The 71,222-nt window shown below is 45.3% G+C and overlaps 2 protein-coding genes across 2 annotated transcripts in view; both read left to right on the forward strand.

The window, feature by feature from the left end:
- The first annotated feature begins 6,971 nt into the window (after positions 1–6,971).
- Positions 6,972–41,961, forward strand: CFAP52 (cilia and flagella associated protein 52). Its single transcript, XM_089666779.1, has 14 exons — positions 6,972–7,099; positions 9,265–9,464; positions 11,393–11,529; positions 14,890–15,018; positions 17,991–18,090; positions 20,943–21,059; positions 22,775–22,875; positions 29,807–29,977; positions 30,650–30,798; positions 33,224–33,369; positions 34,927–35,078; positions 37,922–38,024; positions 39,652–39,763; positions 41,693–41,961. Exons 1-14 carry the CDS (start codon positions 7,036–7,038, stop codon positions 41,866–41,868), a joined length of 1,857 nt encoding a protein of 618 aa, XP_089522905.1. The 5' UTR covers positions 6,972–7,035; the 3' UTR covers positions 41,869–41,961.
- Positions 41,962–67,410: 25,449 nt separating this feature from the next.
- The window catches only part of USP43 (ubiquitin specific peptidase 43), a 76,029-nt gene continuing 72,217 nt past the window's right edge, over positions 67,411–71,222 (forward strand). The window contains exon 1 of the mRNA XM_089666780.1: positions 67,411–68,311. Within this exon, the coding sequence (XP_089522906.1) occupies positions 67,703–68,311 (609 nt within the window). The 5' untranslated portion in view covers positions 67,411–67,702. The remainder of the gene's footprint in view (positions 68,312–71,222) is intronic.

The raw sequence follows: 71,222 nt of genomic DNA on the forward strand, positions 1-71,222 counted from the left end.
GGTGTTGGAAACATTCCTCAGAGATTTTGGTCCATATTGCCATGATAGCATCACATAGTTGCGGCAGATTTGTTGGCTGCACATCCATGAACTGTTGATACAAGGCAGGATGGATCCACCACACCATGACACCACCACCACCAGCCTGAACCATTGATACAAGGCAGGATGGATCCACCACACCATGACACCACCAGCCTGAACCATTGATACAAGGCAGGATGGATCCACCACACCATGACACCACCAGCCTGAACCACTGATACAAGGCAGGATGGATCCACCACACCATGACACCACCACCAGCCTGAACCACTGATACAAGGCAGGATGGATCCACCACACCATGACACCACCACCACCAGCCTGAACCATTGATACAAGGCAGGATGGATCCACCACACCATGACACCATCACCATGAGCCTGAACCGTTGATACAAGACAGGATGGATCCACCACACCATCACCAGCAGCCTGAACCGTTGATACAAGGCAGGATGGATCCACCACACCATGACACCACCACCACCAGCCTGAACCGCTGATACAAGGCAGGATGGATCCACCACACCATGACACCACCACCACCAGCCTGAACCATTGATACAAGGCAGGATGGATCCACCACACCATGACACCACCACCACCAGCCTGAACCGTTGATACAAGGCAGGATGGATCCACCACACCATGACACCACCACCACCAGCCTGAACCATTGATACAAGGCAGGATGGATCCATCACACCATGACACCACCACCAGCCTGAACCGTAGATACAAGGCAGGATGGATCCCCCACACCTTGACACCACCACCAGCCTGAACCATTGATACAAGGCAGGATGGATCCATGATTTCATGTTGTTTATGCCAAATTCTGACCCTACCATCTGAATGTCGCGGCTGAAATCCAGATTCATCAGACCAGAAAATGTATTTCCAATCTTCTATTGTCCAATTTTGGCAATTGTAGCCTCCATTTCCTGTTCTCAGCTGACAGGAGTTGCACCGGGTGTGGTCTTCTGCTGCTGTAGCCCATCTGCTTTAAGTTTGGCTGTGTTGTGCATTTAGAGATGGTATTCTGCATACCTTCATTGTAATGAGTGGTTATTTGAGTTACTTTTGCCTTTCTATCATCTCGAACCAGTCTACCCATTCTCCTCTGACCTCACCAAGGCGTTTTCCTCCACAACTGCCGCTCACTGGATATTGTCTCTTTTTCGGACCATTTTCTGTAAATGCTAGAGATGGTTGTGCATGAAAATCCCAGTAGATCAGCAGTTTTTGAATTACTCAGTCCAGCCCGTCTGGCACCAGTAACCATGCCACTTCACTTAAATCCCCTTTCTTCCCCATTCTGATGCTCAGTTTGAACTTCAGCAAGTCATCTTCACCATGTCTAGATGCCTAAATGCATTGAGTTGCTGCCATGTGATTGGATAATTAGAAATTTGTGTTACCACCAGTTGAACAGGTGGACCTAATAAAGAGCCTGGTGAGTGTATGTAGTCCAGGCGTCCTTCCTCCCCGTATGTGAGGGACTTGCCATGATGCATCTCAATCCATGCCTGCTAATGGAAGATTGTAATCTGCCCTTGTCTGGTATGTGATACACATTTGCAGTCTAGCTTTTGAATTAGAGTTATGTTTTGTACAATGTTCATGACTCTAATGATAAAACATGTCTACTGTATGCAGAGGTAACGATTAGAGATGAGCGAATCGAACCTGGCGAAGTGGAATTCATTTCGAATTTCAGGAAAAATTCGATTCGCATCGAATCCGAATTTTAGCAAACTTCGGGTGCACAAATCGAATTTTTCCCGATCAGCCGGCAAAAGTGTCACTGCAGAGAGCTCCGCTATTTCTGACAGTTCTGACAGTTCATTTACAGCGGTTGAAACATTGTATCTATTTGTTTCCATTTAGGATACAGATGTTTTTATTTGGAAATAAATAGATACAATGTTTCAACCGCTGTAAATGTGAAGGAACTGTCAGAGAACTGTCAGAAATAGCGGAGCTCTCTGCAGATACACTTTTTGCTGTACTGGAATACTTCTTCTTTTCATTCTTCTTCTTCTTTTCATTCTTCTTCTTCTTTTCATTCTTCTTCTTCTTCTTTTCATTCTTCTTCTTCTTTTCATTCTTCTTCTTCTTCTTTTCATTCTTCTTCTTCTTCTTTTCATTCTTCTTCTTCTTTTCATTCTTCTTCTTGTCATTCTTCTTCTTCTTCTTGTCATTCTTCTTTTCATTCTTCTTCTTCTTCTTCTTTTCATTCTTCTTTTCATTCTTCTTCTTCTTTTCATTCTTCTTCTTATTCTTTTCATTCTTCTTCTTCTTCTTTTCATTCTTCTTCTTTTCATTCTTCTTCTTCTTTTCATTCTTCTTCTTCTTCTTTTCATTCTTCTCATTCTTCTTTTAATTCCTCTTTTCATTCTTCTTTTAATCCTTCTTTTCATTCTTCTTTTCATTCTTCTTCTTTTCATTCTTCTCCTTTTCATTCTTCTTCTTCTTTTCATTCTTCTTTTCATTCTTCTTCTTCTTCTTCTTCGTCGTGCCCCGTGACTGCCCAAATGAGTGAAGTGTGCGGTGATTCTAAGATCGACGGCACTCATCTGCATGTCATACTGACTGACAGTATTATTTCTCTTCCCCAGCAGACTCCAAGGGCATTTAAATTAAAGGTACAGTGTTCTGCACTAATATAAAGGCTCTCTGAAGCCTAGAAACCCTTTAAATAAGTTAAATTCGCGGCGAATAAATTCGCATTGAATCGAATTTCTCCCGCAAATTCGGCGAATCGGCCGAATCAAATTTTTGAATAATTCGCTCATCTCTAGTAACGATCATGTAAAGACTAAACACCCCCATCCTGTGTGATACAGCTAATGAGGTACATGACAGGTTCATGGGAAGAACATATCACAGCTATGTCACCGAAGCTCTTGTTCCAAAGATAATTTAGAGCTGGACTATAAAATATAGGTTGTTGGGTTGTCGCACATCATCACACAGAAATATTATTACAGTGTAGAAAACTGTATGTGAGGAGTTGGCCGCGGCCTATCATAGACATTTCCACATCCAATCCTCGGACCCTTTGCTAGTTTATGTCATCTTATGCAGCAACTCAACTCATTTCTTCAGGGCCAATGACTCTGATACCTCTGGACAGGCTTGTGCTGCACCAAACAAAACCCAGCAGATCTACCAACCAACTTCAGGCAGAAACCTCCAATACCCCCCTACATTCTGTACCCCTCCATTACACCTCAATGTGCCCCCCCCCCCACATTCTATACCCCCATTACACCTACTGTGCACCCCCACATTCTATACCCCCATTACACCTACTGTGCACCCCCACATTCTATACCATTACACCTACTGTGCACCCCCACATTCTATACCTCCATTACACCTACACATTCTATACCTCCATCTATACCTCCATTACACCTGTCTATGATAGGCCGCAGCCAACTCCTCACATACAGTTTTCTACACCCCCGTTATATCTCACTGTGCACCCCCACATTCTATACCCCCATTACACCTACTGTGCACCCCCACATTCTATACCCCCATTAAGCCTACTGTGCACCCCCACATTCTATACCCCATTACACCTACTGTGCACCCGTTATATCTCACTGTGCACCCCCACATTCTATGAACCCATCACACCTCACTGTGTATCCCTATTATACTTCACTGTGCACCCCCACATTCTATACCCCATTACACCTACTGTGCACCCCCGTTATATCTCACTGTGCACCCCCACATTCTATGAACCCATTACACCTACTGTGCATCCCTATTATACTTCACTGTGCACCCCCACATTCTATACCCCATTACACTTACTGTGCACCCCCGTTATATCTCACTGTGCCCCCCCACATTTTATAAACCGATTACACTCCACTAAGTACTCCTATTAAAGCTCACTGTGCACCCACATTCTATACCCCCATTACATCTACTGTGTACCCGCACATCCTATAAACCCATGACACCACACTGTGTATCCCCATTATATCTCCCTGTGCACCCCCACATTCTATGAACCCATTACACCTACTGTGCATCCCCATTATATCTCCCTGTGCACCCCCACATTCTATGAACCCATTACACCATACCGTGCAAACCTATTATACCTGTGCACCCCCATTATATCCCCCTGTGCACCCCCACATTCTATGAACCCATTACACCATACCGTGCAAACCTATTATACCTGTGCACCCCCATTATATCTCCCTGTGCACCCCCACATTCTATGAACCCATTATACCATACTGTGCAAACTTGTTATACCTGTGCACCACATTATATCTTGCTGTGCACCCCCACATTCTATAAACCCATTACACCCCACTGTGCACCCCCACATTCTATACCCCCAGTACACCTGATGTGCACCCCCATTATATCTTGCTGTGCACCCCATTAAACCTCATTGTACACACCACTTTCTGTACCCCCCTTACACCCCACTGTGGACCCCTAATATACCTCACTGTGAACCCCCACATTCTATACCCCCCTTTATACCTACTATTCAACCTCCATTATATCTCGCTGTGCACCTCCACATTCCTTACCCCCATTACACCTCACTGTGAACCCCTAATATTCCTCACTGTGAACTCCAACATTATATACCCCCATTATACCTTCTATGCAACCCCCATTTTATCTTGCTGCGCACCTCCACATTCCGTACCCCCATTACACTTCACTGTGCACCTCCACATTCTGTACCCCCATTACACTTCACTGTGCACTCTCCACATTGTTTACCCTTATTATACCTCAATATGTATCTCCACATTCTATATCCCCAGTACACCTACTGTGCACCCCATTACACCTCACAGTGCACCTCCACATTCTGTACCCCCATTACACTTCACAGTGCACCTCCACATTCTGTACCCCCATTACACTTCACAGTGCACCTCCACATTCTGTACCCCCATTACACCTCACAGTGCACCTCCACATTATGTACCCCCATTACACTCCACTGTGGAGCTCTAATATACCTCACTGTGAACCCCAACGTTCTATACCCCCATTATACCTGCTATACAACCCCCATTATATCTTGCTATGCACCTTATTTTATCTCAGTGTGCACCTCCACATTGTCTCCCCATTACACCTCTCTGTGCACCCCCCATTACATCTAACTGTGCACCCCCCACTACACCTCACTGTGCACCCCCACATTCTATACCCCATTACACCTACTGTGCACCCCACTACACCTCACTGTGCACGCCACATTCTGTACACCCATTACACCCCACTGTGAGCCCCCACATTCTATACCCCCCTTATACCTACTAAGCAACCTACATTATATCTCACTGTGCACCCCCCACATTCTTTACCTTCATTACACCTCACTGTGCACCCCCACATTCTTTACCCCCATTACACCTCACTGTGCACCCCCCACATTCTTTACCCCCATTACACCTCACTGTGCACCCCCCACATTCTTTACCCCCATTACACCTCACTGTGCACCCCCACATTCTTTACCTCCATTACACCTCACTGTGCACCCACACATTTTGTCCCATTACACTCCACAGTGCACCCCCACATTCTGTTCCCCCATTATATCTCAGTGTACCCCCCATTAAACCTACTGTGCAGACCCTATTATATCTCACTCTGCACCCCGACATTTCACACCCCCATTACACCCCAATGTGCTCACCCATTATATTTTGCTGTGCACCCCCACATTCTGTTACCCCATCACACCCCACTGTGTACCCCCCACATTCTGTATCCCCATCACACCACACTGTGTACCCCACATTCTGTACACCCATCACACCCCACTGTGTACCCCCACATTCTGTACCCCCATCACACCCCACTGTGTACCCCCACATTCTGTACCCCATCACACCCCACTGTGTACCCCCACATTCTGTACCCCCATCACTCCCCACTGTGTACCCCCACATTCTGTACCCCATCACACCCCACATTCTGTACCCCCATCACACCCCACTGTGTACCCCCACATTCTGTACCCCATCACACCCCACTGTGTACCCCCCACATTCTGTACACCCATCACACCCCACTGTGTACCCCCACATTCTGTACCCCCATCACACCCCACTGTGTACCCCCACTTTCTGTACCCCATCACACCCCACTGTGTACCCCCACATTCTGTACCCCCATCACACCACACTGTGTACCCCACATTCTGTACCCCCATCACACCCCACTGTGTACCCCCACATTCTGTACTCCCATCACACCCCATTGTGTACCCCCACATTCTGTACCCCCATCACACCACACTGTGTACCCCCACATTCTGTACCCCATCACACCCCACTGTGTACCCCCACATTCTGTACCCCCATCACACCCCACTGTGTACCCCCACATTCTGTACTCCCATCACACCCCATTGTGTACCCCCATCACACCCCACTGTGTACCCCCACATTCTGTACCCCATCACACCCCACTGTGTACCCCCACATTCTGTACCCCCATCACACCCCACTGTGTACCCCCACATTCTGTACCCCCATCACACCCCACTGTGTACCCCCACATTCTGTACCCCATCACACCCCACTGTGTACCCCCACATTCTGTACCCCCATCACACCCCACTGTGTACCCCCACATTCTGTACCCCCATCACACCCCACTGTGTACCCCCACATTCTGTACCCCCATCACACCCCACTGTGTACCCCCACATTCTGTACCCCTCCCTTACTGCGAGGACTGCCTATATCCCCAATCAGCAACCCGTCAGGAAAGCTCATTATTCGTGACGCATGCGTGCTACGCAGAAAACCCGCGGATGCCGCACGCGAGAACTTGGAAAGGGAGACGCCTCCTCGTTGGACGTATCAGCACGCCTGCGCAGAGCACGGTTCCCACAGCAACGGGTAAACACAGGGAAGAGCCGGTTACTAGGAGACGGGAGGAAGCTGCAGACAGAGCCCGAGCAACACCACACATGGCGTCCGAGGGCCAGGAGGGAGACATGCAGCTGGAGCTGGACTCCGTCATCGGCTTCAATGGTGAGAGGGGGGAGTGATGTTCTGTGGTAGAGGCGAAGGGGCCCCAAACCCAGCAGGGGCCCCGCTAGGATGACTCCGCCTGTCTTCTGATCTTTGTAACGTTGTCACTTTTATTTTATATGATCTATCTATATATTAATATATACTAATATATACATCCCTCCTGAGATGTGTGCGAACCTGGGGGCCAACTCAAGGAAACGTCTGACCTCTGTGATTGCCAACAAGGGATTTGCCACCAAGTACTAAGTCATGTTTTGTGAAGGGGATCCAATCCTTCTTTCCCTCATGAACATGCAGATCCGTCATCATTTGTTAGACGCATTTCTGCTGAATTTGTTGTTGTATTCTGTCTCTCAGTGTTATAATACACCGAACATTCCATTGTTAGACCGATCATTTCTGTGTGAGGGGCGAACATTCAACATCAGCCAGGGAGCAAATACTCATTTCCTTCACTGTAGTTGACAGACCAGCAGTTTTCAGACTTTAGTTGACCCTTGACCTTCCACAGTGGCAGTTCCCATACTTCTGCCTTGACTAGCGTTTAGGTCCAAGGTCACCTGATGTCTGACATTGTTTGCCTTGACAAGTGTCGGACCTCAAGCACTGCCTACTAAGTAGCTGGGAGGCAGCATACGGGATTTCAGATAGTTGACAGACCAGCAGTCTTCAGACTTTAGTTGACCCTTGACCTTCCACAGTGGCAGTTCCCATACTTCTGTCATGAGAAGTGTTGAGGTCCAAGGTCACTGATGTCTGACATTGTTTCCCATGACAAGTGTCGGACCTCAAGCACTGCCTACTAAGTAGCTGGAAGGCAGCATACGGGATTTCAGATTGTTGACAGACCAGCAGTTTTCAGACTTTAGTTGACCCTTGACCTTCCACAGTGGCAGTTCCCATACTTCTGCCTTGACTAGCGTTGAGGTCCAAGGTCACTGATGTCTGACATTGTTTGCCTTGACAAGTGTCGGACCTCAAGCACTGCCTACTAAGTAGCTGGGAGGCAGCATACGGGATTTCAGATAGTTAACAGACCAGCAGTTTTCAGACTTTAGTTGACCCTTGACCTTCCACAGTGACAGTTCCCATACTTCTGTCATGAGAAGTGTTGAGGTCCAAGGTCACTGATGTCTGACATTGTTTGCCTTGATAAGTGTCGGACCTCAAGCACTGCCTACTAAGTAGCTGGGAGGCAGCATACGGGATTTCAGATAGTTGACAGACCAGCAGTCTTCAGACTTTAGTTGACCCTTGACCTTCCACAGTGGCAGTTCCCATACTTCTGTCATGAGAAGTGTTGAGGTCCAAGGTCACTGATGTCTGACATTGTTTCCCATGACAAGTGTCGGACCTCAAGCACTGCCTACTAAGTAGCTGGAAGGCAGCATACGGGATTTCAGATAGTTGACAGACCAGCAGTTTTCAGACTTTAGTTGACCCTTGACCTTCCACAGTGGCAGTTCCCATACTTCCGCCTTGACTAGCGTTGAGGTCCAAGGCCGCCTGATGTCTGACATTGTTTGCCTTGACAAGTGTCGGACCTCAAGCACTGCCTACTAAGTAGCTGGGAGGCAGCATACGGGATTTCAGATAGTTAACAGACCAGCAGTTTTCAGACTTTAGTTGACCCTTGACCTTCCACAGTGGCAGTTCCCATACTTCTGTCATGAGAAGTGTTGAGGTCCAAGGTCACTGATGTCTGACATTGATTGCATTGACCTCACGTGCTGCCTACTAAGAAGTTGAAAGACAATGTGCGGCAGGTCAGGTGGTTGACATGGCTGGTGAGTGGTCAAAGACCACAGCGGTGGCAGTTCCCAGATTTCTGCTGTAACAAGGTTTGAACCATCTTGATGACTACCAGCCTCTCGAAGCAGCTGCCATCTTCCACCTCCTGGTTGCACACTAATTTTGGTTCAATCACAGTGATAATGGACAAGTATGCAGGAGGGATAAGAGAATAATCCAGCAATTCCTAGCTCAGGGAGTACGGCAATGACAGGGTCTCTTCACTGCGCACATGCTGTAATGTTTAAAAAAAAGAAAAAAAAATTAGGAAGAGCCACCATCAGTCTGTGAAAGTGTGGTTGGTTGTTGGATCTGTTGTAGCTGGTGATGGAAGGTGGCCTCCATGTTGCGATCTTACCTTACCGTTCCAGGCCACGTGCCCTCTGGGCTGATCTCTCACCCGGACAGGGAGCACCTCGTCTACCCCTTAGGATGCACCGTCGTGATTGAGAGTCTCAGCAAACACAAGCAGCACTTTCTCCACGGCCACACCAACAACGTCTCCTGCGTGGCCGTCTCCAAAAACGGACGGTACCTGGCATCGGGGCAAGTCACCTACATGGGATTCAAGGTCAGCTTCCCACAATCCGTCTAAAACCCTCTCATATTTACTATGTTCTTCAGAATCCTGTACATTCACAACTAGCTTCTAGCCCCAGTGTTTGACCCTCTGGTGTATAGGTGAGGCTGGAAGGTACACTGCAAGCCATTGCTTTTGTTAGAAATCATGGGGCCCCCATGCTCCAGCCTACATGACAGGCCCCTCCCCCAAATGCCTGGGTGGGTGCAGGTGTATGACCCCAAACATGGCTCCAGCCACATGGACAAACCACTCATTCACATGCCTAGAGTACCTGTATGAACAAGCCTTTTATTATTTTTTGTTTAAATAATTTGTTTTGCAATTGTTTGTATTTTTTATAGCTCTGGTGGGATTTGATGAAATCTAAAGAGGTCTAATCAGACCCCTGGGGGTTTATTTACTAAAGCTGGAGAGTCCAAAATCAGACTCCCTTCTGCATAGAAACCAATCAGCTTCTAACCTCAGCTTGTTCAATGAAGCTTTGGCAATGAAACCTGGAAGCTGATTGGTTTCTATGCAGAAGGGAGTCTGATTTTGGACTCTCCAGCTTTAGTAAATAAACCCCCTGATGTCTCAGGTTTGAGGGAGAGAAAGTGGTGAAGGACACAAATGCCCAATGAATGAATGAATGAACAGGAAGCACTCTATACAGAGGCTCCCTGTTCATTCACAAACTAAAGCATAGTAAACACGGGGGAGAGGGGGGATACGAGGTGTAACGGAACCGGACCCCGCCTGCACTAGGGTATTTCCATTAGACTCCCGCTTCCGTGTCAAAACACTGTCCACGGACCCCACCGCTGGCCATACAAGACTAGTCAACCAGACTTGAAGGAAACCAGGAAATAGACTGCTTTATTTTAACACAGACACAAGATATAAACATTCAAGGGAACAACCCCCCCCCCCCCCTGCATATGGACACAGGGCGGAGAAAACCAAATCTAGCAACCAGAGACACATCAGCAGACACCCCCCCACCAAGCCAATACACAAACACATACATCCCACAATAGTTTGCTCCCAAGCAAGACACACAATAGGACAATGGGATGCACCACATGGCAGTAAACAATGAACAACCTCCACCCCACCTAGACATGTCTACACAATATCAGGACATTTCACCCTGCACCCCTAACAGGCACAGGGTGACTTACACATAAGAGGGTTATGGGGAGCTGAGACAGGGGTCTCCCCACCCCTCCAAAGTGAGCTGTAATCCATGGGCCCCCCACCCAAAGTCACTCCAATCACACAAGGGGATTAAAGCTGCAGATAACAAAGGATACTGGACAGGAGAAAGGGTGATCGGAGTGGTGGAGGGTGGCCATTCCCTGAAACCTATCCTCCTGTGGCTAACAGTTGGCAGGAGAGAGAGGAGGAAAAGCTAGCTATGCTGCAAAAAAGGGGAACTGTCTGCACCATAAAGCTGCCCGAGCCCCCCCTGGGACCCAGACCTCATACAAGAGGGCTGGTGCTACCCCCTTATCAGCGGCCCTGCCAAACTCTATGAGAATCTGAGAGCTGCTGCGGCTGGACGGTACACTGATTGGTGCAGTATGTGACCATGGATGAATGCTCAGTGCACAGTCTGCATTCTGGGTGCATACTGCACTACACATACATACCACTCAGTGCCCCGTCCGGCAGCTATCAGCTTCTCATACACTTTACATACACTAGTTAGTCTGGCTGAAAAAAAACAAAAGTCCATCCAGTTCAACCATAGAAAAAAAAAAACCCTACACCCACAGTTGATCCAGAGGAAGGCAGGCCAGGGTAGACTGCCAGCAGCGAGGCTTGACAATGCGCCTGTACCTTCGAGCCGCACCCCCGAGCATCGGGCTAAACACGCAGTGTGCATGTGGCCTTAAAAATACTGTAAGTCATTTTTTTTTTCTCTGACTCTCTAGGCGGACATTTTGTTGTGGGATTATGCTAAGAAAGAGTCATGCGGAAAACTGACCCTGCACAAGGTGAAGGTGGAGGCCCTGGAATTCTCACCAAACGATCAATACCTGGTGTCACTGGGAGGGCAGGATGATGGCAGGTATGGCAGAGATAGAGTACGGCATAGCCTGGCAATGTCCTTAGAATCAGTAAAGTCACCTAAGGATGCCATTGTTTGTCATAGAATGTCCCACTTCTTTCTTGTCTACAGAATTAGAGGGGGAACCTCGCTGTATGTTCACATTGTAGGTCGTTTTTGAACAGTTTACCTGAAAGTCATTTTGATGTGACTTCATGCGCTCATGTCCTTGCTGTGCCATATTTTCCAGACTTTTATTTCAAGCATAAATCTGTTCTCCTGGCTATCTACTGTATGTCAGATAGTGCAGTTGGAATCCTTGCTGACAAAGTGCCCAGACAGAAACAGCTAGGGGGTGCGCTGCCAAGCTGACTCTTAGGCCCCATGTACACGGGACACTTCTAATCGATGGAAACTGACTGCTGGAAAATGTAGGTTAAAAAATATCTGTTTAGCCGCGTTTGTATAACACGTTTATGTGTGTTTGCGTTTAGAAGCTTTTTTTAAAAGTAAGCACAGGAGAACCTCCCAAATGCCCAGAATACACTGAAAAGTGTTAAATTAACTATTTCAGACTGTTTCAGAGAAATACAGAGAGTAGAAGCAGAGGCAGCAGTATGTGTTGACATTAGCTTAGGTGTGAGTTGCTCACTAACATTTCTTTTGTTTCCAAGGGTGGGAAGGTGTCTGCTGGAGGGAGTCATTAAGGCCACCTGGCAGGGGGTCTTCATAAGGAAGTTGAGGTGTGAATGGTCATTAACATATCTTTTGTTTCCAAGGGTGGGAGAGGTCTGAGGTGTGAATCATCATTAATATATCTTTTGTTTCCAAGGGTGGGAGAGGTCTAAGGTGTGAATGATCATTAATATATCTTTTGTTTCCAAGGGTGGGAGAGGTCTGAGGTGTGAATGATCATTAACCCCTTCCCGCCGACGCCTCCCAGCCCTTTAAGAGATTCTGACGTCGGGAGGCGGGGCGCTGGGGTGTGGTTTAGGAATCATGTGACCGCCGTGATGACGCGTCACGGCGGTCACATGATCGGGAAAGGTCCCGTTCGAAAGAGCGGAGCGGGACCTTTCCGTGAGTACTACACATGTGTGCGGGGAGCGCGCAGGGCGCGCGCTCTCAGCACATATGTATTTAGTTCCATGGACGCAAATGTGCGGCCGCTCGGCGTCTAGGCCCAGACGCCGGGAGGCCGCACATCTGCGTGCGGCCGGCGCAAAGGGGTTAATATATCTTTTGTTTCCAAGGGTGGGAGAGGTCTGAGGTGTGAATCATCATTAATATATCTTTTGTTTCCAAGGGTGGGAGAGGTCTAAGGTGTGAATGATCATTAATATATCTTTTGTTTCCAAGGGTGGGAGAGGTCTGAGGTGTGAATGATCATTAATATATCTTTTGTTTCCAAGGGTGGGAGAGGTCTGATGTGTGAATTGGTCATTACAATGTGTGACAAGCTTGGTAGGAACATCCTGTGTTCAGTGTTTTGTCCATTTGAGCACCGTGAAAACGCTTTGCATGCATTTTTCATGATGAAAAAAGGCTCTGGACAGCATCGGGAACTGGAAGAGTTGAAAAAAAATTTCAAACGCAAATGCTTATAAATGTGATTTGCCGCGTTTAGCCGAGTTTAGACACGTTTACAAGCGTTTTGCATTTGAAACGCTGATAAAATCGACTGCTGAACGCAAGTTTGGTGCGTTCAAAAAAACAACTGTAAACTCAACTGCCTGTAAATGACTGTAAAGGACGATGTGTACATGGAAACAGAGGAAAACATTAGGGTGAGTTCAGGGGCTGCTGAAAAAAACGCAGAAAAGCTCCTAAACGTGAGTTTATCAGCTGCAGTGAGGACATACTGTGTGTGCAGAACATTATGGACACATCCCCTGAGGAGGTGTCACCAAGGCACCCAGTTACAGTGTAATGATGTAGTGAATGGCACTCACATTCTCTGCATTATGGAATGCCCAGCCTGGAGAAGAGGCGATGAGTACCTTGTAGCATTACATAACTTTCCTGAGGAAAGGTATTAAAAAGTATTTAAAAGAAAAATCATGAAAAACCAACAGTGGGTTCTTTAAGGGGCGAGAACAGGAGGGGGGCAGATCATATAACAGACATTAGCAGCAGGTATCAGCAGTTAGCAGGCTGACTGTTTAGAGCAGGCACAGAGAATCTGAACCAGAACAGAATCCAGCTTCCAGACAGACAAATGGTTCACAGACTGACAATAGCAAGCCAAGGATCAAGAGGAGCTCAGACAAGAGAAGAAATGCAGTTCAATTTGCAGGGATAATTCAAGTCATGGACAGTCAAAGGAAAAGTCACACAGTGCTTATTCCAGAGCAGGAGCAGACAAACCTGTTAATTAGATACAGACCAAATGTCCAGAAGTCTAATTAAGCTTTCCTAATTAGGGCAGGTGTGCACTGCAGAGATTTGCAACTGCAGTACTGAGTAATGCCGGCCATAGACGGGTCGAAAATCGGCCGATTTTTCTCACTGTTAGCGGGTTAATTGGTCGGCTGTTTTTCGGGCTTTTTGCACATTTTTTTTATCGGGCATGTTGGAAAATTTGCGGCCGATTTTGACAATGATGGGCAAATTGGCCGATCGTTTTACCGATAAAAAATCTGCGCATGAGCCGTGACCTGCAAGAAGAGGAAGAAAAATAAGAAGAAAAATAAGAAGAAAAAGAAGAACAAGAATAAGAAGAATAATAATAAGAAGAAGAATTCCAGTCCGCTATTATATTTTATATGAAAAGTCTTGTGGTTGCAACAATGTATCCATTTGTATCCGAATAAAAACATCTGTATCAGAAAAGGATACAAATGGATACATTGTTGCAACCACAAGACTTTTCATATAAAATATAATAGCGGACTGGAATTCTTCTTCTTATTATTATTCTTCTTATTCTTCTTCTTCTTCTTCTTCTTCTTCTCCTTCTCCTTCTTCTTCTCCTTCTCCTCCTTCTTCTTCTTCTTCTCTCCCCTGTGTTCTCCCCTGTCTCTGCAAGGGACAGAAGTAATTATGGGGTTAAATGCCAGCCATAGACGGGACGAAAATCGGCCGATTTTTTTACCGTTGGTGGTAACATCGGCCGATCGAATGACCAATTTTTCGTTTTTTTTTTTTTTTTTAAATGGCCGATTTTCGACCTGTCTATGGCCTGCATAACACTCAGCAGATAGCAAAGTTTCAAGGCTGTTCATTTTCGCGGTTGCCACAGCTTCATCTTCTGTTTTCACGTCCTTCATTATCATAGAGAAGCCTTCCTAGAAGATATACACTTCACCGATACTACATCTAATTTAGGGGCAGCAGGTTTCCTAATTTCTCCAATGTCCACCATCAGATTTGTTCTTTCAGCGTCATCCTATGGAATGTGTTAACCAGAGAGCCTATCTGCGGGAGCCCAGCGTCGTCACTCAGTGCCGGACATGCCGTGGCTGTGACCTTCTCCAACAGCAGCGATGATATCTTCATAACTAGTGGAAAGTAAGCTGTCTACCTTGCATCAAAATCTATTGTCATGGTGATGCTTTGTCCCAGGGGCGGACTGACAACTCATGGGGCCCCTGGGCAATAGGGATCATGGGGCCCCTGTGTCCTTACCCAAACTCAAAAAAACCTATGAAAAAAAAAAAAAGGTACCAGGGGTATCTCATGGGGCCCCCTACTGACCCCGGGCCCTCGGGCAGTGCCCGAGTTTCCAATTGGTCAGTCCGCCCCTGCTTTGTCCTGACTCTGACAACTCTTACCTGAGATTAAACAGAATAACTCTTTTAAAGGGCCAGGCTTTGATACAAAAGTGTTTGGCTACCTGACCATTACGCCTACTACATGGCTAACAGTATGTGGATAGTCCTCCAAATGATTTCAGATGTTCCCAGTGAAGGGTACTGTTAATGCTACAGCATACAAAGACATTTTAGACAATTGTGCTTTTCCAACCCCATGACAAAAGTTTGGGGAAGACCATGCTTTGTTCCAGCATGACTATCTCTCATTGTAGAAAGCCAGCTCCATAAACACATGGTTTGGCCAGTTTGGTGTGTAGGAACTTGAGTGGACTACACACAGGCCTGACCTCAACCCTACTGAACACCTTTGAGAAGAATTGGAATGCCAGTGGTGATCCAGGTCCTCTCATCCAACATTAGTACCTGACCTTAACTTTATTGAACAACTTTGGGAACAATTGGAACTTCAGTAGTTAGCCAGGTCTTCTCATCCGACATCAGTACCTGACCTCAGCCCTACTGAACACCTTTGGGATGAATTGGAATGTCAACTATGAGCCAGGTTTTCTCACCCAACATCAGTACTTGACCTCACAAATGGGCACAAAGTCCCACAGACACCCTCCAAAATCTTGTGAAAAGCCTTCCAAGAAGAGTGGTGACTGCGGGTTCCAACTTCATTTTAACCACTTCAAGTCCGGACACTTTTACCCCCTTCCTGTCCAGGCCAATTTTCAGCTTTCAGTGCTATCACACTTTGAATGACAATTGCGCGGTCATGCAACACTGTACCCATATGAATTTTTTGCATTTTATTGAGACAGATAAAACTATATTTTGGTGGTATTTATTCACCACTGGGATTTGTATTTTTTTTGCTATATAAATGAAAAGGTCCAAAAATTTAGAAAAAAAGTGTTTTCTTTATTTAGCAAATAATCTTTCTTTATAAATCTTGGCCAAAATGTATTCAGTTATCTTTTAAGTAAAAAAAAAATAATCCAAATTAGTTTATAACCAAAAATTAGAATTAAAATATTTTTTTTAATTTTTATTTTATTTTTTTATATTATTATTTATTTATTTATTTATTTTTACATACTGTCACCCTAGCAGTACAGTGTGGGGGGGTGATTAAGATTTTTTTTTTTTTTACACTGATTGTTTTTACACCCATAAAGGCTGTAAAAGCAATAATTTCTTCTTCTCTCTGACTGCATTCTTGCAGCCATTGAGAAATACTGTGAGAGCTGTGATTGGTCACAGCTTGTCACATGGTACAAGGCTGTTGTGAATAGCCCTGTACCATGTGACCTCTGTGATCATTCACAGATTTCACACGTAGTAAGCAATGATGTCAGAAGTGACATCTTGCTTACTACTATTCATGTGATCACTGATTGACCAATCAATGATGACATGATCGGGACCTCACACAGAGGTCCCGTACAGCGATCGGTGTTCTGCTCCGGACACAGCTGGCACCAGATCATGGTGCCGCGTGCTCCCACGGAGCGCGCACAACCTGAAAATGCGGGCGCCATTTATGAACGGCAACCCGCTCGTGCACTGCTACCGTTTATCTACATGGGCCGGACGGGAGGTGGTAATGCACATGGTTTTGGAATGGAATGCCCAACAAGCTCAAGTATACAGTAGGTGAAATGGTCTGGTGTCCTTTGACCATATACTGTAGTGTTTGCTTTTGATGGATCCTAAAAATTTTAACCACCTAACACTTTGTGGACTCCAGTAGTACTATCTCTGTATTTATTGTCTGCTCACCTTCTGCAGAGATGATAAATTAAAGTTGGTTGTGATTTAGTCAAGGACTGAATCGTCCAGTGCTTATCTGTTCCTGTCCTAATTTATGATGCTAGCTTTGGAATGTGCGCACACTGGAAGAGACTCACGCTGACACACAAGTTCAGTCTATGAACACTTCTAGTTTATTATAATGAGAAAGTGAGCTTATATATGCAAAATGATGCGAGAGTCATGTGACAACAGCATAAGCAGTATATTAGTCTTTGATTGGTCATTTTCACACGAAAACAATCTCCGTCATGGTATAGGTGTGATCTTCTTCCAAGTCTTATCTTATAGGAAAACATCCTTTTGTCTTCCAAATCACACGGTGGGAGGGGGTCTGTGTGTGTGAGCAGACATTTCTTAAGCAAGGATTTCTTATAGTGCCACAAAGCCCAGCAGGCAGAAAATATTCACACAACATATGTATTAAAGTATAAAAGTAAATATTTATAAAACTTATAGAAATAGCGTATATATATATATATATATTCAATAGAAAACGAAATAGACATTTTACCAAATCCATCACAGTTGTATTCTTCAGTTCTGCTGGAATTTTAACTTGTTTTATAGTTTGAAAATTGCAATAGGGGAACAGTAACACCTCTCAGGTAAGAACAGGCAGACTCGGGAATTAAGGCAGGAAGATTTTGTGGCCATAGTCTCTGATACTTAAAAGGAAAGGGAGCGACTCAGCCTCCTGAACGTCACCTACAACTCTAATATCAAGTTTTGGATGGGATAGAAAAGTCTGAGACTTCAATGGAAGAGTTTGTGAGGGACACAAAGGATTTGTTAACTGTACAGTATCTATGACTGTCCAATGTTGTGTAGTAAGATATACTATGGTAATGAAAAAGCTTGTAATGTTGTCTCTAATATTCTTACTGACCCCAATGTTGTGTCTCCCCACAGCGGCACACTGCGTGTCTGGGAGGTGGACCTGCCCAACAGGAAAATGCGTCCTACTGAGTGTCAGATGGGTCAACTGAAGAGAGTGGTCACCTGCCTGGCTGTGAGTCACATATTGAATCCTGTCTTTCTGTCTTTATTATACGCCCAGCGCCCAGCCTTGTCTGATTAAGGTACAGGCGTAGTGCCTCGGTTAATGTAAATCTCAGCTTACGAATGAAAATCCATTGAAAATAATGCCTCAGTTTACTCATTTTTTTTCACAATACGAAGCAAGTTTCCCCAGAATGCATTGCACCTGGGAGGTTTATAGCACCGGCCCCGTGCCTTTAAAGTGCACTTTATAAAGAGTTTTTTTTTTTTTTTTAATTCAAATATTTATTGATTTTTCATATTTATAAATACATATAAAAAGGGAAGAAGGAAAAAAGGATGTGACAAAACATTTCTCCAACAATCTCATATATCATATACAATTCTTATCCCTTCTATTTCCCCCTTTTTATTTCCCTTCCCTCCACCCCTATTCCCTACCACATCCCGCCACCCTCCCACTCTGCTTTCCTCTTTTACATTCTTTCCTAAAGAGACAAAAAGAAATTTCAGTTATCACTTCCCATTGCTTCACGTATACTCGTTTGATGTATAAAATCTTCCCATTGCCTCCATCTCCCATTGTAAATCTCCATCTTGTCTTCTTGGATATAATACAATTTCTCCATCCTACTAATCTGATTTACTCTCTCTACCCAGTCCTTTTCTCTAGGCACCTCTGGACTATGCCAGAATTTAGGTATCAAACCCTTTGCTGCATTCACATAGTACCATATACCCAAGTCTTTATATTTATTCACTGGCAAATCCGTACTATGTAACAGGCACGCTTCTGGATCTAGTCCTATCTTTATCCCTGAGATTTTCCTTATTAAGTTGACTATTGTCTCCCAGTACCTTTGGATCTTTGGACACTCCCACCACATATGAAACCACGTACCAATCCCTCCACACCCCCGCCAACACTCCTGTGTTTTTTCTACATCTATTTTATGTTCAACACTCGGTGTAATGTGCCATCTTACCAAACATTTATAATTTACCTCCACCTCTCTCATACTGACATTTTCATGTGTAAGTCTATATATTTTCCTCTGTTTATCTTCATCTATCTCTATCCTCAAGTCTTTTTCCCATTTATCTATATAGATTGGTTTTACTTCCATGACTAACTCAGTGAGAATCTTATAGATTTTTGCCGTACCCCGTTTCCCATCTCCCCGTGATTCCAACAACCTCTCAAACAAATTCCACTCCTTTTTTCCTCTCATAGGTTTCGGAAGCCCTTCTACAAAGTGTTTTAATTGGTGATATTTCCACTCATCAATCTTAATAAAAAGTTCCCCTCCACCTTTCTTTAAATCCTTCAGTGTTTTCAATTTCTGTCCGTCCATAATATCTCTCAATTGAATATCTTCCTTTTTAATCCATTTTCCTACACTTCCCTCTATACCTGGTGGAAAATTTATAAAGAGTTTTGAACAGATAGGACTTTTTTTTTACTTTTTTAACTTTTTTCTGACCTCCGGAACAGATTAATTGGATTTCAATGCATTTGCAAATTTTTTTCGCAATACGAAGCAAGTTTCCCCAGGATGCATTGCACCTGGGAGATTTACAGCGCCGGCCCCGTGCATGCAGTGAATATAATCCTCCCATCCTTAAATTTTACTTCTGCCACATTTGCATTTCTCCTTGAAAAATCCATTATAATAGATCTGGGTGAAAAGAAAATCATAGAAAATTAATAGACAGATCAGAAAAAAAGTACCTAGAAGCTATTTTTCGTTCACTGACTTCAGCAAGCACCAAAACACAGACTACTGTCTGCAGGGGTCCCAAAGGGCCAAAGGGAACATGGAGCCCCCAGGCTGCAGATTGGGCACCTGAAGGTTACATAGATCAGGAAGTGGACTCTGATAACTTCTGTCATGTTTCACATGACTGTCATATTGACGGTCATATGCCTTTAAATGTTTTCTACATTTTGTCTCTGCTCCTCCCTTTCCTTTGGTTTAGTTAATGCTGTATAGATAGCCCCACCCCCTTCCCAGTAATGCATTGCAGCAAGCCTCATGGCATGGAGCAAAAACAGTATGATCTTTTGACCTATGGCATTTCATTGTTGTAAGATTCCCTCAGTTTATGGAATAAACTTCACAAGATCTACAAGATGTCTTTCTCATTGAGTCACTGACTGTGGTATCCAACTGAGGTTGAAGTTATGGCTATCTCATCACAACTGTAAGTTACAGAGATCACACTATCAATGCTTAGATTGGAGAGACAGAACAACTTCTGTATGATCAATCTATGCAGGTAACCTCTTAGCCCTGTTTATTGCAGGGGTCCCAAGGGTTGCACAGTAAGTGTCTAAAGACCACATGTGGACCCCAGGATGTAACGATTTATGAATCATTTTGTACCCCTGCAGGGTATGATTTGTGACTCATTTTTGCTAAGAAATGCCCCAAAATAAGTTACTTTCTGCTTTCCCACTCCAATGCTCTGTGGTGGCAGAGCTGAATAGCAGCCACACCCCCTCAGCACACGTGTCCATACACAGACTTGTACTACAGAGTGGGGGCGTGTCCGACCAGGTTTATTTACTGAGTGCTGATTACTGTGTGAACTGGGTCTATTCTGGTGCTCGTTAGGCTGCACAGCCATATTTAGACACCATAGCAGGAAAGTGCAGGAAATATTATAAAAATACGGCTTGTTAGTACAACCTCTATGTGTATGCATAGCATTTTATGGCTTCAAATGAACTTTAATAACAACTATCGCAGAGGACAATGTATACATCTCTATAGGTCCTGGAGGGTTATCCAGGTCCAGGGGTGGTCACCTGGTGTACATTGTCGTTCGATAGTTATTTGAGCAGTGTCCTCCTTTCAGGTGGCAGAAGATGACAGCTGCTTCTACTGCGGCACCACCACAGGAGATATCCTCAAGATGAACACAAAGACCAAACTGCTGAACAGCTGTGGACCCCAGAAGGGCAGATTCAGCCTGGTAAGAGAACCTGTCACTTGTACTTATATAGACTGAAGAGGACCTGTCACTTGTACTTGTACAGACTGAAGAGGACCTGTCACTTGTACTTATATAGACTGAAGAGGACCTGTCACTTGTACTTGTACAGACTGAAGAGGACCTGTCACTTGTACTTGTACAGACTGAAGAGGACCTGTCACTTGTACTTGTATAGACTGAAGAGGACCCGTCACTTGTACTTATATAGACTGAAGAGAACCTGTCACTTGTACTTACATAGACTGAAGAGAACCTGTCACTTGTACTTACATAGACTGAAGAGAACCTGTCACTTGTACTTATATAGACTGAAGAGGACCTGTCACTTGTACTTATATAGACTGAAGAGGACCTGTCACTTGTACTTATATAGACTGAAGAGGAACTGTCACTTGTACTTGTACAGACTGATTAGGATCTGTCACTTGTACTTACATAGACTGAAGAGAACCTGTCACTTGTACTTATGTAGACTGAAGAGGACCTGTCACTTGTACTTATGTAGACTGAAGAGGACCTGTTACTTGTACTTATGTAGACTGAAGAGGAACTGTCACTTGTACTTATGTAGACTGAAGAGGACCTGTCACTTGTACTTATGTAGACTGAAGAGGACCTGTCACTTGTACTTATATAGACTGAAGAGGACCTGTCACTTGTACTTATGTAGACTGAAGAGGACCTGTCACTTGTACTTATGTAGACTGAAGAGGACCTGTCACTTGTACTTATATAGACTGAAGAGGACCTGTCACTTGTACTTATGTAGACTGAAGAGGACCTGTCACCTACACACAACAATGTAGTACCAAATATCTAAGCTTACAATGACCGTCTGCTACAGATGTATCATTTCATTAAACATTTTGTAAATACACTGGATCAGGGGTTTAACCTTCTTACTAAAGCAGGCTGAGCACAGTGGTAGTTCATTCATTCTTCCTGTCAGTGTAAAACTGCCTGCCCATACGATGTATGATGTACGATGTATGGGCTGACAGCTCAGACTGACAGTCTGCAGGAGTCCTGCATGGCACCTTCGATCTGCTGATCGCTAATACAATGCTTTCCAGGCTTCTGAAAAAAAAAAGTAAATGCATATTGTTTTACTTGCAAAAAAATATACATTCATTTATTATTTTTAAAGTGAACTTATCCTTTAAGATTTCTAGATGTTCCCTATAAGACAGGGAATCTTCACTTTTTTACTTCAAGCTCATTTTAAAGTGTTACTAAACCCAGGACCTTGCTTTCACTATATGTGTTCTCTTTCAGAACACAGAATGTGGAAATGCAATTATTTTAGTAAATATAAACTAACAAAAAAACTTTTTTTAACAGCAATTGGAGCAGTTTTGTGTCTTCTATCAGTATCTAGCAGAGCACTGGTTAAAGCTTGGAGGAGTTTTCATTCTCCCCTGATTGACCTATGAGGCTACATAACCCCTGACACTCTGTCTGGACAGTGCTGATTAGCCCTGTGCTGATCACCTGCACTCTCCCAAGGAAAAAAAAAACTCTCTAGCAATACACACCAAACTGAGCAAGGGCAGCTTGAGGATTAACCCCTTCCACAGTAAGTATAACAAGCATGCATATACAGACTGATGTTACTCTTGTGGGTTCAGTAGCCCTTTAAGGCATTCCCCGGCTTCATTGTATACCATCATACTTATTATTTTATTTCTCTTCAGGGAGTGACTGCTCTGAACTTGCTGAAAACGGGAGAGTTTCTGATTGGCTCTGGAGATGGAAAACTGTCACTCTGCAAAGAACCGACCTATAAGGCAGCTAAGTGAGTGTCAAACGCTGGGTCTCCTGTGTAGCTTATATACCACAAATGAGGTTTATATCCTCTTAATTCGGTGCGTTTCTCAACCTATTAACCACTTGAGCTCCAGAGGATTTACCCCCCTTAATGACCACGCCTCTTTTTGCTACTCGGCGCTGCACTAATTCAACTGATAATTGCGCGGTCATGCAATGCTGCACCCAAACAAAATTTACGTCCTTTTTTTCACACAAATAGAGCTTTCTTTCGGTGTAATTTGATCACCTGTGCGCTTTTTATTTTTCACGCTATAAACAAAAAAAGGCCAAAAATTTTGAAGAAAAACAATATTTTTAATTTTCAGCTATAAAAAATATATAGTAAACTCAAAGTTGGTTATAAATTTAGGCCAAAATGTATTCTGCTCCATGTTTTTGGTAAACAAAATCCCAATAAGTGTATATTGATTGCTTTGTGTGGAAGTTATAGCGTCTACAAACTATGGTATAGATCAGGGGTGGGCAAACTTTTTGACTTGAGGGCCACAATGGGTTCATATATTGGACCCGGGGGCCGGACCAAGAGTAGATGAATGATGTGTATGTGTCATCCATAGTAAGTATAGTAATATTCCCCCATAGTAAGCATAGTAATTAATCCCCCATATAGTAATTCATCACCCATATAGTAATTCATCCCCCATATAGTAATTCATCCCCCCATATAGTAATTCATCCCCCATAGTAATTCATCCCCCCTATAGTAATTCATCCCCCATATAGTAATTCATCCCCCATATAGTAATTCATCCCCCATAGTAATTCATCCCCCATAGTAATTCATCCCCCATATAGTAATTCATCACCCATATAGTAATTCATCCCCCATATAGTAATTCATCCCCCCATATAGTAATTCATCCCCCATAGTAATTCATCCCCCCTATAGTAATTCATCCCCCATATAGTAATTCATCCCCCATATAGTAATTCATCCCCCATAGTAATTCATCCCCCATAGTAATTCATCCCCCATATAGTAATTCATCCCCCATATAGTAATTCATCCCCCATAGTAATTCATCCCCCATAGTAATTCATCCCCCCTATAGTAATTCATCCCCCCTATAGTAATTCATCCCCCATATAGTAATTCATCCCCCATAGTAATTCATCCCCCATAGTAATTCATCCCCCATATAGTAATTCATCCCCCATATAGTAATTCATCCCCCATAGTAATTCATCCCCCATATAGTAATTCATCCCCCATATAGTAATTCATTCCCCATATTAATTCATCCCCCATATTAAGTCCCCAAGTCCCCCCTGTGTCAATTCACTTACCTTTGCTCCGCGCGTTCCTCTCGCCGTGTTCCCATTCCGGTGTAGCATGAAAATCTGTCTCCTATGAGGATCTGTCCCCCTCGATGTATCTGCGCATGTGCCAGTTTCAGGCATTAGCAGCCGATCGGCGATCTCCGGCACATGCGCAGATACGTCGAGGGGGACAGATCCTCATAGGAGACAGATTTTCATGCTACACCGGTCTTCAGGGCGGACTGTGAGAGGAGCCTAGCTCCGCGGGCCGGATTAAAAGGTCCGCCGGGCCGTATACGGCCCGCGGGCCGTAGTTTGCCCATTGCTGGTATAGATACTGCAATTTACACCATTTTTCTGCTATACAGTTTACTGCGCTAGTTTAACGGACAATTGCGCGGTCATGCAATACGGTACATAAATGAAATTTACATCCTTTTTTTCCCCACAAATTGAGCTTTCTTTCGGTGGTATTTGATCGCCTGTGCGGTTTTTATTTTTTGTGCTATAAAAAAAAAAGGCTGACAATTTTGAGGAAAAAAAAAAAATATTTTGGACTTTTTGCTATAAAACATGTCCAGTAAAAAAAAAATGCAAAAATCAAATTTAGTCATAAATTTCTGCCAAAATGCATTCCTTGACATGTCTTTGCTAAAAAAAAACCAATACGTGTAAATTAATTGGTTTACGTGAAAGTTATAGCGTTTACAAACGGCGGGAAAGATACTGGGATTTTTAGGGTTTTTTTTATGCTAATAATGGCGATCAGCGACTTATGGCGGGACTGCGGCGGACATTCTGACATTGGGGGGTACTGACTTGGGGTCACTGACATCCCCAAAAACACTAATACAGTGATCAGTGCAAAAAAAAAAAACTGACACGGTACTAATGGCAATGGGGGCCCCCTATTTGTTTACAAAACACACGTTTTAAAACGTGGTTTTGCCTGTGAGTGCCGCCCTGCCGCCGTATATGTACAGTGGCTGGGCGGCATGCGGTTAAACAATAAATCAACAGTATTTATTACCAACAGTGCAACAATCACGTGCCTTCTTCATATAAAAAGTGTGTATTGATCTCTTCATATTGAGATCAATATATTTGGTAAGAAGCTGAATAGCTTTTATATGGCAGAGGAATCACGAATAATCACTCGTGTGCAGAGTATCATCCATAAACTGCTTTGAATTTGTTCAGACTGCGCACCTTATCTTTGGAATCGTTTTATTGGACTATAACTATCTAACAAGGCACTTTTTCTGGACTTTGTTATATGAATAAGGCACTTGATTGTTGTGCTACTGGTTATAATTACTGGGCGTACCCCTGAGGACGTGCTGTCTCACGAAACGCGTTGGGTGGAGCCTTCATTGCTGACATCACGCCGTTGTCTCCTGGGCAAGGAGCGGCAGGTATTTTGGTACCTTGTTATTATTCTTTTCCACGTGGATTGCTTTGATATATGTATACCAACTTTTAAACAAATAAATACTACACTATATTAGTCCCTTTGGCTCCTGTGGTTGAGCAATTTTCCCCAGATCAAGGAGACACGCACCACCGGTACTGTGAGGATGCTGGATGAATAACCTTTAAACCGTACCTCTACTCCTGCATCCAGATGTGACAGATTGTAACCAATGCTTGTATATATCAAAGTTCTGGTGAATCCATCAGAAGTGCTGGATTACCTTTAATCACCTCCCGTCCAGCCGTTGTATATAAATGGCCGGATGGTGGCAGTGCAGGGATTTATAAATGGCCTCCCCACCCCTGCTTGTGCGTGCTCCCTGGGAGCACGCAGCACCGCGATCCAGTGCCCGCTGTGTCCTCCGGACACAGTGGAACACCGATCGTTGTACGGGACCTCTGTGTGAGATCCCAATCATGTGATCACTGATTGGCCAATCAGTGATCACATGAATAGTAGTAAGCAAGATGTCACTTTCTGACATCATTGCTTACTACATGTGAAATCTGTGAATGATCACAGAGGTCACATAGTACAAGGCTATTCACAACAGTCTTGTACCATGTGACAAGCTGTGACCAATCACAGCTCACTCAGTACTTCTCAATGGGTGCAAGAATGCACACAGAGAGAAAGAGAAATGATTGCTTTTATAGCCTTTATGGGTGTAAAAGCAATCAGTGTAAAAAAAAAAATCTTCATCACCCCCCACAAGTATGTGGGGGGGGGGGGGGGTGATGAAGCATGCTAGGGTGACAGTATGTTAAAAAAAACAAAAAAATAATAATATAAAAAATAAAATAAAAATGTAAAAAAGAAATTTAAAAAAAATATAATTTTTGGTTCTAAACTAATTTGGGTTATTTTTTTTTTACTAAAAATATAACTGAATAAATTTTGGCCAAGATTTATGATGAAATAATATTTATTTGCAAAATTTTATAAGAAAAACACCTTTTTTTAAAATGTTTGGACTTTTTCATTTATATAACAAAAAAAAAAAAAAAATCCCAGTGGTGAATAAATACCACAAAAATAAAGTTTTATCTGTCTCAAACAAATGCTAAAAAATTCATATGGGTACAGTGTTGCATGACCGCGCAATTGTCATTCAAAGCGTGATAGCGCTGAAAGCTGAAAATTGGCCGGGACAGGAAGGGGGTGAAAGTGTCCGGACTGGAAGGGGGTGAAAGTGTCTGGACTGGAAGGGGGTGAAAGTGTCTGGACTGGAAGGGGGTGAAAGTGTCTGGACTGGAAGGGGGTGAAAGTGTCTGGACAGGAAGGGGGGGAAAGTGTCTGGACAGGAAGGGGGTGAAAGTGTCCGGACTGGAAGGGGGGGAAAGTGTCCGGACTGGAAGGGGTGAAAGTGTCCGGACTGGAAGGGGTGAAAGTGTCCGGACTGGAAGGGGGGGAAAGTGTCTGGACTGGAAGGGGGGAAAGTGTCCGGACTGGAAGGGGGTGAAAGTGTCCGCACTGGAAGGGGGGGAAGTGTCTGGACTGGACGGGGGTAAAAGTGTCTGGACTGGAAGGGGGTGAAAGTGTCCGGACTGGATGGAGGGTGAAAGTGTCCGGACTGGAAGGGGGTGAAAGTGTCTGGACAGGAAGGGGGGGAAAGTGTCTGGACAGGAAGGGGGTGAAAGTGTCCGGACTGGAAGGGGGGGAAAGTGTCCGGACTGGAAGGGGTGAAAGTGTCCGGACTGGAAGGGGTGAAAGTGTCCGGACTGGAAGGGGGGGAAAGTGTCTGGACTGGAAGGGGGTGAAAGTGTCCGCACTGGAAGGGGGGGAAGTGTCTGGACTGGACGGGGGTAAAAGTGTCTGGACTGGAAGGGGGTGAAAGTGTCCGGACTGGATGGAGGGTGAAAGTGTCCGGACTGGAAGGGGGGGAAAGTGTCCGGACTGGAAGGGGGTGAAAGTGTCCGGACTGGAAGGGGGTGAAAGTGTCCGGACTGGAAGGGGGGTGAAAGTGTCCGGACTGGAAAGGGGTGAAAGTGTCCGGACTTGAAGTGGTTAAAGATATATGCACTGTTGCACTTTGGTCACAAGGATATATCGTGTCTTAATTGAAGAAATACTTCTGCTGAATTATCCTTTTTACTTTTATAGCTGAAATCGGAATGATTATTATGGACATTTATTGATTTATTCACTTTATGCACATATTGCACTAATTAGCACTTTATACATTGTGCACTAATTACTTTATGATCTAAATATATTTTATTTATTCATATATATCACAGCGCTGCACTTTTATATATTTTGAAAACGTCTTTTGGGATTGTTGCCTATGCCCTATAGTGCTAGCAGCTACTTGGAATATTTACTTCTTATATATATGCGCTCGCTTTTATATTTTTTGACGGTTATAATTACTGTTGAGCCATTGTTTAATAGCTAGAGAAGTGCACCGAGTTAAGAGGGAATTTTTTAGAATTAAGTATTCAAAATTTTCTGGTTGCATCACTCATATTCTTTCACGTTTATTTTCCCTAAGTGTAAATATAATTTTTATATATATAATATAAGGAGTATTGCCATTAAAAGGCTCAGCTGAAGTTGGTATAGAAGTAATAGAGTGCCCAGAGTTCTGGGGTACCAGGCTGATTCTGGGGTACCCAGGCTGCTCTAGAAAAAGAGCTGCATCTATAAAAATTGTGTTCTGTCCAATTCATAAAAAAATAAAAAACGCAACTAGATTGTAAGCTCCCAGGATCAGGGCCCTCCCTCCTAGATTGTAAACTCCCAGGATCAGACCCTCCCTCCTAGATTGTAAGCTCCCAGGATCAGGCCCTCCTATCCCTCTTGTATTGAACTGTATTGTTGCTGTATTGTCTCCCATTATATTGTAAAGCGCTGAGCAAACTGTTGGCGCCATAAATCCTGTATAATAATAATAATATATAAATCCTGTATAATAATAATAATATAAATCCTGTATAATAATAATAATATATAAATCCTGTATAATAATAATAATATAAATCCTGTATAATAATAATAATATATAAATCCTGTATAATAATAATAATATAAATCCTGTATAATAATAATAATAATATAAATCCTGTATAATAATAATAATATATAAATCCTGTATAATAATAATAATATAAATCCTGTATAATAATAATAATAATAATATATAAATCCTGTATAATAATAATAATATAAATCCAGTATAATAATAATAATATATAAATCCAGTATAATAATAATAATAATATAAATCCTGTATAATAATAATAATATAAATCCAGTATAATAATAATATATAAATCCTGTATAATAATAATAATATAAATCCTGTATAATAATAATAATATATAAATCCTGTATAATAATAATAATATAAATCCTGTATAATAATAATAATATATAAATCCTGTATAATAATAATAATATAAATCCTGTATAATAATAATAATATATAAATCCTGTATAATAATAATAATATAAATCCTGTATAATAATAATAATAATATAAATCCTGTATAATAATAATAATAATATATAAATCCTGTATAATAATAATAATATATAAATCCTGTATAATAATAATAATATAAATCCTGTATAATAATAATAATATATAAATCCTGTATAATAATAATAATATATAAATCCAGTATAATAATAATAATAATATAAATCCTGTATAATAATAATAATATAAATCCAGTATAATAATAATAATATATAAATCCTGTATAATAATAATAATATAAATCCAGTATAATAATAATAATATATAAATCCAGTATAATAATAATAATAATATAAATCCTGTATAATAATAATAATATAAATCCAGTATAATAATAATAATATATAAATCCTGTATAATAATAATAATATAAATCCTGTATAATAATAATAATATATAAATCCTGTATAATAATAATAATATAAATCCAGTATAATAATAATAATATATAAATCCAGTATAATAATAATAATAATATAAATCCTGTATAATAATAATAATATAAATCCAGTATAATAATAATAATATATAAATCCTGTATAATAATAATAATATATAAATCCTGTATAATAATAATAATATAAATCCAGTATAATAATAATAATAATAATATATAAATCCTGTATAATAATAATAATAACTAATGATGTTGTATGGCTGTGCTTCTCCGTCCCCCAGGAGTGTCCAGCTGCAGGGGGCTGTCACCTCCATCACCCTCCGTGGTCAGGGTCACCAGTTCTTCGTGGGCACCTCTGAGGCGCAGATCTACCGTTTCAACTTTCCGGAATTTAAAGAAGAGCTTATAGCTACTTGTCACAGCGAAGCCATCAACGACATCGTCTTCCCCTTGTATGTATGCTTGATCAAAATATGAAATACATATACGATATTCAGTGATTATCCTGAAGCAGACGTATCCTGAACATTTCCCATTTTTAAATTCAAAACTTGTTTTTGCCATTTTTTCATCCTGGCCCTGCAAATCTTCTTCAGCCACTTCCTGTCTACATGGCATTTCTCAGGGTGGGTTTCCTGATGGTGACAACAGTGGACCATGCCTGTGTAATGTGTGTTGAAATAGTCACTTGTGGTCTCCATTGGGAGCCCATGTAACAGGGTGACAACGCAGAAGCACAATTGGGAGGCAGGGACAAAGGAAGTGCTTGAACAAGTCCTTCATGGCAGGATCTCCTGGGACCTCCCAGGCTCCCAGACTGACGCATTTCACCCAAAACATTCTTAATTGCAGCCTGCTTTGGGTGAAACATGTTAGAGTGGGCGGTCCACAGGCAGAGACTGTCATTTTGGCATTGTGGAATAAAGTTTTTTGAATAGAGTGATGTCATCGGACTGCTGTGTTAGTGCTATGTAACAGATTGTTCTTTTTTCTTTTGCCTTTAGTCGCACTCTAAACCCCTCCCCCACACTAACCTAACATCTAAACTAGTTCAAGTCACATTATGTCATTTTATTATGAACGTTGTTGCACTTTTATTACCTTCCCGGGTTTTTTCTCTCCAGTGGTACTTCAGAGCTGTTCGCCACATGTGCCAAAAGTGACATCCGTGTTTGGCACACAGCCAGCAACAAGGAACTGCTGCGGATCACCATACCCAACATGACCTGCAACGCCATTGAATTTACAAGAGACGGCAAGAGCATCCTATCAGGCGAGGGCTATGTTCTGTCAGCAGGATTCCCCACCTGCTCTCTTATTGGTGGAATAACTATAGAGCACAGGTTTTAGCAATGCAGAGGACATCCCTCCTGTCCTCCTCCCAAAGTAAAGATCATAGAGCACAGTGTTTAGCACTGTGAGGACGTCTTTCCTGTCCTCTGATTGGAGGAATAATCATAGAGCACAGTGTTTAGCACTGTGAGGACGTCTTTCCTGTCCTCTGATTGGAGGAATAAATATAGAGCACAGTGTTTAGCACAGTGAGGACATCTTACCTGTCCCCTGATTGGAGGAATAATCCTAGAGCACAGTGTGTAGCACTGTGAGGACATCTTATCTGTCCCCTGATTGGAGGAATAATCATAGAGCACAGTGTTTAGCACTGTGAGGACGTCTTTCCTGTCCTCTGATTGGAGGAATAAATATAGAGCACAGTGTTTAGCACAGTGAGGACGTCTTACCTGTCCCCTGATTGGAGGAATAACCATAGAGCACAGTGTTTAGCACTGCGAAGTCCATCCTCCCACTATCATCTTATTGGAGGAATAACCATGGAGCACAGTGTTTAGCATTGCAGGGGACATCCTACCTCCCATCTTATTGGAGGAATAACCATGGAGCACAGTGTTTAGCACTGCAGGGGACATCCTACCTCCCATCCTATTGGAGGAATAACCATAGAGCACAGTGTTTAGCACTGCGGGGGACATCCTACCTCCCATCTTATTGGAGGAATAACCATAGAGCACAGTGTTTAGCACTGCGGGGGACGTCCTACCTCCCATCTTATTGGAGGAATAACCATAGAGCACAGTGTTTAGCATTGCAGGGGACATCCTACCTCCCATCTTATTGGAGGAATAACCATGGAGCACAGTGTTTAGCATTGCAGGGGACATCCTACCTCCCATCCTATTGGAGGAATAACCATAGAGCACAGTGTTTAGCTCTGCGGGGGACATCCTACCTCCCATCTTATTGGAGGAATAACCATAGAGCACAGTGTTTAGCACTGCGGGGGACATCCTACCTCCCATCCTATTGAAGGAATAACCATGGAGCACAGTGTTTAGTATTGCGGGGGACGTCCTACCTCCCATCTTATTGGAGGAATAACCATAGAGCATAGTGTTTAGCACTGCGGGGGACGTCCTACCTCCCATCTTATTGGAGGAATAACCATAGAGCACAGTATTTAGCACTGCGGGGGACATCCTACCTCCCATCTTATTGGAGGAATAACAATAGAGCACAGTGTTTAGCACTGCGGGGGACATCCTACCTCCCATCCTATTGGAGGAATAACCATAGAGCACAGTGTTTAGCACTGCGAAGTCCATCCTCCCACTATCATCTTATTGGAGGAATAACCATAGAGCACAGTGTTTAGCACTGCGGGGGACATCCTACCTCCCATCTTGTTGGAGGAATAACCATAGAGCACAGTGTTTAGCACTGCGGGGGACATCCTACCTCCCATCTTATTGGAGGAATAACCATAGAGCACAGTGTTTAGCACTGCGTGGGACATCCTACCTCCCATCCTATTGGGAGGCATAACCATGGAGCACAGTGTTTAGCACTGCGGGGGACATCCTACCTCCCATCTTATTGGAGGAATAACCATAGAGCACAGTGTTTAGCACTGCGGGGGACATCCTACCTCCCATCTTATTGGAGGAATAAACATAGAGCACAGTGTTTAGCACTGCGGGGGACATCCTACCTCCCATCTTATTGGAGGAATAACCATAGAGCACAGTGTTTAGCACTGCGGGGGACATCCTACCTCCCATCTTATTGGAGGAATAACCATAGAGCACAGTGTTTAGCACTGCGGGGGACATCCTACCTTCCATCTTATTGGAGGAATAAACATAGAGCACAGTGTTTAGCACTGCGGGGGACATCCTACCTCCCATCTTATTGGAGGAATAACCATAGAGCACAGTGTTTAGCACTGCGGGGGACATCCTACCTCCCATCTTATTGGAGGAATAACCATAGAGCACAGTGTTTAGCACTGCGGGGGACATCCTACCTCCCATCTTATTGGAGGAATAAACATAGAGCACAGTGTTTAGCACTGCGGGGGACATCCTACCTCCCATCTTATTGGAGGAATAACCATAGAGCACAGTGTTTAGCACTGCTGCCTTGCAGCGATAAGATTCTGGGTTGACAGCTCACTATATTGGACACAATCTGCAAAGAATTTTCTTTCCACCAAACACATGATGGTAGGTTCTGACCAACCCAACATTAGTGCGTGTGCTTGCATGACTGAGCTAGAGAGATTAGATAGTAAGCTCTTGTGGTGTAGGGACTGATGTGAGTGGACTCAAACAAAATTACATACATGTCCCTATTTCATTACATTGAATGGAGATTTTATAAAAATTAAATTTTTCCCACAGCCTGGAATGATGGAAAGATCCGTGTATTCACACCCGAAAGTGGACGACTCATGTACCAGATAGAAAATGCTCACAGTATGGGAGTGACCGCCATCGCAGTGACGAGCGACTGCAAGAGGATTGTGAGCGGAGGAGGGGAAGGACAGGTGTGTGACCTCTGACATTGGGGCCTTAAAGCTGAACTCAGGCAGATATAAAAGACACAAATGAATGCAGCTCTGTATTCATTATTAAATCATGAAATTTATTTTTCAAAATACCGGCAGTGTAAGTGCCTGAGTTTGCCTTGGCATCAGCCTCCTTCAGTTACTGTACAGCAGAGCTTGTGGAGGAAGAGGAAGCAGCAACACAAGGAACCAATCCGCTATGCTGCACTACATGGTGCAGGTTCATGGAGACAGGAAATGAAGGAAAATCTTCCCAACTGGGATCAGGAACAAATATAAAAACTTGTCCGAAGAAGTGTGTTGATAAGGAGCATGCTCATAGGGGGAGAGAGCCGAGTAATGACCTTATCACTCTTCTGCTGCTGTTCATTCACTGTTCAGTTAGACAAGATAGGGGAGTGTTGTCATTAACCCCTTGACACCGACGTCACACAAATATGCGGCCTCACAGAACTGGGCTTTTTTCCGTGGGGCCGCATGTTTGCATGCCTGTCTTTGTGCTGGGAGCGCGCTGCACGGCACGCTCCCAGCACAAAGACCGCGGTGTCACTGAGAGCACCGGGTCCTGTTCTAATGATCGGGACCTGGGACTCCCGATTTCGAGTCACATAATCGCTGTGATAGCCTCTGATTGGCTATCACAATGATCAGTCACTGTACAGCCCGGCCCCCTTGTTTTTTTTCTCTCTCTATAAATGGTGGAGAGAGATACGTTGTATCTCTCTAATTCCTGGCATAGAGGGGGAAAAAAATGTTCGTAAAAAAAAACCAAAACAAATATAAAAAAATAAAATAAAAAATAAAGAAAAAATACCTAGCACAAGGTTTGATCTAGTTCAATGCCAGGGTTAGTGTTTGGGTCAATGTCAGGGTCAAAGGTCAAGGTCAAAAGGTCAGGATTTTTAAATATGCAAATAAAATATTTCAATCAAATCATTTCATTTTCAAGAAATACCTATTTAGAAAGTGATGACATCATCAGTGGATCTGTCTTCCAGTCCTTTCTTATAATGGAGATTGGTGGGCGTGGCTTCTGTAAATGTCACAGCACGCTGCCTCAAGTGTTTTATGAGAACATATCCCTGCCTTCCTTTAGATCTACATCCTTGCTGCCTACAGGGTGATGTAGATTTTAGCTGTGCAATCTGCTGATCATTTGCTTACTTTGTAATCAAGTAACCGATCAGCAGATTGCACAGCTAAAATCTGCATCACCCAGGCAGCATGCACATCTAAAAGGATGATGCGATGTGCTCTCTCATGTAATGATTGCGAGCAGAAGAAAGCTAATGGCAGTTAGAGGTGGACAACGACAGTGTGGTTCAGGAGGAGAGAGAATTGATGATGATTCAGACAGAATATGAAGGCACACTCAAGCTGTAAGGTTTATATGTGGAGATATACGATGTTCAGGGAATTCAGAGTAATTGGTTTCAACACAGGACTTGCTACAGGGGGGGGGGGGGTAAGCCTGGAGTTCAGCCTTAAATCCAGCACCTGGTAACTGTGACTTAACGCTGCAATTTTATTCTGCAGGTGAGAGTGTGGGAGGTTGGCAGAGAAAGCCATCGGCTCGTAGAATCCATGAAGGAACACAAGTCGGCTGTAACTTGTATCAAACTGAAGAGCAACAACCGGGAATGTGTAACGGCCAGCTCGGATGGAGCCTGCATCATATGGGACCTTGTGTCAGTTCTTCACAGATATCCCCCTATTTGTGTGTTCACAGATATCCCCCTATTTGTGTGTTCACAGATATCCCCCCTATTTGTGTGTTCACAGATATCCCCCTATTTGTGTGTTCACAGATATCCCCCCTATTTGTGTGTTCACAGATATCCCCCCTATTTGTGTGTTCACAGATATCCCCCCTATTTGTGTGTTCACAGATATCCCCCCTATTTGTGTGTTCATGAGCCAAACTTTTCCAATGGTAGTGCTGTCAGATCCCAACAAGGATTCCAAACAGCCTAAGATATATGTTCTCTGTGCACTGCATTTAGGATTTCCCTAGTAGGATATAAACAAGTCCTTCAGACATCAGAAGTGCATAATGCAGACAAAGATTTTCCACCTTCTGACTATCCAACATGTTTCAAGCACTGGGAGTTGGAGAGGAAGAATGATTAGGTAGCTTACATGGACGGTGAGGACAGGGAGGGGTTCAGCAATGTTGTGATGTGAGCAGAGCTGGGTTAAACGGTAGGCAAAGGAGATGGCACCTTGGGTGATTCAGCAAGAGGAGGCAACAAAAGGGCAGGACTTGCAACCTATGCTGGTGAAGTTCACAGCCCATGTAGGAGGTGGGGTAAACTTTGGCCTTTTTGATTTTGGTGACAGAGGACCTTGTCCTGCTACTGGATTCATAGTTACATAGTTAGTCTGGCTGAAAAAAGACAAAAGTCCATCTAGTTCAACCATAGAAGAAAAAGTTATAATCCTACACCCACAGTTGATCCAGAGGAAGGCAAAAAAAAACCCAGCAAAGCACGATCCAATTTGTTCCTGCAGGGAAAAAAAATTCCTTCCTGATCCCCCGAGAGGCAATCAGATATTCCATGGATCAACTTTCCCTATAAATGTTATATCCAGTTATATTCTGTGTATCTAAGAAAGAATCCAGGACTTTCCTACAGCAATCCACTGAGCTGGCCACAACCAACTCTGGAGGGAGTCTATTCCACATTCTCACAGCTCTCACTGTGAAGAAACCTTTCCGTGTTTGGAGATTAAATTTCTTTTCCTCCAGATGTAAAGAGCGCCCCCTTGTCCTCTGTGATGACTTCAGGGGGAAGAACTACACCGAGTTCACTATATGAACCACTGATGTATTTATACATGGAGATCATAACCCCCCTTATGTATTATACATGGAGATCATATCCCCCCTTATGTATTATACATGGAGATCATATCCCCCCCTTATGTATTATACATGGAGATCATATCCCCCCTTATGTATTATACATGGAGATCATATCCCCCCCTTATGTATTATACATGGAGATCATATCCCCCCCTTATGTATTATACATGGAGATCATATCCCCCCCTTATGTATTATACATGGAGATCATATCCCCCCTATGTATTATACATGGAGATCATATCCCCCCTTATGTATTATACATGGAGATCATATCCCCCCTTATGTATTATACATGGAGATCATATCCCCCTTATGTATTATACATGGAGATCATATCCCCCCCTTATGTATTATACATGGAGATCATACCCCCCTTATGTATTATACATGGAGATCATATCCCCCCCTTATGTATTATACATGGAGATCATATCCCCCCTTATGTATTATACATGGAGATCATATCCCCCCTTATGTATTATACATGGAGATCATATCCCCCCCTTATGTATTATACATGGAGATCATATCCCCCCCTTATGTATTATACATGGAGATCATATCCCCCCTTATGTATTATACATGGAGATCATATCCCCCCCCCCCTTATGTATACATGGAGATCATATCCCCCTTATGTATTATACATGTTGATCATGCGGTACAGGAAACTGCTGAACCACCAGTGGCAGTGAAATTCAATGTTTATGCTGTTCATCAGGGTAGTGTAAGTTATATGATTGGCTGAACAGAAAACAAAATATCTTGCCAGCTAAACAGTCATGGACATCAGCGTTGTGTTTGCCCCAGATTGTGCCTTACAGGGGGCTGTGCTCAATAAAGGCAAGCAGAGAACGAAGGCCTAGTCACAGTATAGCTTAAAATCTTGCTGTAGCTGTTTTGTTTTCCAGTACTGACTTACCATGCCTTGTTCTCCACAATGTCTCTGTGTGGACGGGGCCATCTTGGTAGGTCTTTGCTTCCTAGAGCCAGATCTGCTGTCCCCCAATAACTGGTTATCTGGTGACAGGTGGAGTAGTGATGAAGAAGCCGCAGAAAAGGTAGAGGAGCCACAGATCTACAGAATGGGTGAAGCACAGGCAGGTAGATCCTTGTACTGCAGGTCCTCAGGTACAGCTTCCTCTCCAGCAAGGAGAACAGTAAAGTAGTGACCTCAGCAAATCTCACTCCGAATCTGGTGAGATTAGCAGTAAGAGCAAGCAGTGCCTTAGATGATCTCACACTGTTGATATACAACTATGAGGCTACAGAAGAGGAGAGCCCAGGCACAGGAAATCCACTGCTCCTTTTTAAGGAGGAATTTCTAACAAAAGCTCATTTTTCAGGGAACTGCTTAGACACGACTTACATTTCTAGATGTTCCCTATAAGTTTAGGTCCAGCATTATCAGTGCAAGTAGTATTATCTGTATAAAGTACATACCACAAGCCTTGCAGACGTTCAGATAGCAGATAAGAAAAGGTAAAATGGAGGAAGAAGAAAGAAAGTTTTTTTTTTGTATATAATACCATTTGGATGCACAGCTGGGAGATAGGGTTGGAGTATTCATCATATTGGGGTCCTTCTGACAACATGGAAAGGCCATCACCCCTCAGTTATAGTCTTCTTCCTCTGTAACTTAGATCTGTTCTGTCCTTCCAGGAGGTTTGTACGGAAACAGATGATCTTATCCAATACATTGTTCCGCTGCGTCTGTTACCACCCCGAGGAATTCCAGATCATCACCAGCGGCACTGACAGAAAGGTACAACCATCATCAGATGACAAAGAAACATGAATACTATTAAATAACATGAGGATATTGCACACGGGGCTGTATGTCCCTCCCAGCGCTTTGCTGCACCCAGGAAGGACAGGTGTGGTGCCCAGTCTTGCTGTAGGCAGTCTGCAGCTGGATGGTACTGAATGCTGTAACGAGTGGTCCTGGAACAGACAGGTCAGAGGTGTCCCTAGGGTTGGTGTCACCCAGTCTGGTAACACTTGCTGACACCCCCTCTGATGATCTCCGCAGAATGGATCGGATCTGCGGGTTAAGCATAATGGATCGGCGGACTCTGATCCATTATGCTCAATCCGCAGATCCGATGCATCCTGCTGGGATCGTCGGCTTTCTTTACAACTTACCTTTTCTTGGAGCGGGTCCGGTGTCACCCCGTATAGGTTTCATAGAACAGACAAGGGCGCACTCTCATCGTGCATAACCGTGGTACACCAGGTGTTTTAATGAATGAACAAATGGATGTATACTCACAAGCCAACGAAATTAAAAGCAGTGTATAGGGTCCACAAAAAAGTCACAAAGGTGCTGTGTCTAAATGTGGATAAGCTGACGCGTTTTGGGGGCTGAACCCCCTTCCTCAGAGCTAAAAATGAACCTACTGGCCACCAGCCTATATACCAGAGAAATGTCAAAAGGAGGGTGAAACAGACCCTCCCACCCACTCTCAACGGCCCAATAGCAGAAAAGGAGAAAAAAAAAAAAGGAAATCATATGACAAACAGCAGCCTGTGCCATGCATAAAATACACACAGACTAAAACATGAAATATATAATATAATATAAAAATATAAAATTTGCCTCCAAAGAAAGTGATCCTAATATTTAATGAACGGTCATCACGCTAAAAAGAAGAGCCTCCAATTATGGAACAGCCAGGATGCTGCATGGCGATGAATGAAGGGCAGTACATGCAAATGAAAAAGGGGGCTGTAGGATGGATGAAGTGAATGGAGCCAGAGCGGCATCCAAACACTCCACCACGCTGCTAGGCAGGGACATGTCGGGCTCATCCCCGCAGGATCGTCGGCATGCAACCCATACGGGGTGACACCGGACTCCCTCCAAGAAAAGGTGAGTTGTAAAGAAAGCCAACGATCCCAGCAGGATCCCTTCAGATATATTTATTAAAAAAAAAACGTTTAAAAATATATATATTTAATAAATATATTCTTCAGATTTTTTTTAACATATAAAAAAGTCATTTTAACATATTTTTACATATATTTGTAAATGCATTCCAAAAATGTAGATTTGTATTTTTAAAGACATACAGTATATTTGAAATTTAAAAAAAATATATATTTTTCATATATTTTGTAAAACGCATTTCAACATGCAGTATATATATATTTATTTATTGAAATATATTTTTAAATATATCGAATATGGCCAAAATTGTAGTATTTCAAATATATTTTTCTTCCACATGGGTAGAGAGTGAATCTTTCCAGCCTGGACAGATACAGCAATGAAAACCCGACAGGGGGTCTAATCCTTCCACAATCTGAGACAAAAATAAAAGTTTTGCCTTTTCATACTCATTCACTTTTCCATGCTAGTAAAGAGTGTCTGGTTGAATTATTTGTTGTAGATCGGGTACTGGGAAGTGTTCGATGGCTCACCAATAAGAGGTCTTGAGGGATCCATGTCTGGCTCCATCAACGGAATGGACATAAGTGACAGCGGAAGCCACTTTGTGACAGGTAACATGGTTTCCATTGCAGTATACTGAGTACTGAGTTGAGGACCCTTTCTGGCCACCAGTCCATGATGTATCACGGCAGAATAGGGCAAGGTAGCAGCTTATGCCGGCCATACATGGGTCAAAATGCGACCGATTTTTCGTTCGAAAATCGGACCTAAGAATAATTGGCCGATTTTCGTTCTTAGTGGGTCAATGGCACCGGCCTATTATCGTGGTTCCTCCCCTTTTCGGTGATTGGGCATGTTGGAAAATTTGTGAAAAAGGACCGATTTACGACTCAATGATGGTCAAATCGTACGATCGTTTTTCCGAAAAGAATATGCGCCATGAGCCGTGACCTGGAAGGAACAGAAGTTTCACCTGTTATATGGGGTGAACTTTATGACTTGGTCGTCCAATTTTCGAAATCATTGATGGCGCCATCGGATTACCGAGCGAACAATGTTTTCGATTTTTGGAGGAAAAATCATTCGTAATTCAAATAATATATGGCCTGCATTAGTCTTCCCCATCCTTTGGGGGAGGACTGTAACAGGCACAACATAGTCACCCCATTTGCACTGTCTGTGCTGGCATTGTCAAACACCAACTGCCTACAAGCACATCCTCCTATGTGACTAGGCAGGCAGATGGAAAGCGTTGACCCCCCGGGCTACTGCGGCCAAAGACATGGAACCCGGAAGGAAGATGGAAGCTCCAGGTGAGCCGTGGCAGAGCTGCGCAGGATGGCTCCATTTGCAGGCACAGCGCGCTCCCAGCACAAAGACCATGGTGTCACTAAGAGCTCCGGGTTCCGTTCTAACGATCGGGATGCTGGACTCCCGATTCTGGGTCACATGATCGCTGTGATAGCCTCTGATTGGCTATCACAGTGATCAGTCACTATATAGCCCGCCCCCCCTTGTTTTTATTCTGTATGAATGGAGGAGAGAGATACATTGTATCTCTCTAACTCCTGGCATAGAGAAAAAAACATTTTTTGTTAAAAAAAATAAATATATTTAAATAAATAATATTTAAATAAATATTTTAAAATAAAATAAAAAACAAAGAAAAAATACATAGATCAAGGTTTGATCTAGTTCAGTGCCAGGGTAAGCGTTTGGGTCAAGGTCAGGATTTTTTAATTTTTTTTTTAATTGGTGTCAGTTCGTGTCAGTGTGTTTTAGGTAAAAAAACAAAATGCGCACTTTGTTTCTGGGCTGTACTACAGGTACAAACAACAAATAAAATACACATATATGGTATCGCTGCGATCGTCAGGAGCTGGAAAATTTATTTTGGGTTCTTTGGTGGTAGGTTATGGTAGTAACAAGAAACACACAGCTAAATTTAAAATTTTTTTTTTTTTTACTATTTTGGGCCAGTATTCCTTTGATAATAAAAAAAATCAGGAGATATCCATTACCATTTACTACCAAATGAAAGCCCAATTTGTCCTGAAAAAAACGCGGTATAATTCACCTGGATGTACAAAGTAGTTGTGATGATATGGACGGTTTTACTAACACATGTCAATGTTGCAAAATTGTGCTTAGGCATTAAGATTTGTTTTACCCTCAGGCGTGAGGGGGTTAAGACCTTCACATCAGAATTTCCAGTTTTGTCCATGGCCAATGCAGAGTCAGATGATGGTGTCACACCACCACTATGGATTCTCCATATTTTGCAGTAGAATACATTAATATTTGTGGGGGTCCAGCTATGCAAGAGTGTACCCTTATGGTGAAGGCTCAAACTGCTGCGCTAAAATCCGGCTTTGAACAAAAATTTTAGAACCAGTGACCATGTACTATAAAATGCTGCTCCTGTCAGCCGCTGAAGAACTACAGGTCTCAGCATGCCCTGCCAGCTTCATGTCAGAACAGAGCAGAAAAAATGGTGTTATCTTTTCTGAGGGTAACCTTTCTTATTCTCGCTCTTCCAGGTGGGGACGACAAACTGGTAAAAGTTTGGGATTACAACGAGGGTGAGGTGACCCAAGTGGGTATTGGCCACAGTGGCAGCATCAGCCAGCTAAAGATCTGCCCCCTCTCCAAATACATCATCAGCGTCAGCAACGACGGTGCTATTCTGCGCTGGAAATACCCGTATCCCGTCTAGACGGCCCTCAGTTGACACCTACTTGTTTAACATTTGTTTTGTTTTTTGTTTTTTCCATTATATCTTTTATTAAATTTTCTTTTAAGAAACAAATACCTTACAAAACCATCATAAATCTTTTTACATCATACATATAAACTTCATCCCCATCCCCACCCCCACCCCAACACACCCCTGCCCAATCTCATCTTATCCTCTTTTTCCCCTCCTATTAATCTAGTCCTATATATATAGATCTCTTTAACCATTTCAATTCTCTGGTACTATTATCGGGGGGCCTTTCGTTTTTTAAGTATTTTTCTGAAGTTTTAAACTCATACCATTTACCCCAAATCTTTCTAAACTTTTCCATTTCATCTTTCTCCATATAACCAAGTTCCTCCATCCTGCTAACATATTCTACTCTGTCTATCCAATCCCTCACTGTTGGTGGATCCTTGGCCTTCCAAAACCTAGGAATGAAACCCTTTGCCGCACCAATCAGATGATATAATTATTATTATTATTATACAGTATTTATAAAGCACCGATAGTTGGCTCAGCGCTGTACATTACAAAGGGGGACAGAACATGTGACAGAACAATACCAATACAATGCAAAACATGAGGGGATCGAGGGCCCTGCTCTTTCGAGCTTACAATCTAGGAGGGAGGGGGTGGTGGCACAGGAGGAGATAGCTGTGGGGGATGGAGTGGTAGGAAGAGTGGAGGAGGTCGGCAAGTTAGCAGGGGGTGGGGTAGGCTTCCCTGAAGAGATGGGTTTTCAGGGTGCGCCTAAAGGAGAGGAGAGTAGGTGATAATCTGATGGGTTGGGGCAGGGAGTTCCAGAGGATGGGTGACACCCTGGAGAAGTCCTGGAGGCGGGCATGGGAGGAGGAGACCAGGGAACTAGAGAGAAGGAGGTCTTGTGAGGAGCGGAGTGTGCGTGTTGGGCGGTACTTGGATATTAGGTCGGTGATGTAGTTCGGGGCAGTATGGTGGACAGCTTTGTACGTCAGTGTTAGGATTTTGAATTTGATCCGTTGCGCAATCGGAAGCCAGTGGAGGGATTGGCAGAGGGGGGTGGAGGACAGTGAGTGGAGGCCAGTGGAGGGATTGGCAGAGGGGGGTGGCGGAGATGGAGCAGTTGGAAAGGTGAATGAGTCTGGCAGCCGTATTCAGGATGGACTGAAGCGGGGATAGCCAGCGGCGAGGCAGGCCAGTGAGGAGGGAGTTGCAGTAGTCGAGTCGTGATATGATGAGGGAGTGGATGAGCTGTTTAGTGGTTTCTGGGGTTAGGAACGTGCGGATTTTGGCGATGTTGCGGAGGTGGAGTCTGCACGAGTTTGTTAAAGATTGGACTTGGGGCTGGAAGGATAGGTTGGAGTCCAGAATGACACCAAGTACTCTGGCCTGCGGGGCAGGTTTGATGGTGGCGTTGTTGGACGTGACGGTGAAGTCAGTGGGGGGTGGGGTCCGGGCTGGGGGGAAGACAAGAAACTTGGAGAGGTTCAGTTTAAGGAAGTGGAGCGACATCCAGTCTGATATGTCGCTCAGTAGGTGTGTGATTCGGGCGGAGACCGAGGGGGTGAGGTGGGGGGTTTAATAAACTGTTTTTATATTGTTTTACCGACAACTCTGTTCTACAGAAAAGACATACCCATGGATCCTTCTGGATAGATGTCCTCCAAATCTCCTGTATATGATGAATTATCTCCTGCCAATATAACTGAATTTTTGGGCATTCCCACCATATATGAGCCATTGTCCCTATTGCCCCACATCCTCTCCAACATAAAGGTGATACTTCTTCTCTCTGTTTATGTGCCGAAATCGATGTGCAATACATCTAGACCAGTGTTTCTCAACTCCAGTCCTCATGGACCCCCAACAGGTCATGTTTTCAGGATTTCCCTCAGATGAAACAGCTGTGGTAATTACTAAGGCAGTGAAACTGATCAAATCACCTGTGCAAAATAATGGAAATCCTGAAAACATGACCTGTTGGGGGTCCATGAGGACTGGAGTTGAGAAACACTGATCTAGACAAACATTTATAATTAATCTCAACTATATTCGTGTTCATCACCCCATGCATTAACTTAAACATTTTCATAGTTACATAGTTAGTCTGGCTGAAAAAAGACAAAAGTCCATCCAGTTCAACCATAGAAAAAAAAAAAGTTAAAATCCTACACCCAATTTAAATCCATGGCCCGTCTGCGAAATGGGAGGCAACATGCGGTGTCTATGTTTGGAATGCGACCCTTAGTTGTATATGCTTTGATATGCCTTTTTTCTTCTAATAAAAGTATTTTTGGGAAAAAAAAAATCCTACACCCACAGTTGATCCAAAAAAAACTGCAAAGCACGATCCAATTTGCTCCTGCTGGTAAAAAAATTCCTTCCTGATCCCCCGAGATTTTCGTCTTCTGGTGATCATTCATATTTATACCCAATTCTCTTTCCCACCCCTCCAAGAACGACGGTGACGCAGCTCCCTCCAATTCAACTAGATCTTATAAATCCTGGATGTTATATGTCCACAACTTGCCTTGGAGCTCAGCGGTCTTTCAAGTGGGAGCATGTCCCCCGTTATCCGCAGAGGCTGACAAAGTGTTGGGACAAAATGTCCCAATTGGTAATATCTCAGTTTATCTAAAACAAAAAACAAATTCCTTTTATTCTTCAATTCTTGAAAAGTGTATAACTGCCCTTTGTCTAATATATCTCCCAAACATGCATTTCTATCTTTAAACCATTTTCCCGAAACATTTCCCTTCCCCGGAGGAAATAATTCAGTGTCCACCAGGGGCACACAAGTGATGTAACAGCTTGGGAGGGGGGAACTTCAGCAGACATTGGGGGGAGGTAGGTATGTGACACACCCGGGAGCAGGGACGGACTGACAACTCATGGTGCCCACAGGCAATAGGGGATCTTGGGACCCCTGTGTCCTTGCCCAAACTCAAAAAAGCCTATGAAAAAGGTACCAGGGGCATCTCATGGGGTCCCCTACTGACCTCGGGCAGTGCCCGAGTTTCCAAATGGTCATTCCGCCCCTGTACTGCGCTACATTACATGCAAAGGATAATCTAAGAAAACAATCTATCCTCTCCTTTCTCTCTTGCCTCATTCTCTCCCCTTCTCTCTCTTTTTCTTTTTTCATCCCACTCTTGTCTTTTTATCTTTTTTCCTTTTGTTCCCTCCTCTGTCTTTCTCTTCTCTGTCATCCATTTCAATGACCAGTTGCTTTGTGTCTTTTCTTTCCTTTCTGTCTCCTCTCTTCCTTTCTTCTTTTTTGTTGCTCTTTTTCGTTTCATACCAAACCATCTTTCTCTATCATTTTTCCTTCTTGAAACCTAGTTCATAAAAAGTAAAAAAATGTTTTCTCTTGACTTCATGTTTTAGAAAATCAGCTGAGAGATTCAACAGAATCTATCCCTCTCTCTCTTCCTCTCTTATCTCTCCTCTCACTCCCCCCTCTGCCTCTCTCCCTCTCTCTCCCCTCTACCTTCCTCCTCTCCCTCCCTCCTCTTCCCATCCTTTTCTCATCTCTCCTCTCCCTCCCTCATCTTCCCTCTTCCTCTCTCTCGTCTATTCTCTCCCTTCTTCCTCTTCCTCTCTCCTCTCCCCTCTACCTCTCTCCTCCCCCTCCCTCATCTTCCCTCTCATCTCTCCTCTTCCTCTCTCTCATCTCTTCTCTCCCTTCTTCCTCTTCCTCTCTCCTCTCCCCTCTACCTCTCTCCTCCCCCTCCCTCATCTTCCCTCTCTCCTCTCCCTCTCTCTCATCTCTCCTCTCCCTTCTTCCTCTTCCTCTCTCCTCTCCCCTCTACCTCGCTCCTTCCTCTCTCTCATTTTCCCTCTCTCCTCTCCCTCTCTCTCATCTCTCCTCTCCCTCTCTCTCATCTCTCCTCTCCCTTCTTCCTCTTCCTCTCTCCTCTCCCCTCTACCTCTCTCCTCTACCTCCCTCATCTTCCCTCTTCCTCTCTCCTCTCCCTTCTTTCTCTTTCTCTCTCCTCTCCCCTCTACCTCTCTCCTCTTCCTCCCTCCTTCCTCTCCCTTATACCTCTCTCCTCTCCCTCTCTCATCTCTCCTCTCCCTCCCTCATCTTCCCTCTCTCTTCTCCCTCTCTCTCATCTCTCCTCTCCCTCCTTCCTCTTACTCTTTCTTCTCCACTCTACCTCTCTCCTCTCCCTCTGTCCTTTCCTCTCTACCTCCCTCCTCTCCCTCCATCCTCACCCTCCCTCCTCTCCCTCTCTCCTCTCCTACCTTCTCTCTCCTCTCCCATCTCTCCTCTCTCTTCCTCTCTTCTCTCTCCCCCTGCTCTCTCCTCTTCTCCCTCCTCTCTCCTCAACCTCTCTGTATTCTCATTTCTCCTCTCCCTCCTCTCCCCCTCTCCCCGCCCCCACCTCTCTCTTCCCTCTTCCTCCTCTCCCTCTCTCATCTATCCTCTCCCTCTTCCTCTCTTCTCTCCCTCCCTTCTCTCTCCCTCCCTCCTCTCTACCTCTCTCCTCTCCCTCTGTCCTTTCCTCTCTACCTCCCTCCTCTCCCTCCATCCTCACCCTCCCTCCTCTCCCTCTCTCCTCTCCTACCTTCTCTCTCCTCTCCCATCTCTCCTCTCTCTTCCTCTCTTCTCTCTCTCCCTGCTCTCTCCTCTTCTCCCTCCTCTCTCCTCAACCTCTCTGTATTCTCATTTCTCCTCTCCCCCTCTCCCCGCCCCCACCTCTCTCTTCCCTCTTCCTCCTCTCCCTCTCTCATCTATCCTCTCCCTCTTCCTCTCTTCTCTCCCTCCCTTCTCTCTCCCTCCCTCCTCTCTACCTCTCTTCTCTCCCTTCCTCTTTCCTCTCCCCTATACCTCTCTCCTCTCCCTGCTCTCTTTCTGTCCTCTCTCTCTACCTCCCTCCCTCCTCTCTCTCATCTCCCTCCTCTCTCTCCTCTCTTCTCCTCTCCCACTGTCATCTATCCTCTCCCTCCCTCATCTTTCCTCTCTCTTCTCCCTCTCTCTCATCTCTCCTCTCCCTTCTTCATCTTCCTCTCTGCTCTCCCCTCTACCTCTCTGCTCTCCTCTTTCCCCTCTCTCTACCTCCCTCCCTCCTCTCCCTCTCTCCTCTTTTCCTCCCTCTCTCCTCCTTGGAAATTGGTGAAAGCTGTCTTCTATTTAAATTTATTAGACCTGGCTGAAAATGCAAGTCCCTCAACCCAGTGCCCCCCTCCCCCCATTCTTCAGGAGCTGAGAGCCACTCACATAATTAATGAATAACAGATATCTAATTGAAAGCCTTATGGAAAACAGTGATTACCAAAATTAAAAAAAGGTATGCATCCCATCAGTCCTCCAACATAATATGATAAGAACAAGAGAAATAACTTACTGATGATCCCTTAACAATAAATAGACACATTCTAATATAGAGAAAAAAGGTGTGTGATTTAAAATGTGTTTACATTGTATATCAGGGAAGAAAAAAAAAAACATTCAGTCAATATCATCAATACACGTACATTTCATGTGTTTTATCCCTTTAAAGACCCTGTAAATACAGCAAAATACAAGTCGATCTGCCAGAACTACACTCAGCCCAAAGCCCTACACAGCATTTTTTTGGGACTGAGTGGTGCAGCCCTGCCCAGTTGTCTTTTGCTAAATACCCAACCACTCCCAATCTCAGATCCCTACAAGGCCAATCATTCTGCAGTCCCAAGATAAGAACTCCATGCAATAAGACAGGAAGTGTTCATGAGACGTGTAACGGAACCGACCCAGTCTGCGCTTGAGTACTTCCGTTATAATACCGCTTCCCCGTCCGAACACCGACCACAGACACCAGAGCTGACCAAACAAGACTAGATGACACCAGTCTGTCTGAACATGGAACTCTTTATATGAAACTCGAACTGGCTTTTTATACACTCAGGACAAATCCCCCCTCCCTGCATAATGACACAGGGCGGAGCAATCTACATCTAGTAACAAGAGACACACCAACAGACAGTCCCATCAGGAGGGAGGGCTGCTGGAGACACCCCCCACCAAGCCAATACACATAAATACATACATCCCATAATAGTTTGCTACCAAACCAGACACACAATAGAACAATGGGATGCAACCACATGGCATTAAACAATCCACAACCCCCTCCTAGACGTGCCTACACAGTCTGAGACAAAGCCCACCAAATATTAGGACAGATCACCTGTACCCCTAACTGGCACAGAGTGACTTACACATAAGAGGGATATGGGGAGCTGAGACGGGTCTCCCCACCTCTCCAAAGTGATCTGGGTTCCATGGGCTCCCCACCCAAAGTGACTCCTGTCACAACACAGCTCTGAATTTTTGACAGGATCAAGTGTTTTTGGCACTTATCAGACACATAGGGATTGATTTACTAAAGGAAAATAGACTGGACACTTTGCAAAGTGCAGTTGCTCCAGAGTTTAGTAAATGAGGGGGAGCTCTGCTGACTTCTGTCATCCAATCATGTGCAAGAAAAAAAAGGTTTTGTTAAGTTTTCTTTGCATGTGATTGGGTATTCTTTGCAAAGTGAAGCTTTATCTCATTTACTAAGCTCGGGAGCAACTGCACTTACAAAGTGCACAGTCTGTTTGCCTTTAGTAAATCAACCCCATAGTGTAACTAAACACTTTCAAGGGTATATTAAACAGAATAAAAGAGCAAATACGTAAGAAAAGTTCATTGTTGTGGTTTACACTTTAAAATCAAGAACAGAAATGTACACGGATGACATGTATAGTGCAATACAGAAGACAATGGCTAAATGAATGAATAAATGGAAAAAGGAAAAAGTTACAAAATAGAAAACTGCAGCAAAATGTAAATTTTATAGTCACGCAGCGCATTATGGAATCTCACCACTAGATGGCATCTATTTCAATGATCCTTTGTTCCTACCACCCCCCTTCCATTGCTTAATGTTCATTAACATTTTTACCAACCAATTACTAAAGAAAACTATGGTGACTAATGAGTGATGAACTTAAGAGATTAAATGATCAAACAGCTTCTATATAGTTTCTGCCACTCCCCTGAGCTGACTGTATGTTTGATGTACAAGGCCATTTAGTTAGGTCAGTGTGTGTGCGTTCACTATGATGTCATAACATATCACCATATTTAATAATCACAAATATTTTTATTACTCCCTAATATAACATCTGATATGGGTGAGGTGCAGCGTGCTTTGTTCATACACACAGACATGGCAGGAATGAATCAACAATTGTTTTTTGTGGAGGTTTACTCTCCTCTCCTGAAATACTCTGCTCTGCTGGAGGACTCCGCTCCTTCCTCTATAACTCTCCTCTCCTGAAATACTCTGCACTGCTGGAGGACTCCGCTCCTTCCTCTATAACTCTCCTCTCCTGAAATACTCTGCACTGCTGGAGGACTCCGCTCCTTCCTCTATAACTCTCCTCTCCTGAAAGACTCTGCACTGCTGGAGGACTCCGCTCCTTCCTCTATAACTCTCCTCTCCTGAAATACTCTGCGCTGCTGGAGGACTCCGCTCCTTCCTCTATAACTCTCCTCTCCTGAAATACTCTGCTCTGCCGAAGGACTCCGCTCCTTCCTCTATAACTCTCCTCTCCTGAAAGACTCTGCACTGCTGGAGGACTCCGCTCCTTCCTCTATAACTCTCCTCTCCTGAAATACTCTGCACTGCTGGAGGACTCCGCTCCTTCCTCTATAACTCTCCTCTCCTGAAAGACTCTGCACTGCTGGAGGACTCCGCTCCTTCCTCTATAACTCTCCTCTCCTGAAATACTCTGCGCTGCTGGAGGACTCCGCTCCTTCCTCTATAACTCTCCTCTCCTGAAATACTCTGCTCTGCCGAAGGACTCCGCTCCTTCCTCTATAACTCTCCTCTCCTGAAATACTCTGCACTGCTGGAGGACTCCGCTCCTTCCTCTATAACTCCTCTCCTGAAATACTCTGCGCTGCTGGAGGACTCCGCTCCTTCCTCTATAACTCTCCTCTCCTGAAATACTCTGCCCTGCTGGAGGACTCCGCTCCTTCCTCTACCCTCTCCTGAAATACTCTGCACTGCTGGAGGACTCCGCTCCTTCCTCTATAACTCTCCTCTCCTGAAATACTCTGCGCTGCTGGAGGACTCCGCTCCTTCCTCTATAACTCTCCTCTCCTGAAATACTCTGCGCTGCTGGAGGACTCCGCTCCTTCCTCTATAACTCCTCTCCTGAAATACTCTGCGCTGCTGGAGGACTCCGCTCCTTCCTCTATAACTCTCCTCTCCTGAAATACTCTGCACTGCTGGAGGACTCCGCTCCTTCCTCTATAACTCCTCTCCTGAAATACTCTGCGCTGCTGGAGGACTCCGCTCCTTCCTCTATAACTCTCCTCTCCTGAAATACTCTGCGCTGCTGGAGGAACCGCTCCTTCCTCTATAACTCTCCTCTCCTGAAATACTCTGCGCTGCTGGAGGACTCCGCTCCTTCCTCTATAACTCTCCTCTCCTGAAATACTCTGCGCTGCTGGAGGACTCCGCTCCTTCCTCTATAACTCTCCTCTCCTGAAATACTCTGCGCTGCTGGAGGACTCCGCTCCTTCCTCTATAACTCTCCTCTCCTGAAATACTCTGCCCTGCTGGAGGACTCCGCTCCTTCCTCTACCCTCTCCTGAAATACTCTGCACTGCTGGAGGACTCCGCTCCTTCCTCTATAACTCTCCTCTCCTGAAATACTCTGCGCTGCTGGAGGACTCCGCTCCTTCCTCTATAACTCTCCTCTCCTGAAATACTCTGCGCTGCTGGAGGACTCCGCTCCTTCCTCTATAACTCCTCTCCTGAAATACTCTGCGCTGCTGGAGGACTCCGCTCCTTCCTCTATAACTCTCCTCTCCTGAAATACTCTGCACTGCTGGAGGACTCCGCTCCTTCCTCTATAACTCCTCTCCTGAAATACTCTGCGCTGCTGGAGGACTCCGCTCCTTCCTCTATAACTCTCCTCTCCTGAAATACTCTGCGCTGCTGGAGGACTCCGCTCCTTCCTCTATAACTCTCCTCTCCTGAAATACTCTGCGCTGCTGGAGGACTCCGCTCCTTCCTCTATAACTCTCCTCTCCTGAAATACTCTGCGCTGCTGGAGGACTCCGCTCCTTCCTCTATAACTCTCCTCTCCTGAAATACTCTGCGCTGCTGGAGGACTCCGCTCCTTCCTCTATAACTCTCCTCTCCTGAAATACTCTGCGCTGCTGGAGGACTCCGCTCCTTCCTCTATAACTCTCCTCTCCTGAAATACTCTGCTCTGCTGGAGGACTCCGCTCCTTCCTCTATAACTCTCCTCTCCTGAAATACTCTGCGCTGCTGGAGGACTCCGCTCCTTCCTCTATAACTCTCCCCTCCTGAAATACTCTGCGCTGCTGGAGGACTCCGCTCCTTCCTCTATAACCCTCCTCTCCTGAAATACTCTGCTCTGCTGGAGGACTCCGCTCCTTCCTCTATAACTCCTCTCCTGAAATACTCTGCGCTGCTGGAGGACTCCGCTCCTTCCTCTATAACTCCTCTCCTGAAATACTCTGCACTGCTGGAGGACTCCGCTCCTTCCTCTATAACTCTCCTCTCCTGAAATACTCTACGCTGCTGGAGGACTCCGCTCCTTCCTCTATAACTCTCCTCTCCTGAAATACTCTGCGCTGCTGGAGGACTCCGCTCCTTCCTATATAACTCTCCTCTCCTGAAATACTCTGCGCTGCTGGAGGACTCCGCTCCTTCCTCTATAACCCTCCTCTCCTGAAATACTCTGCACTGCTAGAGGACTCCGCTCCTTCCTCTATAACTCTCCTCTCCTGAAATACTCTGCACTGCTAGAGGACTCCGCTCCTTCCTCTATAACTCCTCTCCTGAAATACTCTGCGCTGCCGGAGGACTCCGCTCCTTCCTCTATAACTCTCCTCTCCTGAAATACTCTGCACTGCTGGAGGACTCCGCTCCTTCCTCTATAACTCTCCTCTCCTGAAATACTCTGCGCTGCCGGAGGACTCCGCTCCTTCCTCTATAACTCTCCTCTCCTGAAATACTCTGCGCTGCCGGAGGACTCCGCTCCTTCCTCTATAACTCCTCTCCTGAAATACTCTGCTGGAGGACTCCGCTCCTTCCTCTATGACTCCTCTCCTGAAATACTCTGCTCTGCTGGAGGGCTGAAAACTGCCAATAGGGAACACTTCAAAAGCCATCCCAGAGCATCAGCGTTCAATGCAGAGGGGCTGCTTGTAAAGTTGGAGCTGTAGTAGGAAACAAAAGCCGCATAAGCCGATGTCTCCTCCATAGGGCTGCTTCTACGCCCTGTCATGGTTGGTGGGTGCAGCACTTGCCAAGCATGACCCATTCAAGTGAATGAGGCCGCTCTGCAAGTGCCCTGCAACCTTGGGCAGTACAGCAAACAAGGGGTTAATCAGACAGCGGCGTGTTGCTTTCTCACCCCCTCCTTTAACCCCTCGGACTTCGCAGAAGCACGCAGTTGCATGGCACTTGCAGAGAGGCCGCATTTACTTGAATGGCTCTCGAATGACAGCCTGTAGCACCCACCAAAAGCAACAGAGGGTGTAATTCCTGCTGCGGCATGTGTATACCTTTGGCTGCTGCCTCAGCAGCTGGGGGGGGGGTATGGATTGGGGGCGGTAAAACCTTGCCTGAACCGCAGGGTTTTATCATCCCCCAGCTTTACATGTGAACGAGCCCTAAGAGTGCCGCTGCCGGAAGGGCTCATTCACAAGTGCAGCAGACACTACTGCTCCTCTGCAAAGCGATCCAAGTATGATTGACAGGAGGTGAGGAGGCGATATGTTGGCTGCTCAACACCAGATGTAAGCCCATGACTGGCGTGAAATACGTGTGATTGTGACAAGGTAGTATGGCAAATAGAGGTTTCAATCAGGTGTGAGGGGGTGACTCTAGCTGACGCTGCGCACGGGGGGGGGGGGGGGGGACAGAGGTACTTTTAAATTTTTTTCATTTAACTTTATTGCTGCTACAAAGGAGAGAACAGACCCCATTGTGATAGCTTTAAGCAGTGACAGGTACTCTTTATGAAGATGTCAGGGGTCTATTAGTTATCAGACCCTGTCCTTCAAAGAGTATCTGATGAAGCACAGCTTTATCTGATCAGCTGCTCCCCTGGCAGCACTGAAACCACAAGCGACAAAACCATCTGTGCTTCTGGCTTTATACATCACAGAAGAAATCGGGGAACAGATGTCTATTCATTACAGGTACCTATCCTGTACATATATATTGTACATTCACATCAGTCCCTAACCCTCAAGGGGCGTACAATCTAAGGTCCCTAACCTTCAAGGGGCGTACAATCTAAGGTCCCTAACCCTCAAGGGGCGTACAATCTAAGGTCCCTAACCCTCAAGGGGTGTACAATCTAAGGTCCCTAACCCTCAAGGGGCGTACAATCTAAGGTCCCTAACCCTCAAGGGGCGTACAATCTAAGGTCCCTAACCCTCAAGGGGCGTACAATCTAAGGGCCCTAACTCACATCCATACATACATATACTAGGGACAATTTAGACAGGAGATAATTTTCCTACCAGCATGTCTTTGGAGTGTGGGAGGAAACCAGAGTTACCGGAGGAAACCCACTCCGGCACAGGTAGAACATGCAAACTCCAGGCAGGTGGTGCGGTGGTTGGGATTCAAAGCAATGACCCTAGTACTGCCAGGTGGAAGTGTTAACCACTTGGCCACTGTGCTGCCCTTCTCCTCTGTGGGCAGCTAATCCGAGTGCTTACTGTGGCTCTGGACTCCCTAGTGGGAGAGCCCGGGAACTTTCCTGTGCAATGGTTTTCCCCATTCATTTTTTTGCTCAGAGAATAGGAGCAGGTACTCTCCCATTCTGAGTCCCCCCTTTGTCTAAATACCCTTACCCACCCTTGAGCACTGTCCCTTGGTTCTGCCCCTACCCACCTCCAAGTACTGTCCCTTGGTTCTGCCCCTACCCACCTCCAAGTACTGTCTCTTGGTTCTGCCCCTACCCACCTCCAAGTACTGTCCCTTGATTCTGCCCCCTACCCACCTCCAAGCACTGTCCCTTGGTTCTGCCCCTACCCACCTCCAAGCACTGTCCCTTGGTTCTGCCCCTACCCACCTCCAAGCACTGTCCCTTGGTTCTGCCCCTACCCACCTCCAAGCACTGTCCCTTGGTTCTGCCCCTACCCACCTCCAAGCACTGTCCCTTGGTTCTGCCCCTATCCACCTCCAAGCACTGTCCCTTGGTTCTGCCCCTATCCACCTCCAAGCACTGTCCCTTGGTTCTGCCCTGCCCACCTCCAAGTACTGTCCCTTGGTTCTGCCCCTACCCACCTCCGAGCACTGTCTCTTGGTTCTGCCCCAACCCACCTCCGAGTACTGTCCCTTCGTTCTGCCCCTACCCACCTCCGAGCACTGTCCCTTGGTTCTGCCCCCTACCCACCTCCGAGTACTGTCCCTTGGTTCTGCCCCTACCCACCTCCAAGCACAGTCCCTTGGTTCTGCTCCTACCCATCTCCAAGCACTGTCCCTTGGTTCTGCCCCCTATCCACCTCCAAGCACTGTTCCTTGGTTCTGCCCCTACCCACCTCCGAGTACTGTCCCTTGGTTCTGCCCCTACCCACCTCCAAGCACAGTCCCTTGGTTCTGCTCCTACCCATCTCCAAGCACTGTCCCTTGGTTCTGCCCCCTACCCACCTCCAAGCACTGTCCCTTGGTTCTGCCCCTATCCACCTCCAAGCACTGTCCCTTGGTTCTGCCCCTATCCACCTCCAAGCACTGTCCCTTGGTTCTGCCCCCTACCCACCTCCAAGCACTGTCCCTTGGTTCTGCCCCTACCCACCTCCAAGTACTGTCCCTTGGTTCTGCCCCTTACCCACCTCCAAGTACTGTCCCTTGGTTCTGCCCCCTACCCACCTCCAAGCACTATCCCTTGGTTCTGCCCCCTACCCACCTCCAAGCACTGTCCCTTGGTTCTGCCCCTATCCACCTCCAAGCACTGTCCCTTGGTTCTGCCCCTATCCACCTCCAAGCACTATCCCTTGGTTCTGCCCCTACCCACCTCCAAGTACTGTCCCTTGGTTCTGCCCCTTACCCACCTCCAAGTACTGTCCCTTGGTTCTGCCCCCTACCCACCTCCAAGTACTGTCCCTTGGTTCTGCCCCCTACCCACCTCCAAGCACTATCCCTTGGTTCTGCCCCCTACCCACCTCCAAGCACTGTCCCTTGGTTCTGCCCCTATCCACCTCCAAGCACTGTCCCTTGGTTCTGCCCCTATCCACCTCCAAGCACTGTCCCTTGGTTCTGCCCCTACCCACCTCCAAGTACCGCCCCTTCTAGAGAATACAGAGCCAAGTATCATTTTGGTGCTGCTAAGTAATTTGTATAGAATTTTGTAAAGATAACAAGAAAAGCAGTAAAATAACCCCCCCCCCCGCAGCAACAACAGACCCCAGCAACATTAGATTCCCCGAGAAACAATAGATCCCCTGGTGGCCAGCATCAATAGACCCCCCCAGCACCCCTTGATATTTCATACATTTATTGTATTTATTTATTTCAGGTAGTTATATAGCGCCATACATTTTTGCAGCACTTTACATATATATTGTACATTCACATCAGTCCCTAACCCTCAAGGGGAGTACAATCTAAGGTCCCTAACTCTCAAGGGGGGTACAATCTAAGGTCCCTAACCCTCAAGGGGGGTACAATCTAAGGTCCCTAACTCTCAAGGGGTGTACAATCTAAGGTCCCTAACCCTCAAGGGGAGTACAATCTAAGGTCCCTAACCCTCAAGGGGGGTACAATCTAAGGTCCCTAACTCACATTCATACATTCACATACTAGGGGCAATCTAGACAGGAGCCAATTAACCTACCAACATGACTTTGGAGTGTGGGAGGAAACCGGATTACCCGGAGAAAACCCACGCAGGCACAGGGAGAACATGCAAACTCCAGGCAGGTGGTGCTGTGGTTGGGATTTGAACCAACAACCCTAGTACTGCCAGGCAGAGGTGCTAACCACCTAGCCACTGTGCTGCCCCGTTCAGTGCTGGACGTGCCTCCTGTGTTCCTGCTGGAAAAAATCCCCGATTCTCCCATATACTGATCTGCCACTTTGCAAGAGTTTATTGGTTGGTATTCTTGTGATCCGCACCAAGGATAAGGACAGTGGATGTAGAATGCGGAAAGTCTCACTCTGAGCGCTGCAATTTATATCGGATTTCACAAAGAACTTCATATATTGTTCGTTTTGTCAGCTGCTTTTGTATTAATGCAGACTGGGGTTTTTTCTTCTGTCTTTATGTTCCCAGCCATGTTTGTCTCATTCTTTTTTACTAACATAACCTGTTCGCCAATATCTGCAGAAAACAGAAAAGTGAGTTCTATGTGTTTGCATTCCATCCACTAGATGGCCACGACTACCAGCGTTTCTCATTGTGGCCGACTCTCATACCTGGTTACATTGTATCATGGAGGGAAGATATTTCCTGGTAATTAACCCAAAATCAAACATTTCTTATATTGCAGCTTACCAATTCTTAGGTGTGACGGCTGCATTAGTTTTCTATTTGAGGCTTTCTTTCTTCTATTTTCATTTGGTGATCAGGCCGGTAAGTCTGTTGTTTTTCAAAAGAACAAGGCCTCCTGCAGATGTAGCAGTTAGACCCCGCAGAGGTGTCAAACTGGAAGCCCTCCAGCTGTTGCCAAACTACAAGTTCCATGAAGCATTGCAAGGCTGACAGTTACCAGCATGACTCCCAAAGGCAGATCCATGATGGGACTTGTAGTTTCACAAGGGTTGAGACAAACCAATTACTACTGACAGGGGTGCTTACAATGATCAGATTTTATTTACAGGTATTAGGTAAAACCTTTATCCCAAAAAGAACAAAACTGCTACTGCAACCACTAAGGTATTAGCTGGAGTTTGGCTTCAGTTTGTTAGTGTATCTAAATCTGCTATATACAGTCAGGTCCATAAATATTGGGACATCAACACAATTCTAACATTTTTGGCTCTATACACCACCACAATGGATATGAAATGAAACGAACAAGATGTGCTTTAACTGCAGACTGTCAGCTTTAATTTGAGGGTATTTACATCCAAATCAGGTGAACAGTGTAGGAATTACAACAGTTTGCATATGTGCCTCCCACTTGTTAAGGGACCAAAAGTAATGGGACAATTGCTTCTCAGCTGTTCCATGGCCAGGTGTGTGTTATTCCTCATTATCCCAATTACAATGAGCAGATAAAAGGTCCAGAGTTCATTTCACGTGTGCTATTTGCATTTGGAATCTGTTGCTGTCAACCCTCAAGATGAGATCCAAAGAGCTGTCACTATCAGTGAAGCCATCATTAGGCTGAAAAAAACAAAACAAACCCATCAGAGAGATAGCAAAAACATTCGGCGTGGCCAAAACAACTGTTTGGAACATTCTTAAAAAGAAGGAACACACCGGTGAGCTCAGCAACACCAAAAGACCCGGAAGACCACGGAAAACAACTGTGGTGGATGACCGAAGAATTCTTTCCCTGGTGAAGAAAACACCCTTCACAACAGTTGGCCAGATCAAGAACACTCTCCAGGAGGTAGGTGTATGTGTGTCAAAGTCACCAATCAAGAGAAGACTTCACCAGAGTGAATACAGAGGGTTCACCACAAGATGGAAACCATTGGTGAGCCTCAAAAACAGGAAGGCCAGATTAGAGTTTGCCAAACGACATGTAAAAAAGCCTTCACAGTTCTGGAACAACATCCTATGGACAGATGAGACCGAGATCAACTTGTACCAGAGTGATGGGAAGAGAAGAGTATGGAGAAGGAACTGCTCATGATCCTAAGCATACCACCTCATCAGTGAAGCATGGTGGTGGTAGTGTCATGGCGTGGGCATGTATGGCTGCCAATGGAACTGCTTCTCTTGTATTTATTGATGATGTGACTGCTGACAAAAGCAGCCGGATGAATTGTGAAGTGTTTCGGGAATATTATCTGCTCATATTCAGCCAAATGCTTCACAACTCATTGGACGCTTCACAGTGCAGATGGACAATGACCCAAAGCACACTGCAAAAGCAACCAAAGAGTTTTTTAAGGGAAAGAAGTGGAATGTTCTGCAATGGCCAAGTCCATCACCTGACCTGAATCCGATTGAGCATTTCACTTGCTGAAGACAAAACTGAAGGGAAAATGCCCCAAGAACAAGCAGGAACTGAAGACAGTTGCAGTAGAGGCCTGGCAGAGCATCACCAGGGATGAAACCCAGCGCCTGGTGATGTCTATGTGTTCCACACTTCAGGCTGTAATTGACTGCAAAGGATTTGCAACCAAGTATTAAAAAGTGAAAGTTTGATTTATGATTATTATTCTTTCCCATTACTTTTGGTCCCTTAACAAGTGGGAGGCACATATGCAAACTGTTGTAATTCCTACACCGTTCACCTGATTTGGATGTAAATACCCTCAAATTAAAGCTGACAGTCTGCAGTTAAAGCACATCTTGTTCGTTTAATTTCAAATCCATTGTGGTGGTGTATAGAGCCAAAAATGTTAGAATTGTGTCGATGTCCCAATATTTATGGACCTGACTGTATCTAACACTCCCCTCCCCCCCCCCCCAGACTAATGCAGGCCATACATGGTTCGAATTCCGAACGATTTTTTGTCTGAAAATCTAAAACATTGTTCGCTTGGTAATCCGATGGCGCCATCAATGATTTAAAAAAATCGGCCGACCGAGTCATAAAGTTCACCCCATATAACAGGCGAAACTTCTGTTCCTTCCAGGTCTCGGCTCATGCGCATATTCTTTTTGGAAAAACGATCGAATGATTTGACCATCATTGAGTCAAAAATCGGTCGTTTTTCACAAATTTTCCAACATGTCCGATCACCGAAAAGGGGAGGAACCACGAAAATCGTGCAGTGACATTGACCCCACTAACAGAGCGAAAATCGGGCGATTATTCTTAGGTCCGATTTTCGGATGAAAATCGGTCGAATTTCGACCCATGTATGGCCGGCCTTACAATGCTGCTGTCTGTTGTGCCTCCTGTGCCACTTTATCCAGAGTGGGGGCACTCTAATACAAGAGGTGTGTTACTGGCCAGATCACAGGTGAAAACAGAGGGGAAAAAAGCCTAAAAAAAGAAACTAAAGCAGCCACCGCATCTAATGACTGGTAAGCTGCAATACATTTTGGTTTGGGGTTTATTGCCACATTAATGATCTATAGCTTTTGGAAACAAATTTATTTTACTTTCATAGCAAAGTTAAGTGTCTGATAGAGCTGAGACTTGTAGTTCCTTGGCATATGTAGCACTGCACCTTAAAAGGCAGGAGGACCCCCCTAGTTCACTTTAAAGTACATCTGATCCTGGTCATTAACCCCTTGGCACCAGCGCCTACCGGCCCTTTAAGGGTTTCAAAAGCCAAGAGGCGGGGTGGAGTTTTAGGGTCATGTGACCACCATGATTCGCCGTCACGGCAGCCACATGATCAGAAAAGGTCCCGATCGAAAGGTGAGATTGGGACCTTTCCGTGAAACCGGACATGTGTGTTGGGAGCGTGCAGCACATATGTTTTTCTTAATTGCACGCAACTGTGTGGCCGCTCGGCGTCAAGGCCCAGACTCCGGGAGGCCGCATATTTGCGTGCAGCCGGCGCAAAGAGGTTAAATTAGACATGTTGGAGTCATATCAGAAATAATAAACTTTTCTTAATCTTTTGCTTTTATTTATTTTTGTATTTATTTCAGGTACTTATATAGCGCCGTCAATTTACACAGCGCTTTACATATATATTGTACATTCACATCAGGCCCCGCCCCCGAGGAGCGTACAATCTAAGGTCCCTAACCCTCAAGGGGCGTACAATCTAAGGTCCCTAACCCTCAAGGGGCGTACAATCTAAGGTCCCTAACCCTCAAGGGGCGTACAATCTAAGGTCCCTAACCCTCAAGGGGCGTACAATCTAAGGTCCCTAACCCTCAAGGGGTGTACAATCTAAGGTCCCTAACCCTCAAGGGGTGTACAATCTAAGGTCCCTAACTCACATTCATACATACACATACTAGGGCCAATTTAGACAGGAGCCAATTCACCTACCAGCATGTCTTTGGAGTGTGGGAGGAAACTGGAGTAACTAGAGGAAACACATGCAGGCACAGGGAGAACATGCAAACTCCAGGCAGTCGGTGCCGTGGCTGGAATTTGAATCAATAACTCTACTGCTGCCAGGCGGAAGTGCTAACCATTTAGCCACAGTGCTGTCCGCTTTCTTTAAAATAATCCCTGTGGATCCTGCCATAAAGGTTCTTGCTCTGGCACCTCCTGTATTAGGGTGACAACTGTCTCCCGATTGTGCTCCTGCATTGCCACCCTGGTGGAGACTACAAGGGGCCGTGCTGACACATATTGCACTGGCAAGGTCCAATGTTGTCACAAAAGGAGGACAATTTGGACTTTTCAGGTGCTAGATGGACTCACAAATAAAATCTTTTCAGATTCACTTATAAAAAGATATAGATGTACATCATTGGTTAATGCAACAATAATAAAATCAGAATCCCATAAATAGTGGACTTCCAAACGTCTTAGTCCAGAGTTTGACAAATTTGCTTGGAATCTAGGAGCCAGCTAGAAAAGTTAGGAGCCATTTTTTTTTAGCGTAGTGTGGGTTGTCAGTGGCCGGGGCAAGGCAAGTAATTTTCTGCCCCCTAACCCTAACTTCCAGCAGAGCGGCGAGCCAATAGCCCCATGCTGTCAGGCATAAGTACCCCCCCCCAGCTGAAACTTTTAGCCAATGGCAGTTCGTGTTGTCCGGCTTAAGAACCGGCCCATCTGAAACTTCCAGCCAATCACGGCTCGTGCTGTGCAGCATAGGAACTGGCCCAGCTGAAAGTTCCAGCCAATGGCGGCTCATGCTGTCTGGCATAAGAACTGGCCCAGCTGAAATTTCCAGCCAATGGCGGCTCATGCTGTCCGGCATAGGAACCGGCCCAGCTGAAACTTCCAGCCAATCGCAGCTCGTGCTGTGCAGCATAAGAACCGGCCCAGCTGAAACTTCCAGCCAATGGCGGCTCGTGCTGTCTGGCTTAAGAACCGGCCCAGTTGAAACTTTTAGCCAATGGCAGTTCGTGTTGTCCGGCTTAAGAACCGGCCCATCTGAAACTTCCAGCCAATCGCGGCTCGTGCTGTGCAGCATAAGAACTGGCCCAGCTGAAAGTTCCAGCCAATGGCGGCTCATGCTGTCTGGCATAAGAACTGGCCCAGCTGAAATTTCCAGCCAATGGCGGCTCATGCTGTCCGGCATAGGAACCGGCCCAGCTGAAACTTCCAGCCAATCGCAGCTCGTGCTGTGCAGCATAAGAATTGGCCCAGCTGAAACTTCCAGCCAATGGTGGCTCGTGCTGTCTGGCTTAAGAACCGGCCCAGCTGAAACTTCCAGCCAATGGCGGCTCGTGCTGTCTGGCTTAAGAACCGGCCCAGTTGAAACTTCCAGCCAATGGTGGCTCGGCGCTCTGCCCTCCCAGGCTATAGTAACAGGAGAGGGATTTAACCCTTTGAGGGCTGCAGCTGCTGCACCTTGGACTTGTGGCCTGGCAGATTGCGCCCCTCTAAATGTTGTGCCTGGGGCGGCTGTAGCAGCTGCCCCCTACAGTGAATGGGCTGACGAAAGCCCAGGCGCCAGGATGCCATTTCTAGTTCCCATGGCAACCTGGCACCTGGGATTTGTCAAGCCCTATTTTAGTCCATATCACGTAATCAAACACATAAAGGGAGTCCAAAGACCACGTTGGTGATCCCTCAATGCATTTCTGGGATCCTCTTGGAGTCCTCCTGATGAAATGCGTTGAGATCTCAACAAAGTGGTCTAAGGACTCCTTTCATGTATTAGATACCGTACATGACATGGACTACGACATTTGGGAGTCCGCTGTGTATGGAATTGGGATTTCTATTCGAACGAATGATGTACATCTATATCTTTTTTTAAGCGTATGTTAATAAAGGATCTAAAAAGATTTTAATTGTGAGTCCCTCTAGCACCCCGAAAAGTCCAAAGTGTCCTCCTTTTGTGATTTCATCATCAGGAAGCCAGTCCAGAGCAATGATACGCAGCCGACGCTGGAGTGCATGTCGACGAGAAGTGGCTGAAAGAGGCTGCAGGAGATCAGCAGCACTAAGATGGGGAAAATGATGAAAAAAAACGTGAAAAAGGGATTATTAGGAAAAAAGAAAACCGGTGGCTGTTTAGGAGAGAATATCTTGCAGAGAAGACAATGGTTGAGAGCCCAGGTGTGGAGGGACGGGCAGGAACTTCTTCTGTAAGGGTTTCCTCCGGTTTCCTAAACGTTGGCTGAGATTTCCTGGTGATGTCATACCCGCTGACCTCGGGGTGGGAGGAAAAGGCTGTTTTTGCAGGATCTGGATAACAATAGGTCATTGAAAGGTTTAGTGGCTGCAGAGAGAAGAGGTTTAACCTGCAAACCAAAGAGTAATGGCTCCCAGTTAATAAAGAGTCCAACCTTTCCCAGACCAGCCAATGAGATTCTTCCATTCAGTCCTATAGAGAACTGGGATTGACTGTTGGATGTATATTAGGGAAGGTGGTTGGACAGGTTCAGCCTGATCTCAGGAAGCCAACTCCCGTCCACCAGCTTCTGTGGCAACATGAAGGATCTGGTTGGCTGGTTGTTCATGTTGATGGCTATACAGGGGGACCAAATGCTGCCGCCTTGGCGTATCCTCAACCATCTAAAAGATCATTCTCCTAAAAACCTTAGACATGAGATTCTTCCGTTCAGTCCTACAGAGATGGGGGATTGACTGTTGGATGTATATTAGGGAAGGTGGTTGGACAGGTTCAGCCTGATCTCAGGAAGCCAACTCTGTCCACCAGATTCTGTGGCAACATGAAGGATCTGGTTGGCTGGTCGTTCATGTTGATGGCTATACAGGGGGACCAAATGCTGCCGCCTTGGCATATCCTCAACCATCTAAAAGATCATTCTCCTAAAAACTTTAGACATGAGATTCTCCCGTTCAGTCCTACAGATATGGGGGATTGACTGTTGGATGTATATTAGGGAAGGTGGTAGAACAGGTTCAGCCTGATCTCAGGAAGCCAACTCCTTCCACCAGCTTCTGTGGCAACATGAAGGAGTTGGTTGGCCGGTCGTTCACGTTGATGGCTATACAGAGGGACCAAACACTGCCCCCATAGCATATCCTCAACCATCTAAAAGATCATTCTCCTACAAACCTTAGACGTGAGATTCTCCGGTTCAGTCCTACAGAGATGGGGGATTGACTGTTGGCTGTATATTAGGGAAGATGGTAGGACAGGTTCAGCCTGATCTCACTAAACCAGTGTTTCTCAACTCCAGTCCTCATGGACCCCCAACAGGTCATGTTTTCAGGATTTCCCTCAGATGAAACAGCTGTGGTAATTAATAAGGCAGTGAAACTGATCAAATCACCTGTGCAAAATAATGGAAATCCTGAAAACATGACCTGTTGGGGGTCCATGAGGACTGGAGTTGAGAAACACTGCACTAAACCAACTTCGTCCAACAGCTTCTGTGGCAACATGAAGGATCTGGTTGGCCGGTCGTTCATGTTGATGGCTACACAGAGGGACCAAACACTGCTGCCATCCTTGCCCAGACCAGCCAATGAGATTCTCCCGTTCAGTCCTGTAGAGACGGGGGATTGACTGTTGGCTGTATATTAGGGAAACTGCTTGGACATGTTCAGCCTGATCTCACTAAGCCAACTTCGTCCACCAGCTTCTGTGGCAACATGAAGGATCTGGTTGGCCGGTTGTTCATGTTGATGGCTATACAGAGGGACCAAACACTGTCCCCATAGCTTATCCTCAACCATCTAAAAGATCAATCTCCTAAAAACCTTAGACATGAGATTGTCCCATGATCTGGCCTTGGTGAATTTTATCCTGGGAGTAGAGGACCTTTTTTTACAGCCTAATGCACACTGGGCATCAAAAAAAGGGCTTTTGACGTTTTCTTTTTTCTGCTTCTAAACGCCGCTCTATGTTAGCCTATGTGCAGTGGCGTCCCGAGGCAGGTGCAGGGGGTGACACCTACCGCATGGGGTGACACTGGACCCGCTCCACGAAAAAAGTATCCAATCCATCCTGCGGGGATCGTCGGCTTTCTTTACAACTTACCTTTTCGTGGAGCAGATCCGGTGTCACCCCGTATAGGTTGCATGCCGACGATCCCTGCATGATGGATCGGTTCTGTGGATTGGGGAGCATAATGGATCAGACTCCGATCCATTATGCTCAATCAGCAGATCCGATCCATTCTGCAGGGATCGTCGGAGGTGGTGTCACCAAGTGTTATCGCACCGGGCGCCACCAACCCTAGGGACGCCCCTGTCTATGTGGATTCGATCCATCCTGCGGGGATTGTCGGCTTTCTTTACAACTTACCTTTTCGTGGAGCGGGTCCAGTGTCACCCCGTATAGGTTGCATGCCGACGATCCCCGCAGAATGGATCGGATCTGCGGATTGGGGAGCATAATGGGTCGGAGTTCGATCCATTATGCTCAATCCGCAGATCAGAACCATCCTGCGGGGATCGTTGGAGGGGGTGTCACCAACCCTAGAAACGCCCCTGGTTATGTGGCCATGCACAGGCGTTTAGAGGCAGAAAAAAAAAACATTGCTTGCGTGTTCAGGAAAGGAGAGTTCCGGCAGAAAAACATGCCAAACGCGCCTAAATGCATCTAAATGATTGGCGTGTTTAGCGCTCATTTCAATGGCTAGATAAAAGTAATATTCTGACCAATTAAATGAAATAAAAGTTGGTTGTGGCCAGCTCAGTGGATTGCTGTAGGAAAGTCCTGGATCCTTTCTTGGATACACAGAATATAACTGGATATAACATTTATAGGTAAAGTTGATCCAGGGAATATCCGATTGCCTCTCGGGGGATCAGGAAGGAATTTTTTCCCTGCAGGAGCAAATTGGATCGTGCTTTGCTAGTTTTTTTGCTGGTTTTTTTGCCTTCCTCTGGATCAACTGTGGGTATAGGATTATAATTTTTTTTTTTTTTCTATGGTTGAACTGGATGGACTTTTGTCTTTTTTCAGCCAGACTAACTATGTAACTATAACGCCTAAACGTGTTTTCATAGTGCAGCTTTAAGTGAGTTTTTAACACTGCTTTTCTCCCGCCAAGAAATAAGGCCTTCCGAAAAGCTGCTCAAGCGTCCCGCGTGCATGGGGCCTGCAATCTGCGTCCTCCCCCCTCCCCCCCCCACACAAATAGAGCTTTCTTTTGGTGGTATTTGATCACCTCTGCGTTTTTTTGGGGGTTTTTTGTGCTATAAACGAAACCGACAATTTTGAAAAACAATATTTTTGACTTTTTGCTATAAAACATGTCCAGTACATAAATTTAAAAAATCTAATTTCACCGTGAATTTCGGCCAAAATGTATTCTGCTCCGTGTCTTTGCTAAACAAAATCCCAATACGTGTAAATTAATTGGTTTACGTGAAAGTTATATACAAATGGCGGTATATGTACTGGGATTTTTAAAAAAATTATTTTTACTAGTAATGGCGGGGATCAGCGACTTATAACGAGACTGCAGCGGGCATTCTGACACTGGGGGGGGAAGTGGCTTGGTGTCACTGACATCCCCAGTGACACCAATACAGTGAACAGTGCTAATAAAAAGCACTGACACTGTACTAATGGCACTGGGCAGGAAGAAGTTATCATGTGGGGCAATCAAAGGGTTAACTGTGTGTGGTTCACTATGTGTGCTGTGTGTGTGTTTCACTGTAAATCACACTGCTTTGTATGGCTCTGTTATGCAGAGCCATACAAAGCAGTGTGCAGGAGCTGACAGGGGAGAGATCTGTGTTGTTTATACACAGATCTCTCCCTCGTCAGAAATCCTTGGAGATCGCCAGGTGCCAGCGGGGAATCACTGGCCAGGACCCAGTGATTGACAGCCAAGGCCGTGAATGGCGGCGCACCCCCTACCCGGAACTGCAAAATCATGTATTTATACATGATTTTGCTCACCCGTGCCGCCCTGTAGCAGTATTTCTGCTATAGGGTGGCGTGGAATCGGTTAACCAAGCACTACTACTTTCAATGCTGCTGCCTCCTGCTCTCTTGGTGCTGTTTTCCTGAACCTCCGACTCTCACAAGAAAGTGTTAACAGTGTTGACAATGCAGTCTACAGCCAGTCTGTTAGCTTGGAGAAGGGAGGGGGGAGGAGAAGGGAGGAGCAGGGGAGTGTTTTGCTATGGGGCTGTGTGTTTCTATTGATGCGCACAATGTAAGGAGGCACAACTCTAGACTCTGCATACAAGGGTGACTCCATAGGAAGCTGCAAGAATTAGTAACCCCCCTTGACACAGGGAACCCGGAGCAGTGATCATGACACCAACTTAAACTGGAACATAGACAAGGATTTAAATATGAAGAAGCTGCATTCTCAGTGATTAAATCAGCTGCTGAAAGTGCTTAAAAACTGGGGTGTAATATCGCTTTGAGCATCCGGTGGCAGCTAGTCGTGTGCGGTTCGTTTTGTTCAGAATCTAAATTTGGACAAATTTTTCGCCATTCGGAGATTTGGATGTAGCCACATTTCTGAATTGCAATAGTAATGAATTTAAAGGAATCCGAAATGAAATTTCTTCTGAAATTTGAATCGAATTTAATTATATATATACTGTATGTTGAAATGCTTTATATATATATATATATAACATAATATTTCTATAAATACCATATAATAATATTTGTTTCTGTCTACATAATATTTGAAAAATATTTTCAAAAAATAAACTTTGCAAATATACTGTATGTCTTTAAAAATACATTTAATCTACATTTTTGGAATGCATTCACAAATATATGTAAAAACGTATAAAATGACTTTTTTATATGTTCAAAAAAATCTGAAGAATATATTTAAAAAAATATATTTTAAAAAATATTTTTCATATATTTTGTAATATATAAAATCGCATTTCAACATACAGTATACATATATATATTGAATACGGTCAAAATTGTAGTATTTCAAAAAATATGTCAATATTTTTGGGAATAATATTTTTAAAATATATTTTTCTGGGTCTATTTGACTGGCTGCAGCTTCTAGTGCACATTGTGAGCAGTTCACAGTGTGCAGTGAAATCAGAGTAAGAGTGTATGTGTTGAGTGATTGCATTCAGACTTCAGCTGCTCTCAGCCTTCTGTTTCCATTGGTGTAAATGACAATGGTAGATTTTGCGGTTGGGAAAAGCCGGAGTCACTCAGGAATCTGCTCTGCCTGTCTGTCCGGCTCTGACCTCCCCCAGCAGGCTGATTAGTAAGCTGATCCTGTGAGTGACACATAGTATGAGGAATGTGTCAGCTGCACTACCCAGGACTCGCCAGCAGAGGACCCCCTCCCTCCCTCTCCGCCTCCTCCCCCCCCACCACCACCCTGCTGCACAGACCTGTCTGTGTCTCTCCCCTTGTCTTCTTTGAAAGTAAAGCTAATAAGATTCATAGACTGGAGGTGGAGCTGAGCACAGGAGGATCTCACAGTCCCAGCAGCCGGCACAACTGACACTGCTGAGCCCAGAGAAGGGGGCCATGGCTTGCCCACCTTCCCCCCGCCAGGTAGGGCTCTTTCCGCAACCCTTGGGATAAAGCCAACGCTCCTGGCTGCCATGGGGAGGCTGGCATTTTAAGGAGGAAGCTCGGTTGCCAGTCCTGCTTTCCTTCCTGGTGCGAAACAAGAAAAGGACGGAAGAGCAGCAGGTAGACCAGAGACAGGTGAAGCCATGGAGGAGACCAAAGCAACCAAAGACAAGAGCCAAGGGTCCAAGAAACTGTTTCGAAGCCGCTCCTTGAAGTCGGTGGGGAATTTCATGCAAAGGATCCTGAAAACTTTGAGCAGTTTGTCCCACCTGGGAGACGGCGAGAGGGGCCACCCGGACCTGGAAGACGATGACGGGGGCTTCAGGCAGAAAAATCACCCTGGAGAACTTGGCAGAGGGGTCCCTCAAGATGAGATCAGGGTGGTGCAAGGAGGGGACAGCAACAACAACCTAGGCAAGGGTCAGGGGCCGCCCCGGGGACAGGAGATGCCCAACTGGAGCTCGGAGGACAAGGTGCCCGGGGTGTTGGGGCTGAAGAACCACGGGAACACCTGTTTCATGAACGCTGTGGTCCAGTGCTTGAGCAATACGGATCTCCTGGCGGAGTACCTGGGGATGGAGCAGTACCGGACGGAGCTGGGCAGAGCTAAGGTCAATGGGTTGGTGCAGAAGGACTCGGCGGAGGAAACGCCAGCTAACGGCGGCAGAGGGGAAGTTACCGAGAGGCTGGCCTCTCTGGTCAGGGCGCTGTGGACCCTGGAGTACACCCCTCAGCTATCTGTGGAGTTCAAGGTGAGCAACTTTTTTAATTGTAAAACATGGCATGCTTGAAGTGAAGGTCTACCCAGCCTCTGGCAAAACACGGGCACTACAAAACCCAGCATGCCCTGCCAGTGGAAGAACTGCCGGTACAAGAGGTCAACTTTTGAATCTTCAGTTGGCGTTGAACTACAAGTGCCAGCATGACTTACACTCCACCTGTGTGCCAGGTTGAAATAGAACTCCAGATGCCACCGTGCCCCACCAATGGAAAACTCTTGGGTCCCAAGGCAGATGGACTACAAGTCTCAATGCTGGAGCTTGTAGTTCCATGGCACGCTGCTGGTCAGTAATCCATTACGTTCCACCACTGGTAATGCCTTCTGCCAACAAGGCCTGCTGGGTCTTATAGTCCTCCTGCTGCTGGTGGCCCCAAGTACTTCACCAGCAGAGCATACTGGGCCAGTTAGTTCCACCACAGGCAGCACTGTCTTCCGACAAGGCCTGCTGGGTCCTATAGTCCTCCTGCTGCTGGTGGCCCCAAGTACTTCACCAGCAGAGCATACTGGGCCAGTTAGTTCCACCACAGGCAGCACTGTCTTCCGACAAGGCCTGCTGGGTCTTGTAGTTCTGCTGCTTGTGGCCCCAAGTACTTGACAAGCAGGGAATGCTAGGTCTTTCAGTTCCTCTATAGGTAATGCTTCTTGCCATCAGGGCCTGTTGGTTCTTATAGTCTTCCTGCTTCTGGTGGCTTCTCGTACTTTACCTGCAGAGCATATTGGGTTGTGTAGTTCTATCACAGGGAGGGTTGTTGTCTACAAGGGCTTGCTGGATGTTGTAGTTCCTCTGCTGCTGGTGGCCCTAACAACTTTACTAGATCATTAGGTAGATCAATAAGTAATGCCTTCTGCCAACAGGAACTTGTGGTTCTCATGCTGCTGGTGGTCCCCAGTACTTTACCAGAAGAGCATACTTGGTCAGTTAGACCACCCCAATACCAGAAGAGCATACTTACACAGTAACACCCCCCCAGGTACTTTACCAGAAGAGCACACCTGGCCAGTTAGCTCCCCCCCAGTACTTTACCAGAAGCGCACACCTGGCCGGTTAGCTCCCCCCCAGTACTTTACCAGAAGAGCACACCTGGCCAGTTAGCTCCCCCCCAGTACTTTACCAGAAGAGCACACCTGGCCAGTTAGCTCCCCCCCAGTACTTTACCAGAAGAGCACACCTGGCCAGTTAGCTCCCCCCTCAGTACTTTACCAGAAGAGCACACCTGGTCAGTTAGCTCCCCCCTCAGTACTTTACCAGAAGAGCACACCTGGTCAGTTAGCTCCCCCCCCCAGTACTTTACCAGAAGAGCACACCTGGTCAGTTAGCTCCCCCCCCAGTACTTTACCAGAAGAGCACACCTGGCCAGTTAGCTCCCCCCCCCAGTACTTTACCAGAAGAGCACACCTGGTCAGCTAGCTCCCCCCCCCCAGTACTTTACCAGAAGAGCACACCTGGTCAGTTAGCTCCCCCCAGTACTTTACCAGAAGAGCACACCTGGTCAGTTAGCTCCCCCCCCCAGTACTTTACCAGAGGAGCACACCTGGTCAGTTAGCTCCCCCCTCAGTACTTTATCAGAAGAGCACACCTGGTCAGTTAGCTCCCCCCTCAGTACTTTACCAGAGGAGCACACCTGGTCAGTTAGCTCCCCCCTCAGTACTTTACCAGAAGAGCACACCTGGTCAGTTAGCTCCCCCCCAGTACTTTACCAGAAGAGCACACCTGGTCAGTTAGCTCCCCCCCAGTACTTTACCAGAGGAGCACACTTGGTCAGTCAGCTCCCCCCCAGTACTTTACCAGAAGAGCACACCTGGTCAGTTAGTTCCCCCCCCCCCCCAGTACTTTACCAGAAGAGCACACCTGGTCAGTTAGCTCCCCCCAGTACTTTACCAGAAGAGCACACCTGGTCAGTTAGCTCCCCCCCCCCAGTACTTTACCAGAGGAGCACACCTGGTCAGTTAGCTCCCCCCTCAGTACTTTACCAGAAGAGCACACCTGGTCAGTTAGCTCCCCCCCCCCAGTACTTTACCAGAAGAGCACACCTGGTCAGTTAGCTCCCCCCTCAGTACTTTACGAGAAGAGCACACCTGGTCAGTTAGCTCCCCCCCCCCAGTACTTTACCAGAAGAGCACACCTGGTCAGTTAGCTCCCCCCAGTACTTTACCAGAGGAGCACACTTGGTCAGTCAGCTCCCCCCCAGTACTTTACCAGAAGAGCACACCTGGTCAGTTAGTTCCCCCCCCCCCCCGTACTTTACCAGAAGAGCACACCTGGTCAGTTAGCTCCCCCAGTACTTTACCAGAAGAGCACACCTGGTCAGTTAGCTCCCCCCCAGTACTTTACCAGAGGAGCACACCTGGTCAGTTAGCTCCCCCCTCAGTACTTTACCAGAAGAGCACACCTGGTCAGTTAGCTCCCCCCCCCAGTACTTTACCAGAGGAGCACACTTGGTCAGTTAGTTCCACCGGAAGTAGCATTGTCTTCTAACAGGACCAGCTGGGTCTTGTAGTTCTTCTGCTACCAGTAGCTACAAGTATTTTACCAGGAGGGAATATTAGGTTCCATCAGAGGTAATGCCTCCTGCCAAAAGAACTGGCTGGGTCTTGTAGTCCCCCTGCTGCAAGGGGCCCACAGTACATTACCAGGAGAGCATATTGGATTATTTAGGTCTACCATGGGTAGTGTTCTCTTATAACAGGACCTTCTGGGTCTTGTAGTTCTACTGCTGGTGACCCCAAGTACTTTACCATCAGGGAAGACTAGGTCATGTTCCACCATGGGTAATGCCTCCTATCAACAGGGCTTGATGGTTCTTCTAGTTCTCCTGCTGCAGGTAGCCCCCAGTAATTTACCAGCAAAGCATACTGGGTCATTTAGGTCCACCACAGGTAGT

Source organism: Staurois parvus, unplaced genomic scaffold (assembly GCF_062004578.1).
Source record: "Staurois parvus isolate SC_StPar_1 unplaced genomic scaffold, SC_StPar_1.0 ptg002841l, whole genome shotgun sequence".
In the NCBI taxonomy this organism is placed as follows: Eukaryota; Metazoa; Chordata; class Amphibia; order Anura; family Ranidae; genus Staurois; species Staurois parvus.

What these genes read in the sequence shown, in the direction of transcription:
- CFAP52 (XM_089666779.1), top strand. Translation starts at nt 7,036, where the DNA reads ATGGCGTCCGAGGGCCAGGAGGGAGACATGCAGCTGGAGCTGGACTCC. An exon ending in TCACCTACATGGGATTCAAG is followed by an intron (nt 9,465 to 11,392) that starts GTCAGCTTCCCA and finishes CTGACTCTCTAG; the next exon opens with GCGGACATTTTGTTGTGGGA. An exon ending in CCAGCGGCACTGACAGAAAG is followed by an intron (nt 38,025 to 39,651) that starts GTACAACCATCA and finishes TATTTGTTGTAG; the next exon opens with ATCGGGTACTGGGAAGTGTT.